The 72,089-nt window shown below is 43.7% G+C and overlaps 1 protein-coding gene across 1 annotated transcript; it reads left to right on the top strand.

Moving 5' to 3' along the window:
* Positions 1–12,434: 12,434 nt before the first annotated feature.
* Positions 12,435–50,813, top strand: P58IPK (DnaJ P58IPK-like protein). Its single transcript, XM_086509162.1, has 10 exons — positions 12,435–12,653; positions 47,830–47,910; positions 48,005–48,170; positions 48,344–48,545; positions 48,638–48,798; positions 48,925–49,018; positions 49,099–49,311; positions 49,395–49,475; positions 49,666–49,884; positions 50,436–50,813. Exons 1-10 carry the CDS (start codon positions 12,545–12,547, stop codon positions 50,595–50,597), a joined length of 1,488 nt encoding a protein of 495 aa, XP_086365288.1. The 5' UTR covers positions 12,435–12,544; the 3' UTR covers positions 50,598–50,813.
* The last annotated feature ends 21,276 nt before the right edge of the window (positions 50,814–72,089 follow it).

Raw genomic sequence — 72,089 nt, forward strand, 5'->3', positions numbered from 1 at the left:
GCACAGGTTGAGAGATAAGCTTTTGTTTAAGCTTTTCAAAAGCATTGTTCTCCTTAGCAGACCATGTGTACCTAACACTTTTCATTGTTAGGTCATGTAATGGTCCTGCAATTTGTGAGAACTTTTCTATGAAGCGTCTATAGTATGCACACATACCTATAAAGCTTCTTAGTTCATGAAGATTCCTTGGTTTAGGCCATCCTTTTATTACCTCTAACTTTGATGAATCCATTTGGATGCCATCTTGAGAGATAATGTGACCTAAATACTGAATCTCTTGCAAGAAAAATTCACTTTTCTTTCGATTAACATAAAGTTTCTTCTCTCTCAAAACTTGAAATATTACCTGGAGGTGTTGTGTTCGTCTAATGAATTAGAGTAGATGATAATATCATCAAAGAACACTCCAGTGAAGGTTCGATGAGGCCTGAATAGCTTCTCCATCAAGCGGTTGAATGTGGCTGGTGCATTGGTCAAGCCAAAAGGCATGACAATGTATTCATAAAGACCAAATGTGGTGCGAAATGCGGTCTTTACAATGTCTTGATCAACTATCCTTATTTGATGATAGCCACTTTTTAGGTCAATCCTACTGAAGTAGGTCGATCCTTGTAGCTTATCAAATAGGTCTTCTACCCGTGGAACGGGAAACCTATTCTTGATAGTGATCCTATTTAGTGCTCTATAGCCGACACACATACGATATGTGCCATCTTTCTTTTGCACTAATTGCACAGGTGAGCAAAATGGAGATGAGCTAGGCCTAACCATGCCCTTCTCAACTAACTCATGCACTTGCCGCATAATCTCCTCTTGTTGAGCTTGAGAAACTCTATAAGGAGGTTTGTTAGGCGGTGAACTTCCTGGAAGAAGTTCAATTGCATGGTCATCATTACCTCGTTTAGGAGGTAGCTCACAAGGGATGTCGTCAATAAAAACATCTTGAAACCCCTTGAGAAAATTGGATAACTCTAATTCCTTTTGGTTGCTTTTATTTTCTTTTGTTAAAGCATTAGGTTCATTTCGAGAATCTTTAACAAAAATCATGTACACGGAAATAGAGCTCTTTATTGACTTGTTGAAAGCTGGTGTATGTACAATGGGGATAGTGTTACCCATTTCCTTAGCATCTATATACATGTCTTTTTCCCTGAACTTAAAGGAGATTCTCCTTTCAGGAAATTTAACATCGGTAGCCAGGCGGTCAAACCATGGTGCCCCTAGGATTACATCCTCATGCTTGAGAGGAGAGATAAAGAAGTCCTCTTTGTCCACATAGCCTTGGACATGAAGCCTCAATTTCCCGATTAAGGGTGTGACTGAAGCTTCTTGCCCCTTGAAGGCACTGTCTGCGGGTAGGACATCTCCCATCTCGTAGGATTGTATGCCTAGCTTGGTGGCCAACTCTATAGATGTAAAATTGTGAGTAGAACCAGGGTCAAAGAGAATAAAAGCATCATGTTCTCTTACCTTTCCCCAAGCATGGCATAGAGGAGATCCTTTGTGATGAGTTTGGTGAGTCTCCTCCTCTTGGATTTCAACCAAGGAAGCTCTAGGAGGATCTTGGCGGTTGTTCTTTTGGGGGACAAGCCCTTGTTCGCCGCACTTGAAACACCGGTTATCCTTGCGATAACGCTCAAGCTCTTCAGGAGAGAGTTTGTTCTTACCTTTGTAAACTCCCTTCTCTTTAGCTTTGTTGGAGTTGCCCTTAGGAGACTTTTGGACATTGTCCTTCCCCTTAGGCTCATTGGAACCCTTGTTTTCCGGGGGCTTATTATTTCTTTTAGCCCCCGTTTGGAAATTGATTCGTGAGGCCACCATAGTATGGTGTATTACCGCCGATATGGTACGTGGCCTTTGGGAGTTGACATACTCCGCCATTTCTTCGGTTAAGCCCGCACAAAATTGTTGCTTTTGCTCTCCAAAATCCAACTTTTTAAAGATAGTGGCTTTGAGTTGTAGGTCCCAAAACTTGTCTACATATTTGTGGATGGATTCATTGGGAGAGAGCTTTAAGCTTCGCCATTCGGTGAGTACTTTGTCTTTGGCATCGGTGGCCAAAAACTGCTTCATAATGGAAGCTCTTAAAGCTTTCCATGTTCGTGGAGCTTCACCGTTGGCTCGTAGGCTAGACCACCATTGCCTGGCGGACTTTTGAAAGTGCATAGCTACATGGTGTAGCTTAGAGGACTCCGTGAAGCCCTCATCTCCAAACGCCGCATCAAATTGCTGGATAAAGGCCAAGACTTTGTCCGTAGCACCAAAGGTACCATCATAGGTTAGGAAAGAGATGCTCTTCCCTCTCTCTTTGAATTTCTTCAGCTTGGATGACCTCTTCCATGCGGCATAGGATTTCCTATGGCCTCTTCTTTTTGATGGTTCAAAGATTGCACCATCACTTTCTTCAGAAGGTGAAGAATTTGAAGAAGGTGGAGAAGAGGGTGACCTCTTTCTCGCCTTTTTCTTGTCTTGATCTTCGTTGTCTTCACCATCACTTTCATAAGAGGAAGAGGATGAAGAAGATGGAGAAGAGGGTGTCCTCTTTCTCGCCTTTTTCTTCTCTTGCTTTTTATCATCCCTCTTTCAATTATGGCGTGGAGAAGAGTGTGATGGTCTTCTCCGCTTTGGTGGTAATGGAGAGCGTTTAGCCCGCCGTCTTCGTGGAGCCATCTCCGCCGAGGTGGAGGGGGACTCACTTCTTTCTCGTTCCTTCGATGGAGACTCTTGAGTTCTCCTTTGGGAAGGAGATGCATCATCAAGAAGTAAATTCTTGAGCCCTTCATAGGGATTCTCTTCTTCTTCCCGAATCGGAGAGAGACCTCTTTTGGGAGTCTCACAAGGAGGCTTCCTAGGTGTTCTCTCGTCATGGTGATAAGCTTGGAGAATCCCATGAGCACGGAGCTGCCATTGCACTTCACTTTGGAGAGATGGATTGCCCATGGCTTGTTGAAGCCTAGAAACAAGATAGTTAACAAGCATTGAAGCATCATTAGTAGCTTGCTCATGAGCAAAATCAAAGTTATCAACATTAATTTCACTCTCTTTACTATTGTCAGCCATTCTAACAACTTTTAGGTGTAAAATTTTAAGGTGTACTTTGGCACTTCAAGCCCTAGTTGCTACTCCTCTTTACCCCTTTAGAAAAAGCACTCAAGCTACTGTACCCGCGGCTCGAATACCATTAATTGCAAGGAATAGAAGAGAGGGTCTTTCGACACCAAAACAACACCGGCTCCTATCAAGCTTCTAATAGCTCAATAGTGGTTAAGCCGTACGCAAGCCCCATAGGACTCCACTATTAAGACCATAACTCTCGATGGTGATGCCCCGTTAACTGCACGAAGGTAGGCGCACTGCAAGGCTGACAAATCCCTATTCTACTTACTCACAGGCAATTAATAATACCAACCATTTATAGCTAGCTTGAGGACCTCCCTTCTTGAGCAAGAAAAGAGAAACCTTGTGCTCTGATACCAATGTAACATTTAATGGTCTAAAAACTTATGTGTAGCGGAAATTAGCATGAACATAGTGGGCATTTCATTAGAATAGATTCCTAATGAGAATTACAAGAGTGCTTGGGTGGAGAGAGCAACAAAAAGCATAACACCTAGTTATATAGCATCAACAATACTTTCAAAAGAGAGAGAAATTAAACTATTGACAATAGTTGAGGACCGGATTTGCATGGAGCCGGTCCCCCCTCCAGAAGGCATTGTATTATGGTTTCTCCCATCAAGAGAGACATTGTACAATACAATTCTTTGTGTTCCTTCAAGACTAGCTAGTGCAATGAAGATGAAAGCTTCATGCACTAAGAAAAACACTTAGTAAACACAACTTTAATTATCACCGTTCTCAGACCCAAGACCTCATACACCTTCGAAGATGGTGAGAGCTAGCAAGGTATGAGAATAGATTGAGAGGAAGAAGGAGTATCTTACGAGAAAGATGTACATCTCCTCACATAATCACTCATATTAGCATAGCTTTAGCTTAGTAATTAGCTTGGTAGAGGAGATGAGCATGCATTGAAGCTTGGCTCTTGGTTGGATTTGCATCCACAAGCCAAGAGTGTGTTGATGTAGGCTTCTATCTCACAAGCTTGGAGTAGGTGATGAGCTCTCCATTAAAGCTTGGGAAGAGATAGTCTTCTCTTTCTTCACACATGAGATTGTGTGAGTGTGTGTGTGTGATAATGCCTTGCAAAAATCAGCCCCCCCTCTCTCTCTTGGGCGAGCCCTCTTGCTATTTGCTCTTGCAGGCTCCCCATTGGACCTCCCCAAGTCAAGCCAATGGCTATTAAGTAGCATAAGTGATAGCCTTCTGACATGTGTCCCCCTTTCCCCTTTTGTGAGAGCTTTAGGTAATTTAATAATTAAACTAAACTCTCACTGGACCCCTTTGCGTCCTGGCCAATAGGAATCAGGCAAGCCATTGGGCTCCTGAATGCTCATTGGACCCCTTGGGAGACTGTCCGATAGTCTTCTAGGAGACTTAATTCTCATTGGTTCTCTTATTAAGTGTTTTTAAATTAATTAAACTAGATTTACTCTAGCCTAATTCTCATTGGTCCACCTCCAAGGCCATCCAATAGGAATTGGGCACACCTTGTGGGCATCTGGGCTAGGGAGCTGACATGTCCCTAATTCCCTTTGTGTAAAGGAAGCCTATGTGTGTGTGTGTGTGTGTGTGTGTGTGTGAGCTGACATGTGTCCCTAATTCCCTTTGTGTAAAGGGAGCCTGTGTGTGTGTGACTTTCTCTCTCATCCCCTAGAAGAAGGGCTCGCCCCCTCCCATGTAGGGATATGCAAAGACTTTTTAGTTACACACAAAGCATCCAATTTCCCCTAGGGTTGACCTTTGGACACAACCTTTGAATTTTGGAACCTTAGCATTTTGGAAGTCTTAATGGGCTGAACCTTAGGGTCTTTTTAGCCCATTGTTGCACATGGCTCTTTTGCGGATGGCCCCCCCTTTGGATCCCTATTTTCCCTCCTTTGGATCCCTACTGTGGCCGGTCTGTTAGCTTAACCAATATTCTAGATTTTTCTCCCCTGGCACTTCCCCACATTAAATGATCAGTTTAATATGAGAAAATCATTTAGGAGAATTAGATATTGATTATTATGACTCTCTCTCTCTCTCTCTCTCTCTCTCTCTCTCACACACACACACACACACACACACACACACACATATGTCGGTGCCCCTTGTGAGGATGTAACAAATTTTCAATAGGTGCACGCCTCCTTTTGTCACATACTATCCTTAGGGTGGTAAGATAGTGATAGTGGATGTACTGAGCTTCCAACTCTTCTACATCCATCATGCCCTTCCATTTTGGGGCTATTTGAGGCCCATGTTTTAAAAGAACCGGGGTTTAGTGTATTTGTAATTGGATAAACTTACAAAATTTGGGCTATATTCCAAGCTTGCATTCAAGAAAACCGGTAAAATTTTCCAAGTTTTAGTGTAAATACTGTCAATTCTTCAAATTTTGACTTAAAAATCAAAAGAGCTTTTATTATGCCTTTATATATTTCCAATGTTTGCAAAAAACCAAGGTTTACTATAGTTGAAAATCTTGGCTAGTTTCCAAAATTGCCTTGAAAAAAAAAAAGAAAATGTTTTGCAAGGTTTAGCGATAATTTCTAAAATTTTGGCCTAAAAACTAACTTTTTAATTGTGCCCTTCTTTACTTTGAGTACGATTTTGTTTTGGCAAGCCTAGCAAATTAGTTCAATTAGGAGAAAAAAAAAATAGCAAGCCCTATTTGAGACCTCACATGCCACATGCTTATGTTGTCCCATGTGAGGCACAGGTGGTGCCAACCCCAACTTTGAGACCATCTAACTTTGCCTCTTTGGGTGAAGTAGTAACATGTAGTGTGCACGTCCTCGAGGTTAAAATCCCTATCAGTACATCTGTGCAAGGCACTTTTGGCTCTCGCGTTTGAGGCCATCAATTTTGCGAAGGGCTTAAAATTTTGCATGCATGGCATGCTAGCTAGGAAGATTCAATTCTACCACCTCATGCAATATGCTTCCGCTATAACACCAGACACTTTGTCAAGGACAAGATACGTTTTAAATTATTTAACATGCTTGTTGGTTGATGTCAACACACAACAACACTAAAAGGAACCTAAAATTTGGACTTCATTCCTAGGCAAAGTGCCAATGCTAAGTCATTCTCATACAATCACGACCCGTGCACGGTAGGTAGGTCAAGATGTGTTTGTGTTTTTAACCCTCTCTTGGTGAGAGACTCATACCAAAAAACTGTGGAATGCTTATAGGATAAGCTACACGTCAGCAGGCATAAGATGCGTAACACACAGATTGGGCACACACTCTAGAAATTTAAGGAAAGTTCCTCAGCCCAATATGCTCTTCTTATCTCTCTTTCTTTTTCTCTCTAAGAATAATGAAAAATTTTCAAGAAGCTTTTGATACATGTTTTGCTGGTGAGTCAGCCCGAGCCAAGGTGCTCTAACTCTCAGCTAGAAATTGGGCAAGATGCCATCCAAATTAGTCTTCATCAATTTGATGATTGAACACTAATTGCCATGAGGGATATGAGCCACACATGCTGGCTAAGATCCATTGTTAAATCTAGGGTAAGACCCAATTGTTGGTATTCCTTGGATGATTGTTCTCAAGATCGAACAACTCTATCCAGTGGAGTACACATCGATGTTAATGGACAAGCAAGAGTCTTGTCATTACGGATGTTTAGAGTGTCATTGCACACTACATGTTTTCAGTGCAATGCTCGAGTTGAGTTTTTGATGATCTCTACCACGGAGTATAGATGCAGCAATCAGTTGAGATAGAATGTCTGTCCATAAGAGCTAGGCATCTCCCTTGTGTAGATCTCTTGCTCTCTCTATAGCACTATGAGTGTCTATGGCAGCACAGTTTTGGGGTAAGACCTAGTAGGTGATTTAGTTTGATCTATTCCCGTTATATTTTCAAGGAAAGAAGTCCACAATAAACTACCACGCGGTAGCAGACAAATTCAACTTTTTAAGTTGATTCCAATCATTCTCTACACGGTTGACTATGTTGGTTACCGGTACCTGCTTGTTGAGCTGTTTCTACAAAGGGTCTTACCAAGGGGTTGGACTACGTAGATTCTAACCAACGGGTTTGAGTTGCGAAGGCAACACCCAGGGTTTCTAGTGCAATGTTGCTTGGTTTTTTCACAGGTGGGAGACGTGCTCCTGTGCATTTGAATACGGGTAATCCCAGGGCCATGCCAAGGGCATGTCGGAACAAGTATTTTGGGCCGTAGTGTCCAATGTACATCATGCGGTTATGAACCCATTTGTCGGATTTGATTTGGCACATGTTGTCACATGGGATACAACATGGTCTAGGGGACTCAAGGAGTTTGGTTTAGCCAGTGTGGAGCAAGGCTAATGAGGGTCCCTCTCAATCCCATCGTAGAGTGTTTGCAGTTACCTCCACACACAAGTACATCTTGTACTTGTAGGATGTTCTTTTTTCAGACATCCTTAGTTGAGAAATATTCCACATGTGGCGAATATGAGTCTCTGGGAGTGACACTCGTGTCCACTCTTTCAAATATGTGTTACGACAAAGTCCCTAGGTGCTGGTCAAATCTGTTTTCTAGACCATTTTCAGCACGACGTATCAGGAGCAATTTCAGTGGCCAGAAATTGTAGGATACTTAGAATGAGTTGTTCAGGTACAAGTATTGCTAAACAACATTACAGATGGTTGTTTATACATATAGCAAGGCTCTGAGTTGTTAATGAAAAAGTTTCATTGTTTGTCCCTAGAAGTGATTAAGGTTTCACCTTCTATTATGGTTCAAACATTTCAGCAAGGCTTGAAAATGAACTCAAAGTATTTATTTTCTTTTTAGAACGATTTACATTCCTCTTTACTGGGTGCTAGGCACATCACATTCGCCATAAGTATTGGCAAGGAGGATCATGGATATCCAGGTTCGAATCTGTTTTTTGTTAAATGCATACACACTAGGTGTTATGGGCCCTAGTGTTTAGCAAAATCTGATTTGGAACAACATGCATATTCATCAAGTTGTTGCTTATGAAGCATTTTCCACTCTATGTGCAATATCTCTATGAGATTAGTTTTGGGTCTACCAATCACCAACAGAGGTCATGACTCGGTTTGGGTGCTTGTGGATATTTCAAGTTAACCATGATGGTTATTTGACATTGTTGATTCCCAGTCATCTGGGAAGACTGTCTGTAAACCGTGGGGGAAACACACCTCAGTACTGTCAGTTATCCAAGGGGATAGGAAAATTACAAAGTGTAATCTTGTGCTAAAGGATATGCAAAGTGCGTACATTAGCACCAAGCAATCCAATTAATAAGCATTTATTGCTCTACTTGGAGTTTGCTTACCATCAGATAGAGCATGTTTGCGATTAGGTTCAGTCTCTTCATGTTTAAATCATGTTCTCAACATTGAACACTAGTTATGGTGGGATTGTTTACTCATGAAATTTGAGAAAAAGTCAAGGACTTATACAGCAGCTCCTTGCAGCCATCGTCCCTACACCAGCGGCCTTCACTACCGGTTGTCGACCAACTGCTTCGTCGTCGAGTCTCTGTTTCTCATTGCGCAGCCAGAGAGAGAGAGAGAGAGAGAGAGAGAGAGAGAGAGAGAGAGAGAGAGAGAGAGAGAGAGAGAGAGAGAGAGAGAGAGAGAGAGAGAGAGAGAGCCACCCCAGTACACTATGGTGAATCTGATACCATGTACAAGCTTATGTGTAGATAAACAAACAATCTAGAGAAGATGAGAGAGTACAAATGAAGATTTATGGTAGTAGAGAGAAGAGAGAGCAGCCCTAGTACACTATGGTGAATCTGATACCATGTACAAGTGTGTGGGGTATGTGTGATCACCTACTGTATGGGTTTCCAGTGCAACATAACCATTACATACTGGTAAATCTGATACCACGTCTACGCTTAAAAAAAGGAGATGCTATATTTAATATAGGATTGCTACTTATTGGAACTATGTGGGGTGTGTGTCATCATTGGTACAATGGGTGTCCTTTACCAAACTGTTACAATTTGTTGAATCTGATACCATGTTTGCGTATAACAGAAAGAGACCGTAAAATGAATCTAGATTAAAAAACGAGAGATTAGAAAAAACCAAAGAGGGAGCAGCCCAAGTACACTGTGATGAATCGGATACCATGTATAGTTATGTGGGGTATGTGTGATCACCTAATGTATGGGTGTTTAGTGAAACATAACCGTTACATACTGGTAAATCTGATACCATGTCTGCGCTTAAAAAAAGGAGATGCTATATTTAATATAGGGTTGCTACTTATTGGAACTATGTGGGGTGTGTGTCATCACTAAAATTGTGTGTATAATCGAGATCAAACTGTTACAATTTGGTGAATATGATACCATGTCTAGATCTATGTGGGATATGTGTGTGTGTGTGTGTGTGTGTGTGTGTGTGTGTGTGTGTGTGAGAGTGAGAGAGAGAGAGAGAGAGAGAGAGAGAGAGAGAGAGAGAGAGAGAGAGAGGAATTGAAATGAACTTTTATATGAAAGTCTTCAAAAGGCCAAAATAACTTATGAGACAAAAAGGATACATCCATGATGAACCACATAGGCAAAGAGAGAGGGAGAAATAAGCAAACTAAGAATCTATTCCAAAATAACTTACGATACTAAACGTTACATCCCAATAATATCTAGAAAGTGCAACATAGATGAGGAGGCTTAGAGGAGAAATTTCCAATGCTTTGTTCTCCCTAAGGCTGCCGTTAGAGAGAGAGAGAGAGAGAGAGAGAGAGAGAGAGAGAGAGAGAGAGAGAGGCTTAGAGGAGAAATTTCCAATGCTTTGTTACCCCTCGAGCACTGCTATATGTAGAAGACAAAGATGTACACACTTTATAAGTATGATTCTTAGAAAGCTCCAATATTCTTAGAAAGCTCTAATATCCTAGAGCTCTAGAGACACATTTCACACATCAACATTTCACACTTGGGATCCTAAAACCAAAAGAGAGATTTCAAAGGGATAGATAGGTAGAGATACGTGTGTGATTGATAGGATATTACACTTTCCTCTTCATGTTCATACTCTCTCTCTCTCTCTCTCTCTCATTCTCATTTAAAATACCTCTCTTGGGTGATAGAAAAATTATGCTACCATCCTTTGGTTACTATGAGCGGGAGGGTATGTCAGTTACATGTGGTTACTTTCACACTCTACAAATCTCAAAGGTCTCTCGGATGATTAGTCCCACACAATGGCAAATCAAAAAGAAGATATGAATATGTAAAAGATACATACATACATAGATAGATAGATAGACAGATAGATAGAGAGAGAGATACAAAGTTTTCTAATGCTTTGAGCATTTACTAAAGAAACAAATTTTAACGTCAAGTTTTGCTTCAGAAAAGAATACCTTTGTGAAAAGGATCCTAGAGCAATTAAACTTATACTGTCTCCTGTTTTTGTAAAGCAGAGACCTCATGGTAGCTAAAGTTTGTGCTGAATGCTTTGGTCATGGATTTGAAGCAATAGAGATAATATTTGATCATATAATGATCCATTACTCTCTAGAGAAGAAAGCTGATTTTTAGCAAAGCATTGTTCGAGGTTTCTTTCTAGGCAATGGTTTCGTAACCTACGCCTATTACAATTACGAGTAAAGTTGGGGTACTCGGATGCTCTCTATCTTGATTCGTAGTTAGGCTGTTGCTCTATTTGTGAAGCTTACTGTAAAATTAATGCTTTAAAGAGCATTGTAGGCTTTGAAAAGATAGAGAATCACAAAGAGCCTGCTTTCAAGCGTCCGAGTGCGAAACGCTTTTTCCTAATTTTCAAATGTAGATGGGGTTGATCATGTAATGATCAAAAACAATTTCATTTGATTGTAGCTATGTGAAGAGTAACTTGGGTTGATGGCAAATTTCCATGTAATTTCTCGCTATACCTCATAGCTTATTGTCTCTCCAGTATGGTTGTAGATAGTAAGCTAGATAGAGATTGTCTATTTTCATTGTTTTTTTCAATCAAGAGTACATGGCTAGATATTAGAGATGTACAAATAAAAGAGCATTAAACCTTTTCTATTTATATGTCACGTTTTATTGGCTCAACCACTATACTTTTTTGTAGACATTGAAATGGAGATTGCTTATGCTATACCTTTTGTTATTGCAACCAATGGAGTGCCAACTCCTCAAATGTGTCAGTATCTACATTACCTAATGAAGAGGATACATTATCGTCTCCTCCTATTTGTAATGTAAGTGCGGCAAAAAGAGCAACCCAAAATATCGAAAGGGTTTCGAAAAGGCAGATTGTCGACGCCCTTGAGGAGATCAAAGCCTCTTACACTAGAGTTGAGACAATGCAAACCAATGTCTCTGGCATGATTGAAACGCTTGGCTCTATGCCAAGTGTAAAAACTCTTAAAAAGTTTGTTACCTGCTGAGTGAGGATGGCAATGGGCATGGGAAGTGATTGAACACAATTGCATTGCATGGGGGTCACATGTAGATGAAGAGTTGGATACGATTTACATTAGGTTGCTTGATCCCTATTTCTTTCCCAATCTTAAGCTCATTGTCTTAAAGCAAGAGCTTGTGTTGATTCGTCATTACAAGATTTACTTGAGTTGGATCCAAAAAATAGATTTAAAAGAAGTATGTCGAGCTCCAGCTCAATAAGATCAGGTTGAAATAGCATGACTAAGAGTGCTATGTAGATATATTCTAGAGCCTTTTTGGCAATGATGTAACTTTTGAAATCTTTTTGATTGGAAAGTTCCAAAATCTTTTTTGGTTTGAAATCTCTCTTTGTTGATGTGCTTTTGTGTAATCTCTCTCTCTCTCTCTCTCTCTCTCTCTCTCTCTATATATATATATATATATATATATATATATATATATATATATATATATATATGTCACTGAATGTAGAGAGAGAAGGACAATCCATATGAAATGTTTGCAAGCATAAGTGAAAATGGCCCCCCTCTCTCTCTCTCGCACCCAACATAGAGTAACCGGCATTTGCATGTAAACAAGTATCATTTAATTAATTATAGTAAGAGCGAGCGCACTTAGTAGTTCCAGGCAGTAATTAAAAATGGAACGTGTTGCTTATGACGTGATAACTTGTTGCTTAGATTGGCCCCCATCCCACCATTACCCTGACGTTCTAGTTAGTCTACTCTTGTAAATCAATCCCGAGAAGACCAAAATCCGGGGGCGGGGGGGGGGGGGGGGGGCGCATCTCACTCAGGCTTTTTGGGTAACGGGGGGGAGAGAGAGAGAGTGCCACCATGGACAAACGGAGCCAAACTATTGGCTAAGAACGCCCGACGAGGGGGTTTGTGACGTAGCAAAGCGCCAACGTGGACCTTCTAATAAATTTCAACTCGAGCAGAGAGAGAAGACAGGAGACCGCCGCGAGGGAGCGAAAGGAGGAGAGGGTGAAGCGTGAGCGGAAGGAGGAGAGGGAGAAGCGTTTAAAACTTGTGTTGGGTGATGGGCCTGTGGGAAATGCCATGTAGCAGTAGGCGCGGCTTGCGCTCATGGGCGTTATTGCTTTTCATAGCCTCATTTTTCCAGTTGCGCCTTTCCTCGTCAGATTCAGGTATCCTCCTCAAACTACTCTGTAGATCCATTTTTCGTTAACGAAACTGCAAACCTCTGGCTTCATTTTGGATCATCCAGTAACTTCTCAACTGCTATTCTTTTGAAGATTATACACTTTAGGAATCTGCATGCCAGCTCCAGTTTAGCTCAAAATCGAGAATTTGTCTTTGTTAGCCGTTCAAATGGAAAAGCATTCCATTTGCAAATATGTAACAACCTGCAGGACTCCTGCTTTTCGTCCCAAGGTTAATCACCCAACCAAGGAAGCAGAAAATAAAAAATGCAAACCTGCTAAAGAATTAATAAAATGGTGGCAAATTTTCAAATCACTACCCTTGTAAAAAATACGTTATTTATTGCGAAAATTCAGCAGGCACTGTTATGTGCCATGTCATGCGGTACATTACTTGATCAGTTCCAGTAATGATCATTTGGAAGGGAACCTTTGTTAAGTCAACACGGCATGCATGAGTGCCCTTTGTACCTTGAGCTAAACCGTTGTCAGGGTTGTCATACGGTAAAGCATGGTACGGTTTCATACGGAAAAATACAGTGTATTACAGCTTATATCATACGGTTCATATAAGTACGGTGTGTTTTTAAAAAAGCTCTCAAGGATTATTTGATTTCGTATGGTGTGTTGTATCATACAATTATAATTATAATTGTAGAGTACAATGTATTTATTCGATATGGGCATTCATACGGCGTATGGAAACTGCCATGACCATTGTGAACTGAAAAATGTCATTTTCTTGATTGAACTCAGCTATATAATTAGGAAAGTGGCCTTCAGGTATTGCGGGGAGATGGAAGACGACACTTACAAAGCCATGTGCTTGAACAAGCCACCCGAAAACAAGTTTCCGTGTCTTGAAGAAGCATCATGTGATATGAGAAGGGTTGGTGTCACAAACTTTTTATTTTCGAGAAAAAGATCCTTCTATTAGTTAATGAAAGCTGCCCATAGGGCTACATCCACCTCTGCAAGAGAGGGCTACAACAAACATGATGGGGAGACTCTCCCAATGAAAAAACAACATATATACAATGGGGCTAAATCAAGAGATGGGAGGAGGGAAAAGCCACACAGGTGGACAATAGTGCCATCTGAGCACCCCCTGGACCATGGAGTAAAACGGCCCAGGGCGCCAGAGACGAAGGAAAGCCTCGCGGCGCTCCCGCATGCGGTCGGAGCTGCCGTGTAGTCCCTCAAGCTGTCCTCTGAGAGTGTGGATCAGCTCTAGCCAAAAGTCACGAACAGTCTCCGCTGGTGGTACAGGGCGAGCCTCAAAGATGCGGAAACAACGGGCCCGCCAGATGAACCAGAGAGCTAGGCCGCTGATGAGCTCCCAACACTCCGCTCTCTCACTGCTCCACTCCTGTGGAGTAAGGTCTGTAGCAGGCTGGAGTGTAGGTCGACCCCCCTGTATCACTATCATCCTGCTGGTGGAAGATAGCTCAAACTGAAGTGCCGGGCCCGTGAGGGTGGACCAAGCCGCCGCCCCCCAAGTGTACTGTCGAGCCGTGGAGAGGGCAGGCATCAGCCGAAGAACTCGTAGCCACACCTGCTGGGTCAAGGGGCAGTCCCAAAGACAGTGTCGCTGACTCTCCACCAACTGGTCACAGGCTGTACATGCGGCCGAGAGACCACTATGTACAAGCCAGCTCCCTACTGCTGTGGCTCTGTGTGCAACCAACCACTGGAACAAGGTGAAGCGCCTCGGCTGTCTGGAGTCCCACAGCCTCTGCCAAAAAGCTGCCAAGAACTCAACTGTGAGACCCTCTTCCTGCCATTGACGTGCTGCAGCGGGGCGGGCCTCTCTCTGTGCTGCAAGTATATGACGTCCAAGCCGAACGGTGTACTGAAAGAAAGGGACTCCTGGGCGGTCTGCAGAAGAGAGTGGGTCCCTCCATAGCCACTCACCAGGATCCCACTGTACTCGTGCCAGTGGACAGCACTCCCAAGCCCATAGCCTCTAGTGTCCTGTCTCAAGAGCTGCTGGGTCAGGGTCTATGACGCAAGTCCTCCCACAGATGCCCACAACTCGGATCCTCTGGAAACAACACTCTGCTACCTGCGGGGCCTCTACTGCAACTCTCTGTAATCGTCCCCCACCCTGAAGCTCGAAGAACAGGGCTGGGACAGTCTCTGAGCAAGCCCTGACTGAAATGAGAACCTCCAGTCGTGTGAAGGCTCCCATCCACCGGGGTGCTACTGGCTCGAGAGGCGTGAGCCAATCAGCTGGAACTGACTCTGAGATGTCCTGACACATGCTCTGAACCCCTCTCATGCCCTGTAGCTGGACAACCTGCACCTCCTCTGACAAACCTGTGAACTCTAGCCAGTCACCTAGAGAGCGCGCTGGACCTGCTGCCATGGGACCCCAAGAAACATGAGGCCTACTCCCAACCAAGTGGCCTCTCTGAGTGCTAACCATGGGGTTCCAGACGAGGGGCTGCCGTAGGCGCTCCTCCGTGCACGTCGGCTGTCGCTGCTCTAGGCCACGCCGCAATAGCTCCCAAGAACGAAGCAAACTCACAGCGAATCGGTCCTCCAGTCTCCTGCTCAAACCAACTCGGCGCAACTCGGTAAAGATCCATCTGGTCGAAGGTTGCCAAGGGCCTCCTGACTTAGGCACCCTGGCACGAAGCCTCTGCAACAAGAACTCCTTCCAGGGCTCCTCGCCTGGAAGAAGTCCTCTGACGACGAACTTCCCAAGAAGGGCTCTGCTCTGCTGTGCTGGATCAATGATCCCAAGCCCTCCCTGAGAACAAGGAAGTGTGATGACCGACCAAGCCACCTTGGCTCGGGCAATCTGAGTGTCGCGACCAGACCAAAGGAAGTTCCTGATCAACCTCTCTACCTGGCTGATGCAAGAACTCGAGAAGATCCAGCAAGAAGTGATGTACCACATAGTCGCCAACAACACCTGGTTGGCAACTACTACTCTACCAGCCAGCGAAAGTCGTGCTGAGCTCCAATGTAATAGCTTTCTCCTGATGGACAGGAGAAGAGGAGCAATCTGCTGCTCGGGGGACAAATCCAAACCAACCTGACAACCCAAGTACCGAACTGTAGTCCCTGGAGGAATCCACCTGAAACCCTCTCCTGGCATCCAATCTGGCACAGGAGCACTACCAACTGAGAAAGCCACTGTCTTTCTCCAGTTGATCAGTGCGCCCGATGCACAGCAGAAGGTCTCCAAGGCGTGCCCACATCTGTGTAAATTGGCCTCCTGGCCCTCTAAGTACAAGGCTGAGTCGTCGGCAAACTCAGCGTCCAGAAGCTCATCTCCCCGTATAGGGAGTGCTAAGCCCCTCAAACCAACCTGCTGTGACACCAAAAATCTGCTCATCGCCTCCGCATAGAACAGAAAGAGAAAGGGGGCAAGAGGACAACCCTGTCTGACCGATCGTGTGAGCATGAAGCGCTCACCTCAACCTCCTGCCAAAAGCACCTGACTGTGGGCCTGCCTGTACAAAGCTGACACCCCTCTGATCCAAGCCTCTGAGAAGCCTATCCTACGTAGCGTGCCCTCTAGAAAGTCCCAGTCAACTCTGTCGTATGCCTTCTCAAAATCGAGAAGAAGAATCACAAGGTCCTCCCCACGGAGCCGTGCAAGGGCAGAAGCCTCCCAAAAAGTGAAGATGTTGTCAAGGATACTGCGTTCCTTGACAAAACCTGTCTGAGTCCCATGTATAAGGCTCTCCAAAAGTGGCTGAATCCTCAAACTCAGAGCCTTGGCAAGAATTTTGTAGGCTGAGTTGAGAATGGTGATGGGACGCCACTGTCGAATCTCATCCAAGGAGCCACCCTCCTTTGGAATGAGGTAAATCAGGCCCTCACTCATGCTATCCGGCATCACTCCTGTGTGTAGAATGTACTGAAAGGCACTACAAAGATCTGGGCCAAGCAGGTCCCAGTACTCCAAGAAGAAGGTGAAAGTCAGCCCATCCTCACTTGGACAGCTACCACGAGGGAGGGCCCTAAGAGCCGTGTGCAGCTCCTCAAGCTGAAGAGGTAACTCAAGCCTCTGCCGCATCTCCTCAGTCACAAGACAAGGCATCTGTGCCCAGACCTGCTCCCTGCATGCATCCTGTCTCTTTGACTCGGGCTCAGCCGACAGTAGCTCACGGTAAAAGTCAGTAGCAACTGCACGCATATCCTCTGGCTCACAAACAACTGACCCATCGAGTCTCCTCAACTGATTGACCTTGGCATGCGAGTGCCGAGTGTTAGGGAATAAAGGCCTAAGTGCCTTGTACTTATTAACTTATAAGTTAATAAGTACAAGGCACTTAGGCCTTTATTCCCTAACAACCTCCCACCTAAAGGCAATGTACCTTGGGAGATCAAAGAATTAACTAACTATGATACATCAGCTGATCATGCACTTACTCATCCAACACCCATCATCTGTCGGCAATATGCAAACCGCTCTGCTGGAAGACTCTTGGTCAAAAGATCTGCAGGGTTGTCATTTGTGTGCACCTTGACAAGTGTAATGCTCTTGTCATCAAGCACACTCCTGATAAAATGATACTTCACCTCTATGTGCTTTGTCTTGGCATGAAAAACAGGATTCCTTGCAAGCATAATAGCACTCTGACTATAACAGTGTAGCACAGGAACCGGTGACTTAATGCCAAGCTCTTCTACCAAACGCATGAGCCACAAAGCTTCTTTGCATGCCTCAGTGGCAGCCACATACTCAGCCTCAGTGGTAGACAAAGCAACACATTTTTGCAGTCTAGAAATCCAAGAAACTGCACCTCCTGTGAATGTAAACACATATCCAGAGGTAGACTTCCTGCAATCTGGATGTCCAACAAAATCTGCATCTGTAAAGCCATGCACAGATGTCTCACTCTTCCCAAAACAAATGCACAAGTCTTTAGTGCCTTTCAAGCATCTCAAGATACACTTCACTGCTTCCCAATGCTTTTTGCCAGGATTGCTCATGTACCTGCTTACCACTCCCACCGCAAATGCAATGTCCGGACGTGTAGCAACCATAGCATACATTAAACTGCCAACGGCTGATGCATAAGGAACCTTGGCCATTTCAGCCCGCATATCATCTGTGTTTGGGCAGTCATGTGCAGTCAGTTTTACATATGGAGGCAGCGGAGTACCAAGTGCCTTTCCCCCATCCATATGAAAACGATGTAGCACTTTATTAACATAATCTCGTTGAGATAGATACAGACTCCTGTTAGGTCTATCTCGAGAGATACGCATGCCCAAAATATGATTAGCATCACCAAGATCCTTCATGTCAAAGCGATTCTTTAAGCTTTGCTGTAATGCATCCAACTCCGTGACATTGTTACCCGCAATAAGCATGTCATCAACATACAAAATCAGCAATAGAAGAGATCCATCACTTGCCGTTTTGATATACAAACAGTGATCAGAATTACTTCTTTTGTATCCTTGAGACCTCATGAATGTATCAAACTTGTGATACCATGCACGGGGAGACTGTTTCAAACCATACAAGCTCTTCAAGAGTCTACATACTTTCTTCTCTTGCCCCTTTGACACAAAACCTTCTGGCTGCATCGTATAGATTATCTCAAGCAAATCGCCATGCAAAAACGCTGTTTTGACATCCATTTGCTTTAACTCCATATCTTCAGAAGCAACCAGGCCTAAAACAAGACGTAATGTGGCAAGCTTTACAACAGGAGAAAAAATCTCATCAAAATCCACACCATGCTTTTGCTTGTACCCTTTAGCAACCAAACGTGCCTTGTACTTAGAAGAAGCATCAGATGTGACCTTGGTCTTGTAAACCCATTTACATGGCAGAGCCTTATGCCCTTTAGGCAAATCAACCAAGTCCCATGTATGGTTTTTCTCCAAAGACTGCATTTCCGAAACCATTGCTTTGAACCATTTCTTACTGTCTTCCCGTTGCATAGCCTCTTTATAGCAAGACGGCTCACCACAATCAGTAAGCATGACATAGTCCAAAGACGGTTCATATCTATCGGGAGGCCTTGTCACCCGAGTAGACCTACGCACCCAATGATCCATAATAGGTGGATTTTCAGCCTGTAAACCATCAAAAACAGCAGGCTGTTCAGCCGGTTGCATCGCAACAACGGGCGGTCTAGGAGCATCAACCTGTTCCCCTACCTGTGGTGCATCAATGGCAACTTGTTGGGGCTGATTTTCAGCAGCTAAGGAGCCAGTAAAGCGGTAGCAGAGGGCGGGGGAGGGCATGAGGAGGAGGAGGGGAGATCGGAAGGCGGAGCGGCTGGCGAGAGTGAAGCGGAGGTGGTGGCTGGCGTAGGGGGCTCCTCCTGCTCAAGAGGACCAAAGCGGTTCCCCGTGGGAACCCACTACTGCTGAGTAGGCACCTGGGGGCCACTCTGAGTGCCAGGCTGTCGCTGTGGCCCCTGGCGTCGACGGCCACGGGCCTGCTGCCACCCCTCCTCCGCTGGAGCCCCAGGCTCGGAGGGTGGCGCTGAATCTGTGCTCTGTGTCGCTGGCTGTGGCTGCGGCCCAGCCTGCCACAGCTCAGCCTTGGCAGGCTGGGGCTGAGGCTGAGGCTGGGGTGCGGGTCGTGGTCTCCTCCGTGGACAGGCCTTCGCTAGGTGGCCCATCTGTCTGCAAATGAAGCACTGGTTCGGGAGACCCGAGTACTCCACACTCTGTCTAAACCAACCCCCACTCACCCGAGGCAGAAGGATGACCTTCGGGAGCGTGTGGGTATCTCTGACCAAAACTCGAACTGAAGGGATGCCAGCCGCCTTGGCAGCTACTAATGCTGCCGTACGAGGTGTCTCCAGGACATTTTCGATGGCGGAGCCAATCCTGGAGAGAAGTGGAAGGTACTCCCTCCGCAAACCCGGAAAGCAGACTGAGATGGGGATGTCCGCCTCCTCTACTAGCACATCCGAAGACGGGTCAAAACCATGTCGCCACTGTCGAAAGTGGGCGCGTGATGCTCGGATGGCCAATGGACTCATAGCTATGACCTTGGAGGCCATCTCGGAAGTCTCGAACTCAATCTGGTAGTACCCCCGTCCGAGAATCTGGACATCCAAGATCTTGCCCACCTCTGCGAGGAGGCGGGCCTGGAGAAGGTCTCGCAGCTCTCCTCTGCTGGGACGAGTGCCGAGAACCTTGCAGATGACAGAAGTCGCTTGCAAGCGTTCTACCTCTGTGGCAAGGCTCGCTTGCTCTGCCGGCGTAAGAGCAAGTCGAATGGTGGGCTCAGCGGGATCGGGCGAGGGGGCTTCAGGCGAGTCCCTCTGAGGTGAAGCTGGAGCCTCCATCTGTGTCTACTGTTGAGTCGAAGAAACGGGCGGCGAAGAAGAAACCTGCAAACAAGTCAGCCAGGCACTTTTCCGAAGAGAAAGTGCTGCCGAGCTGGGTGCAAAGGGCCTTCGGGAGCGAAGAGGGGGGGGGGGGGGGTGATGAGGAGACAGCGAGGGCGAAGAGGGCAGCTGTGCAATGTGCGGGTGCACAAGCAGCAGCGAGCGGGGGGGATGGAGCGGGGAAGGCAGAGCGAGAGGAGGGCAGCGGGCTGCGGCAGCTAAGGGGAAGCGCGCAGACAAGGGGGGGCAGCGGGCTGCGGCAGCAGTTGGGGCAGCTCGCGCAGATAGGGGGGGGCAGCGGGAGGGTTGAGAGGCAGTGTGCAGGGGCTGAAGGGGGTGGGGGGGCAGCGAAGGGGCAGCGGGGGGGGGGGAGGAGAGCAATGGCGCAACAGCAAAAGGGGGGGGGGGGGGGGGGGGCGAGCAGCAGTCCGGTTTGTTTTTTTATGCCTTGGTGTCACAAACTTGGACACTCCAAGTCAAGAATCTACCACTTAGATGAGATTCGAGAATCATGATCATCATAACGTATTTAGCAATCATATCCAGATCTCACCGATATGTAGCAGATGTTGGGATTGACTAAATCTTGTTACTACACATCTTTTTATTTTACGTTTCAATCAAGCAAACCATGCCTATGACCATCCCCACAAGACAGTAGTTCACAAATCACACACTTAGTTCACACTGAACACTTGTATTCAATCTAGCCATCTCATCCTTCTGGAACTCTTAATGCACTAGAATTTCATTCACTTAGGCATCACATCCAGATCTCACCCATCTGTAATAGATATCGGGATGCACTAAGTACTTAGCCTTCACATCCAGATTGCACCGATCTCTAACAGATGTCTAGATGAACTAAGTTCAAATCATTCATCAGAAAAAATGCTGCAGACATTTTATCTTTCTCTACATGCCTCTAACGCATGAAAGAGCACATGTCTTTAGTTCAATCAAGGAAATTTCCAATTGAGTTCCCTTTGACCTGTTGGCCTCCTTGTCCTTGGCACCTCAATCTGGATCTCTGGAATTCTCTGATCTACTTGTTGATTGAATGGCTTGACAAATCAGCAGTTTGTGACACTCCCCCCATGAATACTCCTCCCGAAACCCGAAGTCTGCGCCATGCGATTCAAAGGCCATATACAACCAAATGCCCTACAAACCGTAGCCTACGTTGCTCGGAGGTTCAGTTTACAACTAAACGCTCCCCCGACCGCAGCCTACGTTGCTTAGAGGTTTCCAAAGACAACCCTTATATGAATACTCCCCCATGATCAAGGCCCAAGCCATGAGCTATTTAGATATTTTCAATCACAGTTTTCTCCTCAATACTCCTCCCAGACCAATGTTGGAGCCATGAGTTAATTCATAGGTCAAACAAAATTGAATGATCCCCAGACCTCAGCCTACGTCATCCCGAGTTTTTTTTGTTGCTAAATAGACTATTTTGATATTTTTTTGAGTAATTTCTATTTTGTGAAATTAGGATATTTAAATGTGTACACTTGAACTGTGAAAGTCAGGAATTTTAGATCTATTGGAATTGATAAAAGCCATTAGGAACGGACAACTCTGATGTGTCATATGATGGGTGACATTAAGCATCGCGAAGGAATTGTACCGTTAGTTCGGTGGGAGAGATTGGTAAGTGGGTATTCCTGATGCGTCACATGATGGGTGACGAGAGCATTGGATAGGGAATACTCCATTGGTCTAGGAGCAAATTCAAACTGGAAATAGGAATATGTGTAAAGACGTAGGCACAAGAATAAAGATGGGTTATGAGAAGCTTTTTCTAAAAAGTGGGGTATTTTTAAGTGCTTTTCGAGAAAAGTAGATGCTTTCCCGCGAGGAATCTATGTCTGCATAGCATCTATGCCTGAGAATTGCATCTAGGGACACCTGGAAAGTGTGGTATTGCATCGGTTTTCAGTTTATAACAAGTTCACATTTTTTGATTAAATGATCGGCCGCCCACTTCATACGTGGGCAGTGTCACAAACTGATGATGTGGCATGCCAAAATGGATCCAGTTATAAGTTATCTCAACTTATAGGGTCCCGTCCAATGGGGCCCTAGGGACATTAGATTAATAATAAAAAAAGTGATGATTGGCCGTACGGATCACCGCGAATTGGGCTGGCTGGCTGTACAGACGCCCGGAAATCACGTTGACAGTGCTGATGTGGCAGCTTATAGAATTTTGCAATTTGTGTAAGCTGAATTTAGCGCCAGCTTTTGGGAGTTATTGCTTTTGAGTTTGAAATCTTTTCATGTGCTTTTGAGCCTATGAGCAGAGAGGACCCGCGGGCAACTGTATTTTTCTCAAGCATTAATATAAAAGGAAATACTGAAAGGGGCGCCAGTCTTTGGGACCAATCTCTCTAGGCATGGAACTTGTCACAAACTGTTGACGTGTCAAAGCCTTGAAGAATGGAGCCAACTTGCAGATCTTGACCGAGGGTCCTGAACCCTAAGAAGAACAAGTAACAGAAGAAGAAGAAGTCCTACCAACTTATGGGGACCCCGTCCGATGGGGCCCCAGTGACATAAAGGAAGTAAAATAAAGCAAGACCCACACACACTCACGCAAAAACTGATGATGTGGTAGCTGTACGGACGCTCCGCGTTTTGCACTGACTGCTGATGTGGCAGTTGTACGGAATTTCGCAAAACGCGCTGACAGCTTTTTGGCATTGCTTTTGGACCAGAAGCTTTTGAGTTTTGAAGGCTTTTCAGGCCAAGGGACTTTAAATATGAGGTTAGGGCTCATTCTCTGGCATGCTTCCTAGAGAAGGTGTAGAGACTGGAGTACCGGCTTGTACTGTGTTGATGCAATATAAAGAAATACTGAAAGGGGCGCCAAGGTTTGGGGCCAATACTCTCTGGGGTGGAATTCCGCCACTCTGTGTCACGTGTTGTCTCTCTCTCTCTCTCTCTCTCAGTTTAGTTGTTATTGAAGTGCTAAAAGTCTGTTCAGTTTGTTCTTTTCTATTGGCACGTGGTGCCCGTCTTGTGACAGTGGTATCAGAGCATCAGGCGTGTGCTTTTTTAAAAGCACACGGTCCTACAAAAGAGCAGACAGAGCTATTGGAATTTTTACTTGAAGTATCTTCGGGTCCCGACCCCGGACTTATTAGCCACTCCCACCCTTACTTCATCACGCATCGGGCATGCTCCCGTCTTCATCGCTCTATCTTACAGGGCATAGTCCACAAAGAATTCAATACGTAGAATTCATGGATTCAGCAGAATATTTGCAGTTTTTGCTCAACGAGCTTCACGACATTCTTTCGTGGCATCCTCAACAGAATCTTTCGATGTTGCAAAATTTTCAACAATTTTTGAACTACATGTTACCCCCTCTGATGCCCCAGGTTGTACCTCCTCCTTCGGCATCTGAAAGTGCGAGAGCTTCCAACCGGCAACCTTCTCAGCCGTCTGTTCCGATCGGGGGAGTCTTCAGGAATATGGTGCAGCCATCTGACCCTGATCCAGTGCAATCGCCTTTGCCACCACCATTGCCACCACCTCCACCACCGCCGCCACCAGGCTACAATGATTGGAGCCCATATGGATACCCTTATTATCCATACCCGGGATATGCGTCTAACCAACCCAAAGATTTCAAAGATGGCGGCACGATAGTGAAATTTTTCATTTTTCGCGGGGTGAAAGATTGCAAGAAAGCATTGCAGTTCCTATAGCAATTCGACAACATGTATGCTATGGGGAATTATACAGAAGAATCCAAGATTTCTTGAGCAGCGGGATTTCTTAAAGATAATGCTATGCAAAGGTGGAGTTCAATCGCGACACAACCGCATGCTCCAAGGACCTGGCAAGCTTTCAAGACAGTTTTTGCACGTAGTTACATGACTTCGATCTTTGAAGTCCGGATTTTGGCAGAGTGGGGCAACTTGAAAATGCTTGCCACCAAAACCATGGACGACTATAACCAAAGGTTTCTCGACGTGTACCTTCCGGTGTCCTTTAAGTTCATTTCCTTGGAGGACCAGTGTGAGCGCTACACCATTGGACTTCCATCACCATTGCAGGAATATTGTCTCTCCAAGCAAGTCTCTACCATGCTAGAGCTTATGGACCATGCCGCGGTCGTCTACAAGCTCATGAAAGGGAAGTTGGAGTTTACCGCAGAAGAACCTCCGGTCACTAACCAGAACTCCTAGCAACAACGAACAAATTCTTGGGAATCCCGTGAAAACCAACCTCAACGGCCTCGTCTGACACAACGTCAACGAGACGCCTTGTTACAAGAAGGCCGATGCTTCGAATGTTTCTAAACAGGGCATACGTTCAATACATGTCCTGAGCGAGCCTCTATGTCCTCAGTGCAACCTTTTGTGTCAGACAGATCCCCGGGGCCACATCCGGCCAAGAAAGCTAGACCTGCTATTAGACTAGTACCCGATATTTACACCTCGAGAGTTTTAATGAATTATGTAGAGCTTATGGAAAAGTCAACGGCTTGAAAGCCCTTATTTTCTTTGACCCCGGAGCTATGGAGAAGTTCATCCATCCAGAATTCTTGAAGCAGGTGCACTTTGATTATGATGCAGAGGGTGGAGAAATTGAAGCTGAGCTAGCCACAGGGCAAACTCAGAAAGTGGTACCGCTCATTGGTGCACTTCCAGTGACTATACAAGATTATCATGGAAAAGCCGATTTCCACATTATGAAGTTGGGCAATTGCGACGTTCTCTTGGGCATGCCCTTGCACGACAAGAATGATGCAACTCTCCAGGTCCGGAACTGAACCATCACCGTGATGCAGAAGGGCAAGCTAGTTGTCCTCAAAGTTCGGTTGTCCGAACAAAGCCCTGAATGACCTCTCTAGTTGTTTTCTAGTTAGATACTTTTGAACATTGTTTGAGAAAGTATTGTTTGACAAGCAGCGAAGTTGAGATCACATATTGTCAAGTTTGGTTCTTTGCTCTTCGTAGATTTGTAGTAGTATTCATTTTTCGGTTTCGTATTTAGCTTACTTGAGGACTTAAGAACGTGTTCCGTTAGAAATTGTTGTGTGAAGTTTGATTTCTAGGATTAAGTTTTTAAGATGTCTTATCCTTTTTTTTTTGGCTTAAAATTGAGTACTTGTTTTAAGCCAAGTAAGTTGCGTCAACTTATTTTACACATGCCTTTTCTAAAAACATTTTTAAGTTAATAATGTTTTGTTTTATCTAGTTTTGTTTCCTAGCAAACAAAGTGATTTAGTTAGTTTGTTTGTTTGTTTTTGTTTTTCTTTTCTTTTCTTGTGTCCCTTGCATTTATAGTTTTATGAGTGCTTTATTCTCTCTTATAATTCGTGAGTTCAGACTATTCTGAACTTATGAAGGTATATATTTGACATTTGTTTGAAATGGATGCTATCTGTTTTAAACCTGTATTGGTGTCGATTTGAATTGTTTGACTCTGGTTTTAAATACTGGTTTCAATGATTGGTGATTTTGATCCCGGGTGGAGAAGTGAGAAATACTGTTTTGGTATTGTTTGAACCTCGGAACGACGCAGGCAGATGCCTGGGGAGCGTTTGGTTGTATGCTTGAACCTCCAAGTGACGCGGACTGCGGTCTGGGGAACGTTTGGTTGTATAGTCCTCTGAGCTCATGGCCCGGACCTTTTTAGGTTATTTGCGAGGGGAGTGACGAGGTAGTCATTGAGTAGCTTCATATGCAGACCGTTTGTCTCGGGGGAGTGCTCAACGGCGCTGTTTGTTGTGTCTTGTAACATGCATATGTAAGCATTTGTGTTGCATTGTGATGTGCCAACTATTGAATATTCCTAACTGGATGAGGTTGGCTGGGTAAGTAATTTTAGTGCATCAGACACCTGTGGAAGATCAATGGGGTCTGGGTGTGATGGCTAATTTTACTATGCCATCATATCAACAAGTTCCGATTTGGACGAAAGGAGAAGCCAACTCCTTGATCAAAAGAGCGGAAAGGAGAACTCCCTAACAAAAAGAGCAACTGATTGTCCCTCGGAATGACCCTCAAAATTTTTTGAGCTAACTTGAGTTGTTTTGCAGATATGCTGTAATTGCGGACGATTACTTTTTTTCAAGAATGGGGGATGTCACAAACTTTTGATGTGTCAAAGCCTTGAAGAATGGAGCCAACTTGCAGATCCTGGCCAAGGGGCCTAAACCCTAAGAAGAACAAGTAACAGAAGAAGAAGTCCTACCAACTTATGGGGACCCCGTCTGATGGGGCCCCAGTGACATAAAGGAAGTAAAATAAAGCAAGACCCCCACACACACTCACGCAAAAACTGATGACGTGGTAGCCGTACGGATGCTCCGCATTTTGCGCTGATTGCTGACGTGGCAGTTGTACGAAATTCCGCAAAACTCGATGGCAGCTTTTTGGCATTGCTTTTGGGCTAGAAGCTTTTGAGTTTTGAAGGCTTTTCATTGTAATTGCTTTTCAGGCCAATGGCCTTTAAATATGAGGTTAGGGCTCATTCTCTGGCATGCTTCACGGAGAAGGTGCAGAGACTGGAGTATCGGCTTGTACCGTGTTGATGCAATTTAAAGAAATACCGAAAGGGGCGCCAAGGTTTGGGGCTAATACTCTCCCGGGTGGAATTCCGCCACTCTGTGTCGCGTGTCGTCTCTCTCTCTCTCTCTCTCTCTCTCTCTCTCTCTCTCTCTCAGTTCAATTGTTATTGAAGTGCTAAAAGTCTGTTCAGTCTGTTCTTTTCTATTGGCACGTGGTACCTGTCTTGTGACAGTTCTACGCCGGGCTGTGTCGACTCAATTGAACTGTGAAGTATTTTAAAGTGATCCTCTCTCGTGCGTCGTGCGAGATTCTTGACTTGTGGTGCCCGAGTCCAACGCAAGCTGATTTGCTTCTTGGGAGGGGTACCTGATGTTGATGAAGCGCTAGTCCCATGGAGAGCCTGAAGCTGTTGATACCATGTGCCAAAGTCCAACGCAAGCTGATTTGCTTCTTGGGAGGGGTACCTAATGTTGATGAAGCGCTAGTCCCATAGAGAGCCTGAAGCTGCTGATACCATGTGCCCTGGCTCTGATACCATGTGAGTGCGTGTGTGGGGAAGCATGAGAGGAGAGAGAGCGACAGTAGACACAAACGCAGAGATGGTGAAGAGGGGCGATCAGCCCCCCTTGACTACCATGAGCAAAAGACCCAATACTATCAGATGTGTGTGGAAGTGAAACCGGCCTGTTCAATCCAAAAAGGGCGGTAGACTTTACTTCAAACCTTGATTTAGCTTTCACCCATTATTAGTCGTCTATTCTACCTGTACTTTCAAGACACAACAAAGGGGAGAGGGATACAGGCTGCTAGATTGCACCTGTATGAGTAGACCGACACCAGATTGGCCCCTAACTTAGGTGCCCCTTTCGGTATTTCTTTATTGTTTAACAGAGGGAATAAACGCTGTGGTTCCCTACAAGCTGCCCCGCACAAGCTTGGCTGAATTTCAACTCTTCCGGCCCGATTTCGGCAGCATAACTGTACTAAGACACTTCACAGTAAGTATTCCCACGCATGGCATTAATGACCTTCCCGACGCATATGGGCACTTTGCAAAACCTAGCGAGAATCTGCAGCACGCTGAATTCTCTGTTTTCAGCCCCGAAAATGCGTTAGATCACTTGTACAACGGTCCCCTCGCGTCCCCGAACCTCCTGGGGGTATTAGGGACAGTTTAGGGCCAAAACCCTAAACCTGCAAAAATACACAGCAGGCTGTAATTTACTGTTTCGGGCTCTGTTTCGCGTGCCGGTCGCATCCGTAGCAAGCCCTCGAGCTCCCGCACCTGTAGGGCTACTTGCCCTTTGAATCGGACGAGATTTCTGGCGTGAAACCTCTCCGAATTCACCTATACCTGCAGGGGATTAGCCGCTAGCTAATCCAGTACCTGTGCAAGAGGCTCTTGCCTCGGCAATCGCACATGAACCCACACAACTGTACATTGGTCAATTGAAAAGCCCACTAGAGGGGCATAACATACTGCCATAGAGGAGAGAGAGGGTAGTGCGTAGCGTGAAGGGCATCACTCCTGGCACCGCACTGTACATAGGAGGGAAAGCAAGCACTCCATAGCTCTTAACCTGTGACAAAAACTGAAAATGAGCCTCTCCCAGCTTAAAAATCAGCGCCACTTCTTGTTGCATGAGGAAAGTGCACCAGAATGTGCCACTTGGCGCATTTATAAGCATTTTCCCGTTTCGGGGTTGCCGCCTAAAAATCTCCCAACCGGTTGCGCAGTTGACTTCACGGTAGAGTAAGAAAATGTTCTCCTTGTCATTCCGGAGGTAATGACGCAAACACATTTTCACGTCCCAAAATAGCAGTTTCCTAAATTTTAGGAGATGCTGCCATTGTATCTTTCTAGGTCATCTGACCCCCTTTGTACACTGTAGCCACACCAAGAACTGAAATGTAGGCTCTGTAGCAAAGGATTCCACTTTGGCTAGTCAATGACCCCACTTTGGCTAACCATAGTCTTTGTCCAACCTTAGTGCTCTCTCTTGCCCTTAGGCCTGGACTCCCTCTAAACAGTTCCACACTAGCTATGCAATGCAGGGCAGTTAGATTTCCCGAGGGGTGTTTCCAAAAAGTGAAAGTAAATAGATAATAAGAAAGAAATCAACAAAAAGGATAGATAGTAGTCACATGCTGGTGACATACCCCCCTCTTGAAATCTCAAACGTCCTCGTTTGCATCTATGTCGTACATGCTCACAGTCAACACTGATGTATTCAACACCTGTCGACACATACATGCGTATTGTCAACCTTGGTGTGTTCAACACCTCGTCGACACATGTATTGCCTGCGTGTGAACCCTGTCCCAATGACATAGTGGTAGCTTCGCACTTTGTCATTGCTTTGAGTCACTGACTTTCCAATGACAAAATGGTAGCTATGCATTTTACCACTGTCTTATAGTACATGTTGGATCCCGTAACACTTTCAAGCATACCCAAACCGACAGTTTAAGAATGGAGTTACACATGTACCCTTTAATAGAAGCAATTACTGTATCCTTGACAAACTGACAAGAAATACTCACTTCTATAGCACTAACCATACTTTTGGACATTCCATAAGAGCTATTGCCAAACTGACAATCTGTACAGCTCTAACATTCATGTAACAGGTATTTCATTTGAGCTCACTTTAAAATACCATGTACATCATTTCTTTCAGAAGCCATTGTCACACTGACAATCCATGTAGCTTTGAAACTCAAGGGGTCAAGGTAGGTTGCAAATCGAAGGCTTCAAGGTAAAGTGATAACACAGTTGGTGACTCTGCAAGTTCACCTTCTTTCACCACTTAGCATCCATTGGTGGATAGTTTCTGAACTTTACCAAGTAACGCCTAGCAACCTTGCCTTTCACTTTTCTTTCCTTATGTGCCAAAATCTGTTCGGGGACCAAGATCTCGTCAAGTTCCTCGACTTCCGACTGATCTTCAGCTGGCATATCCTCTGGCACATCACCCACATAGGGTCTGAGAAGACTCACGTGAAACGCATTGTGAATCTTCCAACTGTCAGGCAATTTCAGCCTATATGCAACATCACTGATTATGCCGCACACTTGAAAAGGCCTATAGTAACGCATGCTGAGCTTTGGAAACAGTCTTTCCTTGCCCTTCATCTTCTTTAACCTTGCCTTTTCAAAGCGTAAAAGCACCCAATCACCAAGTGAAAATACCACTTCACGACGGTGACGATCAGCTGCTTTCTTTTGCTTTGCCTGAGTCTTTTCTAAGGCCACTTTGACCTTCTTGTACATTTCATCCATGTCCTGAACATATCTGCTTCAAATATCTTGTCCTTTGTATGCAGTATGGGAGGAACTTTCTTGCCACCTTCAACTATCTCAAAAGGTGCCTTGCCAGTTGATGAATGCACTGTATTATTGTATGCATGCTCCACCAATGGCAAATACTGCTCCCACTTTCCTTTATGCTCTGACACATAGCACTTCAGCAGATCTAGGACAGTAGAATTTGCCTCTTTTGACTGCCCATCTGTTTGAGGATGAAATGACGAAGAGAATTTGAGCGTTGTGCCCATATTCTCAAACAAGCCTCTCCAGAACAAACTTGTCATGCGTGGATCACGGTCGCGAACAATCGACTGTGGCATGCCATGATACTTGAAAATATTGGTCATAAACAAGCGTGCCATTTGATTTGGCTTTATCTTCTTCCTGACTGGAATAAAATGAGCCTGCTTGCTAAATCTGCAAATGATGGTCCAAATACCATCGTTTCCTGTTTGCGTTCTCGGAAGATCAAAGATAAAATCCATAGCAATACTTTCCCATGGTTTATCTGGAATAGGTAGTGGTTGCAATAACCCTGGTGCCTTTTGCCTGTCAAACTTGACCTTCTGGCATATTAGGCATTCTCGCACAAAGGCATCCACATCTCTTCTCAATGTAGGCCAATAGAAGAATGTCTCAACCGCTTTAACTGTAGCATGGATACCACGATGCCCTACATACGGTGGGACATGACTCTCTTCCATAACTTTGCGTTGCAATGGCTTTGTGACACAATCTGCCATGCATCATCATGAACCCATCTTTGAGAAGATAGTGTTCATGACGTTGTCCATCCATTAGCTGCTCGAAGACCCTTGCAAAATCTTCATCATTTGCATACTGTTCTCTCATATCATCAAGTTCATGATGATAAGGAATTGACACAGCTGAAATTTGTGGCTTCCTTGACAAGGCATCAGCCGCAACATTCTTCTTGCCTTCCACATGCACAATCTGAAAGTGGAACATGGACAAGATATTTGCCCATCGCATATGCTTCTCAGATAACTTTGCCTGTGTCAGGAAGTATCGCAAGGTCTGATGGTCCGTTTGGACAACAAAGTCTGCACCTAGCAGGTAGTGTTTCCAACTTAAGAGCGCATGAATCACAGCCAATAACTCTTTCTCATAGACCTGCATGGTCATCTCTGGCCCTTGCAAGATTCTACTCTCATAGGCTACTACCTTGCCATCTTGCATTAGCACTGCACCAATGCTACTACCACAGGCATCACACTGGACCACAAATGACTTCCTAAGATCTGGCAACACAATGACTGGATCTGAAGTCATCTTTTCCTTTAAGAGATTAAAAGCTGAAATCTCTTTCTGTGTCCATCTAAAGGTGATTGCCTTCTTTTGAAGAGCATGTAAAGGTGAAGCAATCTCAGCGAAATTTTGGATAAACCTTCTGTAATAGGAGCATAGTCCCAAGAAACTTCGGACATCGTGCATCGTCTTCAAATCTGGCCATGACTTGATCGCTTCAACTTTTGCAGGATCCATTCTAACACCATCCTTTGAGACAATGTGTCCCAGAAAGTGGATCTCTTCCAAAAAAAATTCACTTTTCTTTGCATTGATGAGCAACCTATGACTGCGTAGCTCTTCGAACACAATGGCCAAGTGATGCCTATGCTCCTCTTCATTCTTTGAGTAGACTATCATGTCATCAAAGAATGTACCAACAAACTGTTGGTGTGGACGGAAAATTCTGTCCATCATCCTATTGAACGTAGCAGGAGCATTTGTGAGACCAAAGGGCATCACTAAAAATTCGTAAAGGCCAAACGTTGTTCTAAAAGCAGTCTTGTGCACATCCTCTGATCTAATGCGGATCTGATGGTACCCACTCTTTAGATCTATCCTGCTAAACATAGCTGCTCCTTCTAATTTGTCCAGAATATCATCTATTCTAGGTATAGGGAACCTATTCTTGATGGTATTCTTGTTCAGTACACGGTAGTCGATGCACATACACCATGAGTTGAAACCGGCCTGTTCAATCCAAAAAGGGCGGTAGACTTTACTTCAAACCTTGATTTAGCTTTCACCCATTATTAGTCGTCTATTTTACCTGTACTTTCAAGACACAACAAAGGGGAGAGGGATACAGGCTGCTAGATTGCACCTGTATGAGTAGACGGACACCAGATTGGCCCCTAACTTAGGCGCCCCTTTCGGTATTTCTTTATTGTTCAAAAGAGGGAATAAACGCGGTGGTTCCCTACAAGCTGCCCCGCACAAACTCGGCTGAATTTCCACTGTTCCAGCCCGATTTCGGCAGCATAACTGTACTAGAACCCTTCAAAGTCAGTATTCCCACGCATTAAATGACTTTCCCGACGCATACGGGCACTTTGCAAAACCTGGCGAGAATCTGCAGCACGCTGAATTCTCTGTTTTCAGCCCTGAAATTGCGCCAGATCACCTGTACAGCGGTCCCCTTGCGTCCCCGAACCTCTTGGGGGTATTAGGGTCCGTTTAGGGCCAAAACCCTAAACCTGCAAAAATACACAGCAGGCTGTAATTCACTGTTTCGGGCTCCGTTTCGCGTGCCGGTCGCATCCGTAGCAAGTCCTCGAGTCTCCGTTTCATCGTGCCGGTCGCGATCTGCGGGGGAATTAGCCGCTAGCTAATTCAGTACCTGTGCAAGAGGCTCTTGCCTCGGCAATCGCGCATGAACCCACACAACTGTACATTGGTCAAATGAAGAGCCCACTAGAGGGGCATAACATACTGCCATAGGGGAGAGAGAGGGCAGTGCGTAGCGTGCAGGGCATCACTTCTGGCACCGCACTGTGCATAAGAGGGAAAGCAAGCACTCCATAGCTCTTAACCTGTGACAAAAGCTGCAAATGAGCCTCTCCCAGCTTAAAATTCAGCGCCAACTCTCTCTTGCATTAGAAACTGCACCAGAATGTGCCACTTTGCACATTTATAAGCATTTTCCCGTTTCGGGGTTGCCGTCTAAAAATATCCCAACCGGTTGCCCAGTTGACTTCACGGCAGAGTAAGAAAATGTTCTCTTTGTCATTCCGGAGGTAATGACGTCAACACATTTTCAGGTTCCAAAATAGCAGTTCCCTAAATTTTAGGAGATGCTGCCATTGTATCTTTCTAGGTCATCCGACCCTCTTTGTACACTGTGGCCACACCCAGAATTGAAATGTAGCCTCTGTAGCAAAGGATTCCACTTTGGCTAGTCAATGACCCCACTTGGCTAACCATAGTCCTTGTCCAACCTTAGTGCTCTCTTGCCCTCAGGCCTGGACTCCCTCTGGACAGTTCCACACTAGCTATGCAATGCAGGGCAGTTAGATTTCCCGAGGGGTGTTTCCAAAAAGTGAAAGTAAATAGATAATAAGAAAGAAATCAACAAAAAGGATAGATAGTAGTCACACGCTGGTGACATGAGCCATCCTTTTTCTGCACCAACAACACTGAAGAACAGAATGGAGATGAACTGGGCTGAATTAGCCCCTTTTCTAACAGCCCATGTACTTGGCCCATTATCTCTTTCTGCTGAGCCACACTAACCCTTTATGGAGGCTTATTTGGTGGGCTACTGCCTGGCACCAAATCTATCGCATGGTCCTCGGGTCTCTCTGGCGGTAATTGAGACGGTAATGAATTGGAAAAACAGTCACTATACTGTTGTAAGAACATTGACCTTTCTTTATCTAGCATAGATAAATTTGATTCATCACAATCTGACACTTCACGTGCAAAAACCAAGTACGCAGAAAGATGCTTTTTCATTACAGAAGTAATAGCAGAAGCTGATACAGTGGGAATAGACTCCCCTTTAAGCTTTACATCCAGAATGTGAGTCTTTCCCCTGCTCTGTACAGTGATCTTTTTGTTGTAGGCATCCATGATTCCCTGTACACGAAATAACCAAGGAATACCTAACAACACATCACATCCGTCCAGTGGCATGATGTAAAATTTTTCAGCATCTACATAGGACTGGATATGTAGGCGCAACTTTCCAATGATGGGTGTCACAGCCTCTGTATGGCCAGGACATGCCAAACTTGCCTCTGATGTATACCCCATCTCTTCAGGTTTGATTCCCAACTTTGAAGCCAATTCTGGGGAAATGAAATTGGCTTTGGCACCTGGATCAAAGAGGATAAGCACTGTTTGATCCCTGACCTTTCCCCATGCTCTGCAAAGCTCACTTACATCTGAATTTGGCTTGTCGTCCACCATATCTGGCACTAGACCAGCCATGGGCTTCTTTCCTTTCCTGTCCTCCTTGTCTTCAGAATCAGCTGGCCTTTTCTTTGTAGGACAATTGTAAGCAATGTGGCCAGGCTGCTCACAGATAAAGCATTTGTTCTCTGACCTCAGGACATTCTTTTGCTCTTCCGACTTGCGAGGAAAACGTCTTTTCCATTTCTTCGCTGGTCCCTTTTCTGATTCAGCTGTAGCTTTGTCTTTCCTTGCGTTGGTTGGCTCCTGAGTCACTTTCGGAGCCTCCTTGGGAACATACTTCTTCGCTGAATTTTTCTTGGCTGATCCTTCCTTGACGCCAATATTGAATTCACAATCTTCTCCCTTGAGCAAACCATTGCCATTGTTTGCTACTTCGATGAGCTGCGTCAAAGTAGTGACTTTAGTCTTCGTACAGTAGTTTCTCAATCCTTTGGGTAGGCCACAACAGTATTTTTCAATCTGTTTCGTGAGTGGCACAAACCTATAGGAAGTTATTGGAAGTAGAGCTTTCCAAAACTTCCGATTGTAGTCATCAAGATTCTTGCAAGTAGCAGCATTAAGCTGGTGCCATTCTGTCATGACATCTGCTTCAAAGTCATCAGATAACCATGTTGCTGCAAAAATCTGCTTGAAGTAAATCCATGTGGACGGAGCTTGCCCTTGCAGCAATAAAGTTGTCCACCATTGTCCCGCATTCCCTGTCAAGAAAGTGGCTGCCTTGCGGACCTTCGAAGCCTCTGTAAAGTTTCCCCCTGCATAGGCCTTGTCAAACTGCTGGAGGAATGAGAGCCTTCTTCCTGTCATCAAACCCTGTAAAGGTCGTGAAAGTCACACCTTTGCCACCTTCTTTGTACGGAGTTGGCCTCTCCAGCGGCGTCAAATTGTCATATGGAAGTGATTGAAACATGGGAACACTGTTAGGGTTCATTTGTGTTCCCTGATCGCAATTAAGTTGACCTGGAAATGCCATATTTGGTTGCTGATTTGTAATTCCAACCATACCAAAATTTGCCTATGGCATCTCAAATTGGCCTTGAGTGCTTTGAAACCCTGGTAGCATGCCCGTGACACCATACATGGGGTTAGGCATCATCGTTTGAGCACCCCCGAACACTGTTCCTGGCGTGTAAAACTGATTTCCAGGTGCATGACCAGCCATGCTCTGGAATACCGATCCACCTCCAAAATAGCCAGGGTGTACTGAAGGTGGTGGGAAGACCTGTTGCTTAGCCTGTAGGTTGCTTCCCTGCCCATTAGAACCAGCTATAGGATGTTGAAAGGTGGCGGGCTGAACGGGTACAACTTGAAAGACTGGCATCTCAGCCGCCTGTTCTTGCACCTTAGGCACAGGTTGTGGAGACTGCATGTTCTCCGTCAAGTGTACAGGTGTTTCCATTGACTGTGTAGTATGAATCACCTGTGCTTGGGCCTTAACAGGCTTTTGAATATGATCCAGTGACCTAACTTGCTGAGACGGAAGAGGAGGTTGCTGAAAGGCTAAAAACCTCGGATTCTGCATTACTTGTGTGAACATAGTCACAGTAGTAGCCAATTGGGTCCTGAATATATCATCATCCGTCTGTGTTGGTCTTGATGACTCACCCACTTCATGTGTCTGTTGACCCTGTGAAGAGGAAACCTCTTCAGTCACATCATCTGGTCTGTCAGCCATAATTGCAATTCCCTGTGTCTGGTCTATAATCCCCTGTGTCTTCAAGCCCAAACTGACCAAGGCTCACTTCTATGGGAAAAAGTGATTTAGTCCCGGGGATGGAACCAGGAAACCGGCATGTACTTTCAATCCAAAAAGGGCGGTAGACTTTACTTCAAACCTTGATGTAGCTTTCACCCATTATTAGTCGTCTATTCTACCTGTACTTTCAAGACACAACAAAGGGGAGAGGGATACAGGCTGCTAGATTGCACCTGTATGAGTAGACCGACACCAGATTGGCCCCTAACTTAGGCGCCCCTTTCGGTATTTCTTTATTGTTTACCAGAGGGAATAAATGCTGTGGTTCCCTACAAGCTGCCCCGCACAAGCTTGGCTGAATTTCAACTCTTCCGGCCCGATTTCGGCAGCATAACTGTACTAGGACACTTCATAGTAAGTATTCCCACGCATGGAATGACCTTCCCGACGCATATGGGCACTTTGCAAAACCTAGCGAGAATCTGCAGCACGCTGAATTCTCTGTTTTCAGCCTCGAAAATGCGTTAGATCACCTGTACAGTGGTCCCCTCGCGCCCCCGAACCTCCTGGGGGTATTAGGGACCGTTTAGGGCCAAAACCCTAAACCTGCAAAAATACACAGCAGGCTGTAATTTACTGTTTTGGGCTCCGTTTCGTGTGCCGGTCGCATCCGTAGCAAGTCCTCGAGCTCCCGCACCTGTAGGGCTACTTGCCCTTTGAATCGGACGAGATTTCTGGCGTGAAACCTCTCCGAATTCACCTGTACCTGCGGGGGATTAGCCGCTAGCTAATCCAGTACCTGTGCAAGAGGCTCTTGCCTCGGCAATCGCGCATGAACCCACACAACTGTACATTGGTCAATTGAAAAGCCCACTAGAGGGGCATAACATACTGCCATAGAGGAGAGAGAGGGTAGTGCTTAGCGTGCAGGGCATCACTCCTGGCACCGCACTGTACATAGGAGGGAAAGCAAGCACTCCATAGCTCTTAACCTGTGACAAAAACTGAAAATGAGCCTCTCCCAGCTTAAAAATCAGCGCCACTTCTTGTTGCATGAGGAAAGTGCACCAGAATGTGCCACTTGGCGCATTTATAAGCATTTTCCCGTTTCGGGGTTGCCGCCTAAAAATCTCCCAACCGGTTGCGCAGTTGACTTCACGGTAGAGTAAGAAAATGTTCTCCTTGTCATTCCGGAGGTAATGACGCAAACACATTTTCACGTCCCAAAATAGCAGTTTCCTAAATTTTAGGAGATGCTGCCATTGTATCTTTCTAGGTCATCTGACCCCCTTTGTACACTGTAGCCACACCAAGAACTGAAATGTAGGCTCTGTAGCAAAGGATTCCACTTTGGCTAGTCAATGACCCCACTTTGGCTAACCATAGTCTTTGTCCAACCTTAGTGCTCTCTCTTGCCCTTAGGCCTGGACTCCCTCTAAACAGTTCCACACTAGCTATGCAATGCAGGGCAGTTAGATTTCCGGAGGGGTGTTTCCAAAAAGTGAAAGTAAATAGATAATAAGAAAGAAATCAACAAAAAGGATAGATAGTAGTCACATGCTGGTGACAGGAAGTGGGTACCCCCCTAGCCCCATAAATAGGTGCCCAAGGGGAGGTAGGGCAAGGCCTAATAAAAATCCCCACGACCCAACAAAAAAATGATCTATGGAAATATATGAGGGCGGTCGGGACCAGGAGAAACCTAGACTATGGCTGGCCAACTCGGAGACATACTAGCCGTACATGTATGCCACCTATGAAGCAGCAGAGTGGTGTAAGTCTAACAAAGTGGTATCAAAGCTCAATCGATTTCTCTTCTACTGGGAAATCTGATCCTTTTTTCCGCGACACACATGGATTTTGGTGATGATTCTTGCAAGAATGAGACGAACCCTCGTGACACTTCTGGAACGAGAGGTAGCACGAGAAATTCGAATGGATCAGTAGATCAAGAATATGGGTCACCTCGGCCTATGGAGTATCAACTAATAGAGATGCAACATCAGCAGCGGGTTGATGACTGCGCAAAGCAGATGCTCCAGTTTGCGAAGGACCCACAATATGCCAAATTTTTGACCCGGCACCCAATCGATGAAGTGCATACTCAATGGCAAAAAGCCATTGATTCCCCACTAAAATCAGCTCTCAAGAAACCTCCTGTCCCAAGGATGTTTACAGAAGATGAACTTGATGAAGTTATCGAAAGACGAGTCAACCAACTTTTGGGGGCAAAGAAGCAACCGAAGAAATACAACAAGGGAACTGACTACCTTGGTTATTTGGGCAGTCACTCTTCTTTTGTGAATGTAGAAAACAGAAGAAGCATGTACGCTTTGAAAGATTGTCCAGTTTGTCCTTATCTTCCTCGAACAGTTCAGATAGCTCTTCCTCTTCTGATTCGAGCAGGGCAAGCAACGAAGAAAGAACCACAAATTTGGAAAGATCCTGAAAGACTAAAAGACCACACCATAGATCTTGTACTGAACTCCCAACTTTTATCTTACTTTTGCTTGCATGCACAAGGATAAAACAGAAGTTGATTGCTTCCTTATTTCACTCCTTGTATTTCTTCCAGGTGAAAGGAGTTACAATGTGTGTAAGGTGCAACAGAAGTGAAAGTTGATATTGCTCAAGATGAGTGCTCCGAACTGTGCTCAAGGGTTCCTTTTACTTACGGAAGGGAGAGCCTTCCGTTCCTTTAGAGAGAGTGCAATGATCACAACAAAGTGAATGCTATTGTGATTGAAAGTGCTGAGACTGATAGAAAGAGAGAGAGAGAAGAATATGACACCAGACGGTTCTCAAACCCTCCTTCAAGGGCCCCCCTCTCTATGGCGAGAGAGGTCTATGCTATAGATTGCACATATTTGGTACAATGGTCTATGCAATGGACTTGCCGACGATGTCGACGACAATGGTGACGACGACGAGGACGGACTGAAAACTGAAAACGCTAGGGCTGAATGCCGAAATCTGGAAGGTGCTGACTTTTTGCTGAATACTGACACTGTCTCGACGAGGATGGCGATGACGATGACTTGACAACGATGCACTGAAAACGCAGATGCTGAAATCTGAAAACAGCGGGCTGAAACTGTGAACGCTACGGTACGGCGAGGATCTGCTGTGGGTAGGTGAAATCTGCGGGGCTAGGGGCTAGATCTGCAAAGGCTAAGTGCTGAAAACTGAAAACGCTGATAGTCTTGGCTGGTCTGATGTCGTGAAATTGTAAAACGCTAAGCCTGCCTTGCTACAGAAAACACCAGAAAACACTGGGGCTGATCTGCTACAGAAAACGCCAAGGTGATCTTGTTGGCTGAAAACGCTAAGGCTCACTGCCGGTCTTGCTGAGAAGGTGCACTGCAAGTTGCTGGAACTTCTTGTGTCTCTTCTGCTGGAAATGGGCGCCCCCTATCTGCTTATATAGCTGTTGGAACCTGGGTCGAGCAAGCTCCCCTACAGCCCACGACCTCATAAATTATGCATTTAAATAAATAAAATGCCAAATTGTCTGTAAAATGTTGTATCCCAAAGCTGGTTGGAATTTGGTCCTTCTGCTTGGACAATGTATATGCTGGGTGGTACTGGGTGTGCAATCAGAGAATATGCAACTACTCAAGTGCCTGGACATGCACGGCCTGCTCACAGGCTCACAGAGGTGCCAGAACACTTCCTAGGTTGATCTGAACCCTAGACCTGAGATAGCTTGTCCACATGCACATAGGGTTAAATGTGCATGTGACAATCCCCTCCTTTTCAAAGTGAGGTACTGGTACTGAGCTGCATGGTTTCCTTGTAGTCCGCCAACAACTCTGGATAATCTCTGAAAAACTCTTCATCTATCCACACTACCTTGTGGGTTCCTCGATCCTTGAACTTCAAAAAGTACCGTCGAACTTGCTTCTTTGAGCCATGGCGAAACCGATGCAACAACACTTGCTCCGACTCCATGACTCAGTTTCATCGATGATCTCGGGCTCTTCTTCTTCGGAAATGTCCTTCAGAGGTGTACCTTGAAACACTTTTAACCAAGAAACATGGAAAACGTTGTGCATTGACCATGAGTTAGGCAATTGTAATTTCATAGAAACCTCATTGATCTTTTTAATGACAGGAAATGGACCATACATTCTGAAAGACAACTTAGGACACTTCTTTCCGACTTGCTTAACACGTTGCTTCATGATCCTTAAATAAACCCAATCTCCTTCCTTGATAGAAACATCCTGACGATGCTTGTTAGCATGTCGTGATGAGTAAGATTCTTGAGCCTTGCTTAGCCGAAGCTTCACACTCTCATAAATCTCATCCAACGACTGACTTTCAGCATTGGCATCAGGCATTTGACTGACCGAGCGAGTCAAGAGTTATTGGAACGGACGGCCAAAAGCTGCCTCACATGGAGTTCTACCAATGGCAAAGGAACAAGAGTCATTCAAAATTGCTTGGACCAATGGGAGATAGAGCTCCCAATGAGACTGTTGATCATGCACATATGACTTCAAAACATCAAAAGCCAATTGATTGTAAATTTTTGTTTGACCATCTGACTGTGGATGAAAAGCCGATGAAAAATTCAACTTAGTGCCAAAATTTTCAAAGAGAGCGCGTCAAAAATTGGACATGCACTTAACATCCCTATCTGAAACGATTGACTGGCAAACCATAGAGGGGTACCAATACTTTATGAACAACCGTGCTACATCTTGTGCGGTGACTGTGGCCTTATAAGGAATCAACATGCAAAATTTGCTGAAACGGTCAACAATTGTCAAACATCGAGCGTTCCTTGAATGCAAACTAGGTGGAAGGTTAGTCACAAATCCATAGAAATATTCTGAAAAGGCCCGTCTGGAATAGGCAACGGTAGCAAGAGGCCTTGCCGCCTCCCTCCAGGAGCTTTTACCTTTTGACAAATAGTGCACTGTGACATAACAAAACATATCTTTTCGCATTTTAGGCCAATAAAAGAATCTTTCTATTTTTTCCAAAGTGGTGAGAGAGTCATGAGCATACCCGTGAGAGAGTCATGAGCATCGTGCAAGATGGCTTCTTGAGAGAGGGCAACACACATAGATGGCGACGAAAATATAACAAACCTTTACGGATGAGATAGTTGCTGGGCCCTTGGGAAGCAAGAGCCTGCAACCATTGCTTACCAAACTCGGAATGTGCATATTGGTTCTTCATGCTGTCGAAAGACACACCCTGAATAGAAACTGTGGATCTTGACTCAAGAGCCAGGATCTGTCCTTTGCGACTTAATGCATCTGCAACAAGGTTAGCTTTACCAGGCACATACTCAATCAAACCACCAAATTGCTCAAAAAATTGTGACCACTGTGCTTGGCGATCACTCCAATGTGCACTAGGCATAGATTGGAGCCACCTGAGGGCTTGATGATCTGTGCGAACTATGAACTCTTTACCATATAGAAAATGCTTGCAATGCTTGAGAGAGTGAATGACAGACAAAAGTTCTTTGTCATAAACGGAATAATTCTTTTCTACACTATTTAACTTCCGACTAAGAAATGCAACTGGACGGCCATGCTGCTGAAGCACAGCTCCTATGGCGACATTGCTCGTATCCGTCCATACCTCAAAGGGGTCATCCCAAGAGGCAAGGATGAGACACGACGCTTCTGTCACCGCAACCTTGAGAGCTGCGAAAGCCTCAATGGCTGCCTCGGGCAAATCCACACGTTGTCGGCGCGTTTTTATATCTTTCAAAACATTTGTCATTGGTGCTGCAATGCGTGCAAAATTTTCTATGTGTGAACTATATGCCTGACATAAACCAAGAAAAGAACGCACATCATATGCAATTTTGGGCAAATCCCAATTACGAACCTGTTCCACCTTCGCGGGATCGAGCTTGACACCTTCTACAGAAATGATATAACTCAGATAAGTAACTTCAGTGAGAAAAAACTCAAATTTCTTAGTTGCAATGTACAGTTGACACTCATCTACATCCTTTTCATGTTGTTTCCACGATGCAGAAAAAATGAGAATATTATCAAGAAAGATAACACACACACGCCGACCATATCGCCAAAACGGCCTACACCATGAGACGGCTAAACGTACCCACGGCACCTGTCAATCCAAAAGGCATAACCACATACTCCCATTGCCCTCGCTCTGTGCGAAAGGCGGTCTTGTAGATGTCGCCTTTGAATACCCTTACCTGATGGTATCCACTTTTGAGATCGACCTTATTGAAAACCTTTGCCCCGTTGAACCTATCGAGGATATACTCAACGCGAGGCATCGGAAACGTGTTTTTAACGGTCATCTTGTTCAATGCCCTGTAATCAACACACAAACGAGACGAACCATCCTTCTTGCGGACAAATAAGATAGGAGCAGCAAAAGGACTTACACTAGGACGTATGAATCCTCTGGCCACCAACTCTGTGAGTTGCAGCTCTAACTCTTCTTTTTCAGTCTTGTTCAAACGGTAGGGAGCCTTACTGATTGGCTGTGCCCCCTCCGTGAGTTCGATGCGATGGTCCTCCGGCCGCTCGGGAGGGAGACGGGGTGGAAGATCATCCTGCAAAAAGAGGTGCTCATACTTGGTAAACAAGACTGGATACCTGTCTGGAGCCTGAATGCTCTAGGTAACTGGAGAGGGATAGATGAATGCCACTTGTGCTCCTCTTCGTAATTCACGCTTCGCCTGCACATGAGAAATGAGAGGTAAAGAATGCAGACCCTCCTCACCACAAATGATAATGGGAGAGTCACTTTTGGCATTTTGAGTGAGAGCATTGTCTACCCAATCAATGAGAGGGTTATGCTCACGAAACCGTCTAATGCCCAAAATCATATCACATCCTGAGAGAGGAGACACGACAAATTTTCGACGGAAAGAAGCTTGTTGAACAATGAATAACACATCAAGGCACTCTTGCGTAATGAGAGTCCATACTCGGAGCGAAGCCCGACACCTCGAGAGGAGTTGTTTGGCTAACCTCCAGGTGGGCTCTCTCTACAAGAGAGTCACCAATCACATCATGCATACTGCCTGAATCAAACGATATGACAAAATGCTAACCCTTCACATAACCATAACATTTAAAGAGAGACTTATTAATGTGTGTGTCAGAAACACGTGGAGACTCAGATTGGTTCACTAAAGTGCTTGTGTCACAAAAGGGAGCGCATAGCAATATAGAATATACTTGGATAAATAGAATTTATCACTTAATATTGAAGCCAGAGGATATAGAGAGCAATAGAGAGAGAGAGAGAGAGAGAGAGAGAGAGAGAGAGAGAGAGAGAGAGAGAGAGAGAGAGAAGGTCGACATAGTACTGGGCATCAGAAGAAGGGTTGGTCCTCCCCCCGTAATAGTATCTTTATTACTGAGGAGAAGTCTATACAAGCACTTGAACTGAACGTGTTACCACGTTCGTTCTAGAATAAGACTTGATGGTTCCTGGAAGCCTCGGCTTCCGATTCCTAATGCAAAACCCTATTCCAAGGAACTTCCGTTCCTTATTCCAAATCCTTGAGAACCAAGGTTCTCGCCTCTGGATCTCACCTTCCAGACTGAGGGCATGGCATTCCTACAACTCTTTTCCGACTCTGTTTCTAGTGTCCTCTTCTCGCAGAACAATTCTGCTTTCTTGGACGCGAAGTCCTTACTTGGGAATCTCAACTTCCGGATCACAACTCGAGAGACTATCTCTCTCCGATCCGTGGATCTACTTCCCAAACTTGGGTATGAAACCCTTGGGTTGATCTGGCTCTAATTCCTCAGAGCGCTTTCTCCTGTAGAGGCTCATGCCTTCCTCTGCTCCTACTCCCTCACTAAGAGGAAGTACACCTGCAAACAAATACTTAGAGATCATAACGTGAAAATCGTTACCTTCAAAGTCTCGACGTTGAAACGCAACTCGGTTCTCGAAAAGCAATTCCCCGGAAGAGATCTCTACGTAGAAAATCCTCTCTTTCAATCCTACACACAAAAGAGGCGTGTTCTCGGGTTCCTTCTCGTAAATCAACCTCGTCTATGACGTTTATGGGCTGAAAACAGACAAAAACAGCAACTTGTCGCGATGGAAACACACTCCGTAGGCACTTCTTCGCGAGGGAACTCGTGCACTGGGTCTTGGCGACATCTGGTACACTTGGGGCAGCCATGGGCATCACTGGCAACGTCTTCTTTGCGGATGAAATCTACAGCAGCATCTTCCTCTTGCAAGAACTGATCTTCCCTTTGGGAGAGGGCGTGTGATGCTTTTATAGCTCCTTGGCCACGGCAAAGAGAGCAGAGCATTAGCTATTTGCGTAGAGATCGCGGTGCCGTTTTTTTTTGTTTGGTTTTCAGCCAAAAAGAGAGAGAATTGGCTGGCTGGTTTTTGCTGCTTTATTTAATCATAGGCTGCCCACTTATTAAGTGGGCGGCCCGTCACCTTTAAAAATGGTTTGAATCTATCCAAAAACTCAATAAAACCTTATAAGTTAAAAACAATTCTTTCACAGCACTTCCCAGGCGTCCCTAGATGTAATCACATGCACAGTTGCAATGCAGACATAAACTTCCTCATGGGAAAGCATTTGCTTTCCCGAAAAGCAACCCGCTTTCTCAAAAAGCATCTGTTTTTCCTCAGAGTTTTCTCTGAACCCATCTTCATTCAAGTGCTTGCTTTTCCTTGTGCACAATTCCAACACAGTTCGGAATTTCCTCCTGACTATGGATATTTCCCTTCCGATGCACCTATCACCCACCTTGTGACGCATCAAGAATACCCATCACCTAGTCCTTTCCTACCGAACTTACGGTACAATCTCCTTCGCGATGCTCTATGTCACCCATCCTATGACGCATCAAAGATGTCCGTTCCCGGATGGTCAGATACTTCTTCCCGATGCTCCTTGTCACCCATCCGATGTGACGTATCAGAAGTACCCGTTCCTGGTGGCCTTACAGATATTCCCGTTCGCAGTGCTTCTGTCATTACTCCGAACGGCGCACTAGGAATACTCTGTACTCGGATGTCTCTAGTGAGAAAAACCCTCTCACTTAAAATTCCAATAATTCATTTAGAATTATTTTTCTTAATGTCCCAAGCGAGAAAACCCTCTCACTTATAAATCCAACAATTCATTTAGAATTGTTTTTTTGTCAGATAAAGCCAATTTAGCAACAGCTTGTGGTAGCTGTCGGTGCTTTGGGTTCTTTAGGTGGTGCTGTCTTAGGACAAGCCTTCTTAATATGACCCTTGACGTGACATTGATAACATCGACCTTCCTTAGCATAAATGACTTGTTCTTGTGGCGTTATGTACCCTCCTATAATTCCTTTTCCTTGTGCAGCTTTTTCATCTGGGGTTAGCTTAGGTTTAGCAGGTGATTTAGCTTTACCCTTAGATTCATTTTGAGAGTTCTTTTCCGAAGGATTAGAGGAAGATGGGCTAGAAGAGTTACCATTCTTACCATTCTTACCGTTCTGTGGGTTCTGAGAAGTCTGAGAGGTAATGTGAGAAGACTTGTTCTCCTTAGGCTTTCCTTTGCTGTGCTTCATCTCCTGTGCGAGAACAATCGCTACCGCTTTGTTGAGATCCACGGGGTCGAGTACTTCGACACCAAACTTGATATACTCGTCCAACCCGAAAAGGAATGCCTCTTTGCGCTCATCGTCCGATTTGCGTAATTGGGTGCCGAGCTGCAAAACACGGTTAGAAAAAGACATGGCTGGCATACCATTTTGCTTGAGATTGCGCCAATCTTCTTTCAACCACGCTAAGTACTGAGGTGGCATAAACCACGCCTTGAGCTTGTCTTGAAAGTCGGCCCAATTGAAAGAAAGGGGCACGCCTTCTTCAGCTTCCTCTAGGTGCGCGGCCAATTGTGCCTCTTGCCATGCGTGATACCAATTAATGGCATCACCGGCAAGATACATGGCTGCCGTCAAAAACTTTGCTATTTCCCGTTTTCTTAGTTGTCACAAAGTAAGCATTAAATTGATGCAACCAAGAATGAATAACATTAGCATCCATCTTACCGTCATACTTACTGAACGTCAACTTCTTAGTGACTGGATTGTTGGAGTCCGCATCTCTACTTGTGCTAGCTGATGAGCTGCCCACATCTTTGACCGGCTCGGATTTCGAGGTGAGTACCTGTAGGACCAACTCTTGTACGCGTTGGTCTCTTTGCACCTCATGCTCTAATTCCAAGGCCGCTCGCCTTTCTTCGGTTGCTATGCATTGGGCTTTGCGTGCTTGCTCACGCTCAAGCTCCATAGCTGCCTTTCTTTCTTTGGTTGCCAAGCGCGCTTGATCATGCTTGCGATCCAAGGCGGCGCGTTGTGCCTCTTGTTGTAGCATCATGTCCATCATCGACTTGACCAAAGCCTCCATAGGATTTGGTGCAACCCGTGGCGTATGGGGATGGGGGAGGATCGGGAAAAAAATCCTCTTGGTGGGGAAACCTCTTCGTCACCAACTTCACTCTCATCACACGCAAAGGATCCATTCCGCTTCGGATGATGACCATACACACAGATCTGGGGTACTTAAGTTCTCGAGGAACTTGGGGTCTTGAGGTTCTTGGGTTCTTGAGATCCTTGAGTTCTTTAGCTTGCAATCGATGTTTGAGAAGGCTTTTCTCTTACCCGAGCTCGACTCTTCCCTACGGGCACACCCCTTGGCGGCCTTTCGCTCACACCAAAGTTGCTTCTACCCACCTCACGTCGATTGGCCGGCCGCTAAGTGCACAGTCCGCTCTCAATGAGTGAAAAGAGGGACAAGGGGAGGCTGGACAAGCCCTTCTTTCTTGGGTTACCTGTCACTCTTCAAAAACACGATTAGGAATCGACACGCCCAAAGTGGACTTGGGTTACTGCGACCGCAACTAGCAAAAAAATTTCTTGTGGTTCTTTCCTTGAGTGATACAGAACACTGCCAAAGCTTTGATACCAATGTAAGGTGCAGCGGAAGTGAAAGTTGATATTGCTCAAGATGAGTGCTCCGAACTGTGCTCAAGGGTTCCTTTTACTTACGGAAGGGAGAGCCTTCCGTTCCTTTAGAGAGAGAGTGCAATGATCACAAACAAAGTGAATGCTACTGTGATTGAAAGGGCTGAGATTGAGAGAAAGAGAGAGAGAAGAATACGACACTAGACGGTTCTCAAACCCTCCTCCAAGGGCCCCCCTCTCTATGGCGAGAGAGGTCTATGCTATAGATTGCACAAATCTGGTACAATGGTCTAGATGCAATGGACTTGCCGACGATGTCGACGACAATGGTGACGACGATGAGGACGGGCTGAAAACTGAAAACGCTAGGGCTGAAATGCTGAAATTTGGAAGATGCTGACTTTTTGTTGAATTCTGACATTGTCGATGACGACGACTCGACGACGATGCGCTGAAAACAGCGGGCTGAAACTGTAAACGTTGGCCGATTCGACGGTACGGTGAGGATCTGCTGAGGGTAGGTGAGATTTGCGAGGCTAGGGCTACATCTACAAAGGCTAAGTGCTGAAAACTGAAAACGCTGATGGTGTTGGCTGATCTGACGTCATGAAATTGCAAAACGCTAGGCCTGACCTGCTACAGAAAATGCCAAGTTGATTTTGTTGGCTGAAAACGCTAGGGCTCTTTGCCGGTCTTGCTGAGAAGGTGCACTGCAAGTTGTTGGAACTTCTTCTGCCTCTTCTGTTGGAAATGGGTGCCCCCTATCTGCTTATATAGCTGCTGGAACTTGGGTCGAGCAAGCTCCCCTACAGTCCACGACCTCATAAATTATGCATTTAAATAAATAAAATGCCAAACTGCCTGTAAAATGTTGTGTCCCAAAACTGGCCGGGATTTGGTCCTTCTGCTTGGACAATGCATATGCTGGGTGGTACTGGGTGTGCAATCAGAGGATATGCAACTACTCTAAGTGCCTTGACATGCACGGCTTGCTCACAGGCTCACAAAGGTGCCAGAACACTTCCTAGGCTGATCTGAACCTTGGACCTGAGATAGCTTGTCCACATGCACATAGGGTTAGATGTGCACGTGACAATGTGTTTCAAAGTTTAAGGAACTGATTTTGCTTGTTTTTCCAAATTGTTTTACAGCTTCAGACCTGCAGACCGGAGATCTTCATGTCTCAAAGGGAGAGCTTACTGCTGCTCTCAAGCATTATACTAGCTTTATTGGTACAAATTTCGTTACTTTGATGGCTCTACTAGCTGTTGTGTGTGTCCACGTCTCCCTAGGTGCTTACTGTTGTATCACTGGCCTCTTTGACAGACACAAATCCAGCTGCAGCAATAGGCTATTCAAAAAGAGCAGCCGTTTACATACAGCAAAAAAGGTTCAAAGAAGCTTTGTTAGACCTAGAGAAGGGTTTGGATGCAGAGCCAAAGTACATACAGGGTTACTTGCAACGAGCCTCTTTACTTCGCCAGATCTGTCGGTATGAGTTTCAATTCTCCTAATTACATATTTGTGAGGGTTCTAAGTCATGTGCAGCTTGTATACAATAGAATATTACTTGGTTTTTAGAGGGAGAGTTATAGTGTGTTCAAGGAGTTGTTCTCTGTAGACATAATGCTGGAGAACAGAGCTAATAGGTCTTGTGTGTTTTAGGTACGGTGATGGTGAGAAAGATTACCAAAGAGTCTTAGAGCTTAAACCTGGCCATTCTGCAGCAGAAAAGGAATTGTCTCAGCTGCAACAAGCAAAAAGTAGCCTTGATTTGGCCATTAATTCTCTTGAGAGTGGTGATGCTGCCAAGGCACAGGAGTATCTTGACAAAGTTGTACTTGTCCTTTCACCAGATTGCTCCAAGGTACCCTTTTGTTTTAAAAATTCAGATTTTCTTGTTTTATTTGTGACACACTGCAAACTTAAGGCAATGCACATAATCATGCAAATTGACAGGCACGGCTTTTGAAATCACGAGCGCTTTTGAAGACCAAAGATTATTCGGGTGCAATTGCAGAGGCTGGTCGGGTTCTTAAAAGCGATGAGAATGATCTTGAAGCGCTGCTGCTTCGAGGGAAGGGATATTATTACCTTGCAGACCATGATGTTGCAATCAGGTAACTATGTCATCAAACTTTCAACCTCATGTCTGCATGGATCTGATGAATCATTCAGAATTTCAACACATGTTGAGAGATTGTGTGTTGCTTATATCTACGTAAAGACTCGTTTATGGTACACAGGCATTATCAGAAAGGTCTCCGGCTTGATCCTGAACATACAGAACTGAAAAAGGAGTACTTCAAGCTCAAGAATCTACTCAAGAAGAGTCGAAACGTAAGATCTACTCTGCATTCAAGGGTAATTACCTGCTTTCTGTCTGTCATTTAATGAGGGAGAGCTTTTATGTGTGGCAGGCAGAGGACTTAGCTGAGCAAGGCAAGCTCCGCATGGCAGTTGAAGAGTTTAAAGTGGTTCTAGCTATAGATCCTGACCATCTGGCATTCAATGTGAATCTTCATTTAAGCCTTTGCAAAGTTCTTGTTAAGTTGGGCAGAGCCAAGGATGCTGTGAGTAGTTGCTCTTCTGCATTGGAGATCAATGAAGAACTCGTAGAGGCGCTAATGAAGGTGGGATATATTTTGATCAAGCATTGGGTTTGATAAGGGATGGTATATGTCTGTTTTTTGTATAAAATGCCTCTTGTTTGCAGAGAGGTGAAGCAAAGATCTTGTTGGAGGAATGGGAGAGTGCTGTGGAGGATTTGAAAGTTGTAGTCAACAAAGATCATCAGGTGAGCTGCTGCATTTCAAACTCAACCCGCATTGGGGCAATCCAATGTTGATATTTCTCGTACTTGCAACCGTCTCTTCAATCTTTTAACCTCATTTGCTTGTACTGAAGTGAGGCTATGACTTATGGGGATCTTGTGCTTTCCCTTGGATTCATCTAGGCCTAAGTAGAGGGTGTACTTGTTTTTGCAGAACCGTGAAGCTAGAGAACTTCTCATGAAAGCTGAGAAAGGCGTCAAGATGAGTAAACGGAAAGATTGGTACAAGGTCCTCGGCATTTCTAAGACTGCCTCTGCTGCGGACATCAAGCGGGCTTACAAAAAGCTGGCCCTTCAATGGCATCCTGATAAAAACGTGGAGAACAAGGAAGAAGCTGAGGGAAAGTTCAGAGAAGTGGCTGAAGCTTATGAGGTTTGCTTTTGATGCTTCTCTACTGAACATTGTGATGTGCCTTATAATGTGGTTGTATAAATACACACTTGTGGGCTTTATAACATGAAGATGCATTTGGTTGCGTACATGCAAAGAAATACGTGGTTCATTCAGCCCAAGGTTGCATTCCAAATGCATATTTTTCAGTCTTCCCATACCGTGCGATAAATACCGCACTGATATTCAGTCCTTTACATGCTGGTGGTTATTTATACACACACAAAAATACACATACATGCATGTATGCATACACGTATCTAGGGTTGTGTACATATGATGTATACATGCATGTACGTACGTGTGTATAGTATATACATGCATGTATGTATGTATATATGCATGTACATGCAAGCATGCATAAGTAGACAATGTTGGAATGCCGAAACCCCTTGCATGGTCCAAGATCCTCGATTTTTACATCCATCCTGCACATGCATATGGTTTAACCTAGTCCTAACTTGCTCAAGCAAGTTTCTCATGCATCCTTTGATTTTGATTGCTGATTGGCTTTTGTTCTCTCTTTCTACCAGGTACTTGGAGATGAGGATAAAAGAGCCAAGTATGATAGAGGCGAAGATCTTGATGAACAAATGATGGGTCCAGGAGGTCCTGGATTTGGTTTTAATCAAGGGGGACAAACATTCACTTTCCACTTTGAAGGTGGCTTTCCCGGTGGCTTTGGTTTCCATTGATCATTCTTGGTCATTTGACATGCTCTTCTACAACCATACAGGGAGTTTTGCCTTTGCCCATGCTGTATAATGTAAATTTTTATACCTCACACCTTCTCTTTTGGAAGAGTGAAAGAGAGGGATTGCCCGGCGCCAAGACTGCCGGGTACCACTCAGATGTATTATGACATCACAAATGTGCAACATTTTTCCTGCCCATTCTGGCAGTGATGAGCATTCGTTTGTAAACATCTCTCTCTCTCTTCTCATGGGTGTGTGTTGCTCCGAATAAGAGGAGGAAATTGGTATACCCAAGTGTCATAGATTGGTTATCCAATTCCCTCTCGAATCACAGCTCCTGAGCTCAATACAGACAGATCTTTGAGGTCTCTTGGATGTTCCTATGACGTTAAAAACTTCCCCCTCTCTCCCGCACCCACCGTGGGCTGGCAATTCGAGAGGGAATTGGATAACCAATCCTGTGATTCGAGAGGGAATTGGTTATCCAATTCCCTCTCGAATCACAGCTCCTGAGCTCAATACAGACAGATCTTTGAGGTCTCTTGGATGTTCCTATGACGTTAAAAACTTCCCTCTCTCTCCCGCACCCACACAGTGGGCTGGCACTCTCCCCTGCCCCCCCCTAGCTATGCCCCCCCCCCCCCCCCCCCCCCCCCCCCCCCCCCCCCCGGTTTTGTAGTAGTCCGCAATGTGGGAAGTATAATGAGTTGTGTTTATATTTTTGTCTACTTTTCTCTTTCATCATCGGGGATGGCCGGAGGTGTGTGACGAACATTGTGAATGACAATTTCTTGGCTTGTACTATTGTTAGCATACAACCATGGTAGCATGAAAATACCAACATTCTATTGTCTGGCTAACTTGAGAAATGTTAGCAAAACATAAAGCACAATTACAAGTCTTTAGAGAAATGGTTTGTGTGCAACCAAGTACATTACGCCTCATCATGATTTGTTCACTTCTCTTGAGGCCATCCTTGACAAGAATATTGTCGTGTGCTAACAACCCCTCTTATCCAATCAAGGGAGTTGGAAAGATTGTGCTTATTGATTGTTGTAGGTGGTGGCTTTTTTACACTTTCGAATGTTTTATAAGTACCGAGGATCAATATGAACCTTTTGGCTCTATGTGTACTTTCAAAACTTGTTCTTGTCATCAAGTTTTCGGAGGACAAACGTATTGTGCACGATCTCAAATTTTGATGATACTATCTATGGCATCTGGCACTTCGTTTATGGGTTATAAAAGGCCGGGTTTAGATGGGACGGTAGCAATTAGCAAAAGTTGAGTAATAAATTTTACGAATTCTTCCTCTGGCTCGTCTCAACCATGCCCAAGTTCAATGCTTATAGAAAATGGGTGGAAGATTTAGCATATGTAGCTTTTGATTCAAAAGCTCATTCATATGCAAAACTTTGACATGCACATTTTCGTCATCTGAGTTTTGTTAGTTTGCTATGTTTGCAAAAATATGATATGGTTCTTTGGTTGCCCCTGTTGAACAAAAATTGAAACACGTATGTGAATGTTGTCTTTTGGGGAAAAATACAACGTTTTCTCTAATGATGGCTTTGTGTGGCTACTTGCAAATTGCAATTTGTCTATAGTAAAGTATGTGATCGAATGCATAATCCATCTTTTAGAAATCTTTTGTACTTTGTGATGATCATTTCTCTAGGCATGCATGAGTGTATCCACTTAAGGCAAAGCCCTAAGTGAAGTGTTTATGTGCTTCAAGGAATTTCTACTTTTGGCTAAAAATGTATATGATTATCATTTGGAAACTTCTGTTCTAACCGAGGAGATGGGTTGGGAGAGCATTGGTCTAAAGAATTTAATGCATTTTGGGCAAGACGTAAGATAAAACACCAATGTACGGTGCCATAAAAAATATGAGTAAAATGGTGTTATTGAGAGGAAAAACAAGTCACTTATGTAGGTGATACAATGTATAGTCAAAAGCAAAGCTTTACCTCGTGTGTTTTGGCTTGAGGCTATTGTGTGTATTGTGTATGTGCTAAACATGTATATACTAAAAGATTAGAATCTGTATGAGTCTTGACATGCCAAAATACCATCTATTGATCACTTCCCAGTGTTCGGTTGCCTTGCTTATGCTTTGGTGCCTAAGCAATAATGATTGGATGATAAGGCTATGAAATGTATTTTTGTCGATTATAGTGTAGAAGAAAAAGGTTAGAAGTTGCGTCATCCACAAACAAAGCATATCTTGATCAATTGAGTATATGTTTGTATGGAAGATGCATTTTGGGCCTAGAATGTACCATGCAGAGAGATATGAGCTCTCACATAATGTATCTAATACGTTGTTGTCGATGCTTAGCGATGGAGTATGAATGTAACTCCTAATAAGAAACATGTGCAACATATGGAAGTTTCAAATAATACAGATCAATCATTTTTTGATACAAATTTATAAGATGTAATTGATAAGGATAGGGTTGAAAATGAGCACGCTAGAGGTATGGCAAAATACATGGTGCAAACCTTGTGACACAATAAATTGAGTGCACCTTCTCTTAGTTGTACTCATTCAAGCTCTCAATTTACCTCTTATGCATCCGATTATTAAGTTGTACTCATTCAAGCTCCAATATACCTCTTATCCATTTGATGATTAAGTTTTAATTGTGTCTAGGATGTGTATTTATGAATAACCTTTGTCATCCGATAAAGCACAAAAATAAAAAAACCATCTAGCTGCAATGCAATATGAGTATGATGCTATTATGAACAATGGCACATGGTCTTTGTGGGTTTTGTCTCATGGCTGAAAGACCATTGGTACTAAGTGAGTTTTCGTACTAAAACATAAAATTGATCATAGTGTTGATTGCTATAAGGCTAGACTTGTGATGAAAGAGAAAGGCATTGATTTATGAGAATTTTCTCCCACTTATCATTTGGCTATCTTCGTAGGATTTGAGCATTGGCACCTCATAATGGCAGGAAGGTACATCAATTGGTCATGAGGATTGTGCTTTTGAATCGTGATTTTTATGAGAAAGTCTAGCAGCCTTGTAGTTTTGTTTGAAAAGGATGGAAAAACAAGGTGTGTAGGCTTAGAAAGGCTTTATATGGATTCATGCAAGCTCCATATGCTTGGCATGAAACGATCCAAGCTTATGTGGCTGCACACAATTTTTAGAATAGTCCAATTGAGAGCAGTTCATATGTCAAGCATGCTGATGATGTATTTTTTATCATTGTGCTGACAAATTGCTCACTAGAGCAAACAAGGGACATATTGCTAATTTAAATGTTTCTTTTGAAATGTCAAATTTAAGGCTTTTGCATCATTACTTGGAACTATAGTTTAAGAACATTGGTGGAGGTATTACTTTAGTACATTGATACATTATTGCGTAGATTTGGCCGTGAAGATTGCAAGCCTATTGCTACCTATATGGAGACACATTTGAATCTTAGTCTTCATGATGGAGGAGACTACTTTGATGCCACTCTCTACCAGCAGCTTGTTGGCTGTCTATTTTATGCATGCATTATGAGGCTAGATGTTCAGTATGTAGTTTCACAAGTGACCAAATTTATGCATAGCCCAAAGTCTAAGCATTAGAAGGTTGTTAAGTGTATCTTTTGCTACTTGAGTGACACAATCCATCTTGGGTTGTTTTATCCCAAAGGGGATCATTCTCCCCATATTTACATGCTATTTTAAACTCGGATTGAACTTGTTGCTATGAAACACAAGTATCCATTAGTGGTGTTTGTTTCATGATTGGCAGCTTATGCATATAGTTGGTAAGGAGCCTACAATGAAGCCTACAAGAAGAAGCCTACAATGACCACCTCTAGTTGTGATGTTGAGTTCGGGGCAAATTTCATAGCTACTCTTGAGGGGGTTTGGCTCAAATGCCATTTGACTGTCTTAAGTGTTTGGAGAATAGTTTGCCACTACCCTGCCACCACAATCTTTATTAACATACAAAGTGATTTGGTAGTTGCAAACATCCCAGTGTTCCATGATCCGAGTCACATAAATCACATCAAGGTACATTATCATTATGTCAGGGAGAGACTCTCTACAAGAGAGGTTAGCTTGGACTATCCACCTATACATGACAACAATATTAATCTTTTCACAATGGCTCTGCTTTATGAGGAAGCTCACAAATTTTCCTAGATATTTGGGCTTATTCTTCTTTGGCTTTTCCTGGATCTTTGGCTTATTCTCCTTTGTGGACTGATCACATAGGATCCATCACTTCTATATAGATGAGTGCTAGCACATGTTCATCGCATCACTCTTGAGGGAATTTGTTACCATATTATGGTAGTGATGTGTATGAACACACTTAGGACTGTTGCAGATACTTTTTCCCTGGCTAAGAGATTCTTTTTCCCTGTCTTGTATATATCTCCATCGCTCTTGGACAACCTTGATCATTGTATTGCACACTCAATAATACACATTCATGTGTTGTATGCTCTTGAGCATCTCCTTCATCTTCTCCATCTTTGTGTACATCTTTGTAGCCGTATTTTCAAAACTTATGTCTTGCAAATACTCCATTTAAATTAAAATCATTGGAATCCCAAACCGGGCTTCTAACACTAGGAGTCTCTCTGCTGAAAAAAAAGGATGACGTGGGTAATGTCACCTATAATACTGGAACCAAGAAGCACACATGTGTTTCCATGTATATGGTAGTGATGTGTGAACGCACTTAGGATTGGGAACACCCTTTTTCTCACTAGAAGGTTTGTTTACCCGTGCTTTATATACACGTGTTAGCAGCTAAGCTAAACATGCCATTGAAAGTGGGACCATTGCGATCGAAGTGGGATTCACAACTATAATTATTATTTTTACAGTTGTATATGTGAGTCTTTATTGATAGATTGGGACCGATGCCTTTTAGCTTGTAACCTAGTTACCTACGGTACTTAGTTTGCCAGTTTTATGAGCCATATTGGTTAGAGGACCAAATTTTGATCATTGGCAAAGTATAAAGGCTAGCCTTTGTAGCTTGAACCTAAGTTTTTGGGATAATGAAACTGAGTGCTCTGTTGTTTTGAGTATTGTGTCTACCCTTTTACTTCTTGTGCTTATATCTCAATGTGCTATCGCAAATTTGTGATATTGGCATTTTGATCACAAGTGAAAGCTCTTCAATTCAGCATGAGTCACTTATGAAGTTTGTGTGTTTTTTGTCATGGTCACCTTCTTGCTTGATTTATGCATCTATTTGGAATCCCGAGCATAGGAGAAGATATAGCTCCCTTAAACTAATCTATTGAGTTGTATTAGACATTGAAATGGACCCACTAAAGATAGGCCATTGATATTAGGCATGATTTTTCTCGAGTGTTGGGTCAAAGATTTAAGACCACAAAGAGGCTCTAATTGGTTTTGTTTATCGTCTTGTCAAGTTTTGTCCATTTTCCTTTTTAACTTAGAGAAATACATATGTATGCTTGCGGTTGGAAGACTAACTTCTGTGACTGACACTCACTAAAGATTGACACTTGAGAGTAGTAAGTTATGACTAGTTTTTTTTGAGGGATTGACAACCTCTCGTAGCTTCCATATACTAACTGGGTACTATGTAGGCAACTTTGTCCTTTTGTGTAAAATTTCTTCCACTATAATTTTTTGCATAACATGTCTTCAACAATTTACTATGGTTTATGCTATATAGCACAAACAATTTCCCTTCAATTTCTATTGATATTTTCAAGATGTTGCTTGTTGATTACAAATTGGATGGAAACAACTATCCATTATAGCCTTACATGATGCAACACGTACTTGTTTCCAAGGTTGTATGAAAAATTGTTAAACGTTTTGATGTACACTGAAGTTTTGTGGATTCAGTTTCTATGGAGCATATTGTAGGTTTTAGCAGTTTTTGTTCTACTACTTGTATTGTTTTATCTATAGTTAAACAGACTTGTTGGGAAAGTAGAGATATGCACATATACATTGATTGTGCCCATTGTATGTATGGTTATTGTCTCAATTCTTTGTTGCTTAACCGTTGTGTAATTTTTTGTATAAAACTTTTGTGGGTTTTTGTATGTTGGGGGGACTATCTAAATTAACATGGTTTGTTGTGGGGTTTGTTGATGGTGTAGCCTTAGCTTTGGGGGTGTTGGGTATGGTAAATTATGGGGGGGTTACGGATGCCTTTTAGTACATAAATTTGTAGCCATGTTGGTGGTATAGGTACATACTTGGGGGGTCACTGGTGTTTTTTGTCCTATTATGCACTGGTTCATAGAGGGGATTGAGCCCAATTGCACCATTTTGATGTACTTACTACTTTATTGATTGCGATAGGCTATAAATTTCACTGCCTGTAATCACATAGGCGGTTGGCTTGTGGTGATGTTCTCTGTTGAGCTGCGCAATTATTTAGAATGGTCTGAGGTGTTGGACCCTGTTGCATACCATTGCAGTGCTTGGTCTGTACTCTATTCAATTAGGATGTATTCACTTGGATGGATGGTGATCCTTTTATAAGCTTTGAGTATTGAGGTGAAACTAACACTGTAAAGCATGACATATATATTTTTTTCAAAAACTTCATGGTTTGGCTCTAACCTGGCTTTTTATCAGGGTTCCTTGTTACTTGGTTGGCCAAAAAGATAAATATGATTGATAGTGGGAAGATTCAGAGTCCACTTTACCATAATGGATGTCTGACCTGAAAAACAATTTTAACCTGAGCTTGTTACTCTATGAGAACTTTAGATGGAATTTTTGGAGAAAAACTTCTTATATAAACTTCATTTGATTGGGTTTTTTTATGAATTGATAAAACTGATGAATTTCTTAAAAAAGAGGGGGATTCACAAATTTCGATTAGAAGCCGTGATGGCCTTCTAATCAAAATGATATTCCTTTTACTTTAAACTCTAGGATATTTTTAAGAAAAAGAAAAGTGATGACATCTTTACTTCAAATCTATGGACTAAGCTTGTAAAGGTTTTAAAAAAGTTTGTAAGATGGACATGGATAAGAACTGGTATAGTCCATTGATACATGTAAAACATATCCAAGGCTAACAGAATTGTTATCTTGTTTGGATGGATGCAGGTAAGGACTCTATCTTATCTTGGAAGTTTTTTTTAACTTTGGCAAGCTTTCCTACACTGGATTACACATTCACTTACTATTTGGGAAGTTCATCTGTTATTTGTATAGTGGAATGAGAACTCATTCTTACAAACATTGAACAAAAATAATTCTAAGACTGAGTTGTTTTTGTACTTATCTTTTTGTTTTTCTAAATCCAGTTGTCTTTTGAATGTAAAAAGTTCAATTATGTCATATTATTTATGGTAAAACAGCTATACACACACACACTCACACACACACACACAGGAATCTCAGCTGTAGGGCACAATACGACCGGAGTTGGCTGGATGCATAAGAAAGCACCATCGGGGGGGACTGAATCCCTCCCCTTTTATTACAGTATAGATAGATGCAAAATGTATTTTTTTTTGAAACACTAAATTAGCTTGGGATTTGAACATATCATTAAAATAACTGGAGCATGTACTTCATATCGAATATAAGAAATGTTCAGAAAAGTTTTTGAGTCTCACTTTACCTTGGAAGTGCATATGCCTTCGGAGTAAATTGATCCAAGAGGGATAATTTTTGAGCCTTGACTTTATATAGGGATTGCAATGAACCTCTCAAAGTTAAATCAACACAAAAAAGCATGCAAGCTCACCTTCAATTCCAGACTTTGAAGTCTTACGGCCTAGTGCCATTGAGCAAAAATGGACAAATCATACGACTAAACAGTGCTACATAGTGATAGTATGCCCCACCAGCCCAAGCAGTACCTCCTCAAGTACCACCAATGCCTAGGTATCCAAATGGAAATTTTCCAGGACCAGTAGGGTTTGAGCGGCCATAACCAATTTTGGGACAACAGTCACCTTTGTCAGGAGCAGTGACTAGTGGCCATTAGATATGCACCAACTATAGAGGAATCGGAGGAATTAGTCTTAGTACCTATGCGTGCATATTACGAAGAGATAAATGGATATGTGGCTTGTCCATCATATTATCCATCCAAAGAGCCAAAAGAATCAGAACCATGGAGCATGATTGGATCAGTTTGACCACCAACTATTGCACATGCTACAGGAAAAGGTCAATATAGGTTGGATGAACACACATTGTTATTCATATAAAATGGAGGAGTAGTGGGATGAAGACCTACTTATCAACAAGGGATTTCTCAAGGAGAACCTCAACAACCCAAAGGACCATGTCACAAGTGTGGTGGAGACCATTGGCTCAGAGACTGTTCTCATGACAAAATCATTAGGGTAAATGCATATTTCCCTGAGTGTGGACTCACTCATTTGATTCTAAATTAACCAAAGAACCCGAATAAAGGAGTGAAAGTAACATTGAACGTCCTAGGGGCAACCATGTCAAGTAGTGATTCTAAAAATGAAACGGTCACGCCTATACAGGTTGTCACGAGAGCGCAAGGGAAGAATCATTAATTGAGGAATCTAGAGTAGATGCACCTAGTCTTGAGAGGAAAAGCCAACACAACACTTGGAAGGCTAGGAAAGAACGTGAACAGATAGCCCTTGCTGAGGAGCTAAAACAAACTAGGGACAGGTTAAAGAGACTTGAGAATCAAACTAGTCCTAAGTTGGAAATCCCAGAAGCCACAAAGCGTAGGAGAAAAAGGGATCGAGAAGTGCAATTTCAAGGGATTTGTACTATTTGAAAGGTGAATGAACCTCAAGACTCACTTCTGAAAGCCTAGGAGGAACGGCTTCAAGATAACCTGTCAGGACAAGGGTCCTACGGGGCAAGGCCCAACTAGGGGGTCAGGGACCTAGTCCAAGGGCCTGGACTGGACCAGTGCGAACTGGGGATCCGCTTAGGGCAAAGCTAGGAGCTAGGCCTATATAAGGGGCGTAGGGAGGAGGATCCTATGTTCAGTTACCCTAGGTCTTACATTGGTATCAGAGCCCTAGGCTATTCTGGAAAAGGAGGAGGAGGAGTGTGGTGTTCATGGGCTCTGGGCATGCTTTTGGATGTTCATGCAAACAGGAGGACCTAAATCACCTTGCAGGCGGCCATGGCAGCTTAGCAAAAGACATGGTCTAGGTCAAAGTCGAGGATTGCGGCCATGGGCAAGCACCCTAGGAGAGGAAGAAAAGTGCAGTTGACCATGGCGAAAATCGATGAGGCCGGGCTTGTTGGGGTCGCAGAGGACCTCTGACAGTTTTTCGTCACGCGCCCGTGGCCTGGGGAGCAACACCAGGGATGTCTTCATCTCCCCATCTCCCTCGCGGGCACTTCCCTGCAACTTTTTTCCATCGCCCTCTTCCATTTCATACAACAGGTGCCCAAGACATTTGGCCTTAGGGCCTTTTTATAGCTAGGGAAGGTACCCACAAACTTTTTCAGACCCTGAATGCATGCGGGCAGCCTCTCACCTCGAACGATGCACAGTCTCAAGCACCTTCGCAGAGTGTTGGTACTGTTGTTGTGGCCCGAGGCAAGACAAAAAATACCTTCTGCAGCCAAAATCTCAGTATTTTTGAGATTGCAGAAACATTTTTCATTTTTCGGGTAAAATTCTTCCAAGTCTTTATCGTCTGCTTGAGGATTTCGACAATTGTCTGAATTTGGCCTTCAAACAATATTCAAAGTGGTTATTGGACAACATGCTGGATCATAAGCAAGGTGGTTATTGGAAAACATCCGTGATCATCGCCTATAAGTGATTTTGGAGTGCTCAAAGAGTGCCAAACCAATACGGAAAGAATGGAAACATTGTCACTATGGGTAAGCCTTTATCAGATGATATTTTTTCCACCTACATGCATGGATACCCAAGGGATAGAGAAAGTACCGTCGACTTGGCTGTCTTCATGGAGTTATCGACAAGATTTCAGGTACTCGTTTTTTTATTATGGTTCATTGACATGTAACAAGCACGGCCTGATTGTCTTTTACAAGCATGGCTTGTATTGACTCCTCAAGTGATAAGTGGTAGTCAAGGTATCTCACCACCAAGTAAGGTATGCGCCTAGTATGGTGCTCTTTGCATTCATTGTTGGCATTGCCTCAATGCTTACATTGCAAAATCGACTCAAGCATGGCTTGGTACCTGCTGCATTGATCTACCGCACGGATCATCAACAGTTCTTTTTTTTTTTTGGTGCCAATGGACTGTCAAGGCGATCGACACACCATGTGGCTTGACTTGATGAAGGGTACATAGGACTCAGCATGGCCAACTTCTTGTCACTACTTTCAAAAACCGGCAAAGATGTTGGCCACACAACACTAACCAATTTCCATTGACAAGGTCAATTTTGTTTACCAGGATATCTGTACGTCGAGAGCAGCATCTATTGGCTAACTAATCCTTCCTTATGTGAAGCAAGGCTTCCATTTTTGCATTTTTCATTGAGCCTTCCCACTTTTGGCATATGCTATGAGCATAGACACTTGGGAAGGATTTGACAATATGCTTGCAAGTTGTCTCATTACGTACACGGCAGACGTATATGATACAAAGGGTGTATGTGTATATACAATAACTCTCTTGCAACAATCTTTTGCAAAGCAGAAATGGATAAGAGCTAGTTTGGAATGAGTTTTTTCCTTCCCAATCTCTAGACCACATGTTACCGCAACGACTAGGTTAGCCAAGTTTAAGTTTTCCTTGTTCCTTCCTGTTTGCACATTACTTCGCAATTACTGTCATTGTGCAACGCAAAGTGCTTTGGAAATTTCATAGGAAGAACGGCTTCAGGGAACTGGTAAAATCGAGAATATCAGCTCACAGAATCCCTACCAGTCTAAATTGTACAAGGTACTCATAGTTTTGGTTCTCACGATTGAAGCCGTCACTCTCTGCAAGGGCTTACAATTCTTTATGCAATGCATGCTAGTGAAGTGGATTCAATTCTATCGCTTCATGCATTACGCTTCCGCTAGCACACTCACACCTCTGTCAAGGACAAACTATGGATGGATGGTTTAATACGACTGTTGGTTTCTATCAACACTCAACAACACTAAAATAACCTAAAATTTTGACTAGATTAACTGGCACGGTGCTCTTTTCAAGTCATCCTCATATAGTCACGACCCATACACGGTAGATGGTCAAGATGTGACTTGTGTTTTCTATTGCCTCTCTCGATGCGAGCGTCATACAGAAAGATTGTGGTATGCTTATAGGATAAGCTGCAATTCAGGCATAATATGTCTAAGAGCACACCTTCTGGGCACACCCTCAACAAATTTAAGGGAAGTTCCTCCGCCCAGCATGCTCTTCTTCTCTCTCTTTTTCTTATTTTTCTCAACAATAATGCAACCTTTCTAGGAAGCTTGTCATACATGTTTTGTTTGGGAATCAGCATGAGCCACGATGCTCTAACTCTCAGCTATAAATGGGCCAAGATGCCATTCACATTCATTTTCATTGGTTTATCGATTGAACACTAATTTCCATGAGGGCTATGAAACCACGCACGCTGGCTAAGGGCCATTGCTAAATCTAGGATAAGATCCACTTGTTGGTATTCCTTGGATGATTGTTCTCAAGATCGAATAGCTCTACCGAGTGGAGTACACATTAACGTTAATTGACAAGCAAGTTTCTTGTCATTACGGATGTCATTACGGATGTTTAGGGTGTCATTTTTTCACTACATGTTTTTAGTGCAACGCTCAAGTGAGTTTTTGATAATCTTGAACTCACACCGGCTGATCTCTACCACGGAGTATAGACGCAGCAATCAGTTGTGACAGCATGGTTGTCCATAAGAGATCGGTAGTTCACTTGTGTCGGTCTCCTGCTCTCTGTATAGCACTACGAAGTGTCTATGGACATACTATTTTGGGGTAACACCCGGCAGGTGATTGCTACATCATGCCATAGGCATTAAGGATCACAGTTTGATCTGCATTGAGGATCACAATTGATCTCTCCCAGTTATACTTTCAAGGAAAGAATTCCGCAATCTACCATGCGGTAGTAGACGAACACACTTTTCAAGTTGATTCCACTCAATCTGTACACGGTTAACTATGTTGGTTACCGTTATCTTCTAGTTGAGCAGTTTCTACAAAGAGTCTTATCAAAGGGTTTGACTACGTAGATTCTAATCCAAGGGCTTGGTTTGCAAGGGCAGCACCCCGGGTTTCCGGTGCAATTCCGTTTGTTTTTTCAGGTAGGGGACGTGCTCCTCTCCATTTGAATACAGGTAAGTGTACATTATGTTCAAATTTCCAGGTAGGCATCTACTGATTTGGTGTCATTCCATTTTTAGTACGCTTTGCTTGGTCTAAGTACACTTGAATGTTACAAACACATGACAAGGGCATGTCGACACAAAGTATTTTGGGCCAAGCGTCCACTCTATCTTTCTGTCTTATGCTGTTACGAACCTACTTGTAGGGTTCAATTTGGCACATGGGATAAAACATGGTCTAGGAACTCAAGGAGTTCGGTTTATCCAGTGTGGAGCAAGATAATGAGGGTCCCTCTCACTCTTGTCGCGGAGTGTTTTGCAGTTCCTCCACACACAAGTACATCTTGTACTTGATGGATGTCGCTTTTTCGGCCATCCTTCTTTGAGACATATTCCACATGTGGTGAATATGAGTCTCTGGGACTGACATTGGCGCCTAATTCTTAATGATGTGTCGCGAAGAAGTCCCTCCATGCTGGTCGCATCCGTTTATTAGACCATTTGGAGAACACCATATCAGGAACAATTTCAGTGGCTAGAAATTGTTGGATACTTAGAATGACTTGTTCAGGTACAAGTACTGCTAAAAAACATTAAATATGGTTGTTTATACATATAGCAAGGCTATAATTTGTTAATGAGAAAGTTTCATTGTCTGTACCTAGAAGTGATCAATGTTTCACCTTCTATTGTGATTCAGATGTTTTAGCAAGGCTTGCAAAAGATTGCAACTAAAAGTATTTAGTTTCTTTTCAGAACTACTTACATTCCTTTTAATGCGTGCTAGGCGCATCACATTTGCCATAAGTATTGGCAAGGATCATTATGGATATACAGGTTTAGGTTAGTTTTTTCTAAATGCATGAACATTAGGTATTATGGGCCCTAGTGTTTAGCAAAGGCTGATTTGGAACGGCTGCATATATCCTCAGGTTGTTGCTTATGAAGCATTTTTCACTCTATGTGCACTATCTCTATGAGATTACTTTTGGGTCTACTAATCACCAATAGAGGTCATGGCTCGGTTTGGGCGTTTGTGGATTTTTTTCAAGTTAACCACGATGGTTATTTCGGACATTGTTGATTCCTCACCAATGTTATACACTACTGTGATTCCTCATTTACCAGTCATCTGGGACGACTGTCTGTAAACCGTGAGGAAAACAAACCTCAGTATAGTCAGTTATCCAAGGGGATAGGCACATTACAAAGAGTAATCTTGTGCTAAAGGATCTTCTAAGAACATACATTAGCACAACGCATTTTTGAATAGATGATTTTCTCCCTATTCTAGAATTTGCTTAAGTATGATTTTCGACTTTGAACACCGGTTGTCACTGGGATTGGAGATTGTGTCAATACTTTCATACATCAAGGAATTACCAGGTGTGCTGACAAAGTATGTTGGCAAGTAACCTTCATTAGGGATGAACATGTAGTTCTTTGTGCTCCAAACTATTCAGAATTCTAACATGAGGACACTCCCTATCTATGAACTTTTCAAGATACTCAGGGGAGTAGGAAATCTGGCTCACAACTGCATGGAAAGTTATGCCAAGATTTCCTTGCATTATTCCAGTATCTTCAAAAGATCTGAAAACCAGTTATGCCTTTGGAAAACTCTTAGTTGTGATTACTCCTTTACAGTACTCAAGTGAGTTATAAATGGAGTTACCATTTACACCCAAGTGGTTGCAAACGAACAACAATGTTGAAAATCAAGATGTTGCTCTTGGTTTCATTGAACCTCCTCACAGCACCAATTATCGATCACACAGACAACTGGCTCACTTATGGGACGTCAATAAAGAAAACATCAGTATTCTCAAGAAGATATTACTACTTGTGTTTCGAGGGACGAAAACTCTTCCTTAAGGGGGGAGTAATGTCAGGACAAGGGTCCTACGGGGCAAGGCCCAACCTAGGGGGTCAGGGACCTAGGCCAAGGGCATGGACTCGACCAGTGCGGACTAAGGATCTGCTTAGGGAAAGAGCTAGGATCTAGGCCTATATAAGGGGGGGTAGGGAGGAGGATCCTATGTTCAGTTACCCTAGGTCTTACATAACCAAAACAAAGAACAAAAAGGATGACGCATCCTTACATTGAGTTAGAAAAGAAAAGGTTGGAGATGTGTTAGAAGATGACTTGTACTGCCCAAGATTTGCTAGAGCCACCGACAAGCAAACCAAAGAGTTGGATAGAAGTTCCAGCTCCAACACCGATAAACCCACCAGCACACAAAACTGAAGGAATAACTGAGATTCCCTTACTTGAATTAGAAGAGCCAAGGGTAGTGATGAATACCACAGATCAAGAATCGGAGGGCTTTCATCCTACAATACTAGAGGCCTACAAAGGAGATGATGGCTTAGAAAAGCTTTGGAGACAAATACGAGAAGCAAACGAGGCAAATGAGTTGAGCCAGAGATTGAACCAAACTAGTAAGGGGAGGGATGTCTTTCTTCCACCTATTGAGGAATTCAAGGCAAGATCTCAAGCACACCTAGAAATTATCTCATATTGGGGGGATAGAGAATCTAAAAGATCTTTAGAGAGTCAACCTCAATCTCTCAAAACCTTACTCTCTTACATCGGAGAATATGAAGAAAAGTTGGATATAAAGGCAGTGCCATCACAAAGACTCTCTTCTAAAAAGGTGATGGACTCTAAAGGGTTGATAGACATATTGTCTACACCGATGACTTGCACCATTACACTAGCTGAGCTTCTCCAAGTATGGCCAAACATGTGGAAAATAGTTGGAAAATTCTTAGAGAAGTTTGGGGTAGAAGATCCAACATCACAGATACACAAAGGGATCGGAGAGTTAGAAAAGACTCAAATAAACACGTGACTAGTACCCTTAAATAAGATAGGAGAGTATTATTAAGGCTAGGATGGTGATACTATGCTTCCTATTGCATTCCAAGTACTACAACCATGGAAATTCTTGACAGTGGGTGTGGTGTGGCCATTGAAACCAAAGAAATATGGAAGAAATGGGGAAAACCTTCCTAACAAGACACAAAGGATGAAATTTTAATTAGCAAATGGGTATGTGGAGAAACCCTTAGGACTTCTAAAGAAGGTGATTGCTGCTTCTTGCGGCATTGAGTATGAGAATACCTTTGCTGTAGTGGATTTTGGAAAGAAGAAAAACTATGACATAATACTTGGACGATTATTCATGCGACAACTAAAGATGGTCCAAGACTGAGGTTACGATCATATATACATCAAGCACATGCAAACCACAACCTGCATAAATTGTAAAGACCATAGCTATAAAGATGTGAGCGAAACCCCGATTAAGGAGTTTGATTCAGGCATATTGGCAAGACATTAGCTTCCATCTTGGTTAGGTAAGCCAAAGGAGCTATGGATGTGTGCTTATATTTATCCAAGGACTAAGGAATGCAGATCTCTAGAAGGACTTACATATGAAGAGGAGCACGACGTTAAATGAGTTAACTAAGGAGGCTCTTTACCTTGTGGACAATTGTGCGGTCTACAAAGAGGGTGAGTTCAAGGATCTTGATGACGATTTATCCTCACAACAAAGTGGAAGCAAGTCTTCTAAGACAACACCGAAAGGAGAAGTAGCTGTAAGCCAGGAGCAGCTTGTAGAGGAAGTGCTAAAAAAGATTAACTTAGGCTAAACAGCCTAAGTGGTGTGCTATTGAACAAAAATGGACAAACCATGGGACGGAGGAATGTTATTATAACAAGGGATATGTGAGAGAGAGACCTTATGCTCCCCAAGATCAGGCAGCATCTCCTCAAATTCCATCGATGCCAAGGTATCAAGCAAGCAACCTACCAGGACCTATAGGTGTGGAGAGACCACAACCAGTGTTGGGGCAACAACCACCCCTACCAGGATTACGACCCATCGGCATAAGATACACACCAATAGTAACTGAATCAGAAGAGAAGGCCTTGGTGCCTATGCATGCATATTACGAAGATCCCAATGGATATGCTGTAAATCTTGTTTATTATCCACAGGAAGAACGCTCAACACCAGAACCATGGAGCATGATAGGAAATGCAGGACCACCAACCGCTGCACAGGCAGCAGGAGAAGGAAGATATAGCTTGGATGAACGGACATTATTGTTCATAGCCAACGGAGGCATGGAAGGGCAGAGACATGCATACAACCAAGAGGAGCTCAAGGAGCACCTCAACAGCCTAAAGGACCCTGCTACAAGTGTGGTGGAGACCCTTGGCTAAGAGACTGTCCTCATGATGAAATTATTAGAGTCAACGCATATTGCACCGAGTGTGGAGTTACTCATTTTATTCCGGATTGCCCTAAGAACCCGAGCAAAGGAGCAAAAACTACCTTGAACATGTTGGAAGCAGTGCCTTCCAGTGGAGGGTCAGAAAACGAAATAATAATACCTATTCAGGCAGTGACACGAGCCCAAGCTCAAAGAATGACGAACGAACCCATAATTGAAGAGCCAAAAACCGATGCCCCAGGTTCAGAAGCGAAGGGTCATAGAAGTACTTGGAAAGCTAGAAAGGCGCGTATGAAAGCCAGGAGAGAACGAGAGCAAATGGTTCTATCGGAGGAGTTAAAACACACAAAGGATAGATTAGAGCGGTTAGAGGATCTAGCTAGCCTAAGCTCACATACTGTGGCAACCATAGCACCCAAGGAAATAGCAGAGCCCAAAAGTGCAGGATCAGGAGGATCAGTGTTAGCAGAAAAGTTAAATGAGAAATTAGATGCACTTCTAAAAGCTTACGAAGCCATACTAAAAAAGAATCAAACCCAAGAGCAAAGATGGATGACTTATCCATATGCTGAAATAGAAAAACAGAGGTTGGAAATGTGTAGAAAGATGATTGAAACAGCTTAATCTTTGATAGAAAACCCGCTTAGTAAACCTGCAAATTGGCATGAAGTACCAGCTCCAACCCCTATCAAACCAGCTTTAGAGGAACAAGTAGAAACAAAGGAAAGACTCACGAATGCCTATGAGTCTAGGGGAGAACCTATCATAGTGCCAAACACAACAAATGAGGCAAGTGATGGGTTCTAGCCTAAAACATTGGTAGAAATGGGTAAGGACTGTAACGGTCTAAATGATCTGTGGAAGTAAATCCGTGAGGCCGACGAAGCTAACAGGGTGAGTTACCACATGAATAGCACGAGAAAAAGATAAAATGAGATCTTACCTCCTATTGAAGAATTTGAGGCAAGGTCGCAAATGAACTTTGATATGCACTCAGAAGGGGGAGACCAGGGATCAATTAGTTCGGGGCACATCCAACCAGACTCGCTGAAAACTCTACCCTCTTACCTAGGAGAGTATGAAGCTAAGTCTGAGGTGAGAGCAATACCATCTCGAAGACTTTCTTCTAACAGAGTGATGGATTCACAAGGGTTGATTGAGTTATTGTCCACCCCGGTGGCATGCACAATCACATTAGACAAACTCCTAAGGTTACGACCAAATATGTGGACCACAGTAGGCAAATGCCTAGAAAAATTTGGAGTGAAAGACCCCACCTCGAAGCTTCAAGAAGGCATCAGAGAACTGGACAGGCCTCAACTAAACACTAGGCCAGTACCATTAAACAAGGTTGGAGAGTATTGTGAGGGAGAAGATGGAAACACCACGCTACCAGTAGAATTCCAAGGAGTAGTTTCCAAAGCTATTCTTGACAGTGGAGCAGGAGTTGCTATCGCCACCAAGGAAATCTGGAAAAAATGGGGAAAACTAGCTTTGAGAGCTACCATAATGAAATTGCAATTAGCAGATGGGTTCATGGAGAAGCCTTTAGGACTCTTAGAAAAAGTAATTGTCACTTCATGTGGAATTGAGTATGAGCATACATTTACAATAGTTGATTTCGACAAAAAGAACAATTATGAGATCATCTTGGGAAGACCATTCATGCGACAATTAAAGATGGTCCAGGATTGGAGTTACGACCACATATACCTCAAACATGGTGAGACAACAACCAAAATTCACTTGAAAGACCATAGTTACAAGGATGTGAACCAGACACCAGTGGAAGAGTTTGATTCAGCTACATTAGCAGGGTCGGAACTCCTAGCATGGTTAGGGCAACAAAAAGAGCTATGGATGTGCGGAGCTTCACATTGTGGGAGCTTAAAAAGAGAGGAATGCGTCTTAGAAAGAGCGATTGAGGACAAGGATTATATTCCAGAATCTTTTTCTGAAGATGCCTTAGAACCTCTGGAATGGGAACACATACTAACAACATTGGATATCTGTACCATTATAGATAGTCCAACAACAAAATTTTGCGATAAGGATGGCTATGATGTGCTACCCTATTACATGGTAAGCATTACACGAGAAGGAGATGAGATTGTAGAACCACCAGAACAAGAAGATTTTTATAACTCCTCTGAGCATCTGGAGGTAAATAACGATGCAAATAATGAGTGTTCAGACAGCTCAAGCGAGCGTGAGGAGAAAACAGAGAATATCAGGTTTTATGATTTTTCCAATCAGTACCCTAGACGTCAGGAACACTATAGGAGAAAACGAGCAGAAAACAAAGCGAGAGAGAACCTGATGCCCAGGATAAAAGATTAAAACTCACTATCTAATGCTTGTCAAAGCAGAGGATTGTGTAAAAGATCAAATATCAGGAAGATTCTCAAAAGTTGGAAGGGAAGAAACGTGAGAGGAAATAAAACAAGTACGGAAAGCTAAAACAGAAACAAAATCACAAAAATCTCAAAAATAAAAAAAAGAAACAACAAAAGACCCAGAGTGGACCAAACTGGAGCGTAAACAGAAATACCAAGAACTAAAACGGTCTATACGAGAGGTATGGACTACTGAGGGAGATAGTGATGGTAAGGGGGAGTCAGAAAAAGGAAACATGAATGTACCATCACACTATCGGAAATCCACCATCCAGGACAGAAAAATCATAATGACACCACCAGTCAGGGAAAGAACAAACCAGGAATCTTACGACGGGCCGGAAAATGCAAAAAGGATAGACCTCGTTGAACCAGGAGAAAAACTTCAGCCGGTCTATATAGCAACCGGTTTAGAGCCTGAAGAAGAAAAACGGCTGATACAACTTCTCAAGAAGTATAAAGATGTGTTTGCATGGTCCTACAAAGACCTCAAAGGAGTTGATCCATCGATATGCCAACATACAATTCCTTTGAAATCAGATGTCAAACCTAGCAAAAAACGTCCTTATACATATAATGACACATTTGCTAAACGAATCAAAGAGGAGATTGACAAGCTGATGGATGCTGAATTCATCTATGAAATAGAGCATACAGATTGGGTGTCGCCCATTGTGGTTATCCTCAAAAAGAACGAAAAACTGCGAGTATGTGTAAACCTCAAAAAGGTAAATGCAGCCACAATAAGGGACAATTATCCCTTGTCGATGACAGAACATGTACTTGAGAGGGTGGCCGGGAAATGGGCTTACTCCTTTCTAGATGGATTTTCAGGGTATAACCAACTGGCAATTGCAATAGAAGATCAACACAAAACAGCCTTTGCCACAGAATGAGGGATATATGCGTATCGAGTTATGCCTTTTGGCTTAACTAATGCCCCAGCTACCTTTCAAAGGTTGATGACGCATGTGTTCAAAGAATACCTGAGAATATTCTTAGAAATATACATGGATGATCTTTGTGTACACTCTCTTCTACGAGAAGAACATATAGACCATTTACAAAAGGCATTTGAAAAATGCAGAACATATCGAATCTGTCTTAACCCGGAAAAGTGCATTTTTATGGTTAGGCAAGGCCGCATCTTAGGACACATTGTCTCAAGAAATGGAATCGCCACTGACCTAGACAAAATCAATGTCATAGTAGACTTGCCCAGGCCTACTAATGCGAAACAAGTGCAATCCTTCATGGGACACTGCGGATATTATCGAAGATTCATATATATGTATGCAGTCATTGCACAACCTCTGTATCGTTTGTTAGTCAATTTTGACTTGACTGAGGAGTGTGAAACTTCATTCCAAAAGTTGAAGGAAAACCTTGTATCAGCACCTGTGCTTAAAGCACCAGATTGGGAAAAGATATTCCATGTTCACATTGATGCTTCTGCATATGCAATCGGGAGTATTCTGGCTCAACCTGGAGACGGAACAATGGATTTTCCAGTTTGTTATGCAAGTCGACAGTTAAATAGTGCGGAAAAGAACTACACAACCAGGAATGATTTATGCTGTAAAGAAATTTTGGCATTAATTGCTCGCAAACAAATTTGTGTTCTTCACAGATCGTCAAGCTCTTTTGTATCTGGTAAATAAACCATGCAATACTGGGAGAATTGTACGCTGGTTTATTATATTGCTAGAGTTTGATTTCACGGTGGTGGTCAAAAAGGGTAAAACTCATCTACGGGCGGATCATCTTTCAAGGCTACACAACGGGAAAGCTCCTAAAGGAGTAGCTGATGACATACCAGATGCTTATCTTTTCAATATTGAAATGATACCCAAATGGTCTCAGGAAATTGTTAGCATTCTTTCCTTTGGAGGTAGGTTTGATAACACGGAAGACAGATCCACACAACAAACAATTCGATAAACAGAAAACTTCCAGTTGATTGTAGGACGGTTGTATCATCTAGGATCAGACCAGATTCTACGATTATGTATAAATCTGGAGGAATTCGAGTGTTATCTTGAAGAAGCACATGTTCGCGATTGTGCATTTCATTGTTCAACAGTGAAAACACACCAGAGACTGAAACAATTGGGGGTTTATTGGCCAACCATGTATGCTGACACACATGCTTATGTTAACAATTGTACTATATGTAGTGCCAAACGCCCAGTGGATCACGCGACATTGTTTCAGGTAAACATTGCACCTACATGGAGTCAATATATCATTGATTTCTTAACCACAAGGAAGTTTCCTGAAAACATAACAAGAGCACGGAAAAGGGCTATAGAGCTGGAGGCTCGCGACTTTAGTTTAATTGGGAACCAACTCTATAAGCGAGGAAAGGACAATCAACTTAGAATTTGTGCAAGTGAAAGTGAATACCTGCTGATTCTAGAACACGCACATGGCGAAATAAGTGGAGGCCATTTTTCAGGCGATAAGACGGCAAAAATTGTCTTAACCACAGGAATATGGCGGCCTACATTGCATATGGATGCTGAAGAGTTTGTAAAGCGTTGTGACGCTTGTCAACGCACCAAGGTGCCGATAAAGAGAGATGAGATGCCACTACGGCCAA

This window comes from Adiantum capillus-veneris, chromosome 3 (assembly GCF_014529385.1).
Source record: "Adiantum capillus-veneris isolate H3 chromosome 3, ASM1452938v2, whole genome shotgun sequence".
Taxonomy (NCBI): Eukaryota; Viridiplantae; Streptophyta; class Polypodiopsida; order Polypodiales; family Pteridaceae; genus Adiantum; species Adiantum capillus-veneris.

What these genes read in the sequence shown, in the direction of transcription:
- P58IPK (XM_086509162.1), top strand. Translation starts at nt 12,545, where the DNA reads ATGGGCCTGTGGGAAATGCCATGTAGCAGTAGGCGCGGCTTGCGCTCA. An exon ending in GACCATGATGTTGCAATCAG is followed by an intron (nt 48,799 to 48,924) that starts GTAACTATGTCA and finishes TATGGTACACAG; the next exon opens with GCATTATCAGAAAGGTCTCC. An exon ending in TAGTCAACAAAGATCATCAG is followed by an intron (nt 49,476 to 49,665) that starts GTGAGCTGCTGC and finishes TTGTTTTTGCAG; the next exon opens with AACCGTGAAGCTAGAGAACT.